General features: G+C 39.5%; 4 protein-coding genes across 9 annotated transcripts in view; 1 reads left to right on the forward strand and 3 right to left on the reverse strand.

The window, feature by feature from the left end:
• Positions 1 to 15,361, reverse strand: part of LOC133649686 (brevican core protein-like) — a 38,765-nt gene extending 23,404 nt beyond the window's left edge. For 2 of the 3 annotated variants that reach the window (XM_062046335.1, XM_062046333.1), the window contains exon 1: positions 4,847 to 5,000. In XM_062046335.1, the coding sequence (XP_061902319.1) occupies positions 4,847 to 4,866 (20 nt within the window). In that variant the 5' untranslated portion in view covers positions 4,867 to 5,000. Of the gene's footprint in view, positions 1 to 4,846; positions 5,001 to 15,265 lie in introns of those variants that run through there. The other variant, XM_062046334.1, reaches the window with a different exon arrangement.
• Positions 15,362 to 33,373: 18,012 nt separating this feature from the next.
• mrpl24 (mitochondrial ribosomal protein L24) lies at positions 33,374 to 39,293 on the reverse strand. Of its 4 annotated transcripts, none has more exons than XM_062046336.1 (6): positions 39,156 to 39,293; positions 38,753 to 38,943; positions 34,244 to 34,339; positions 34,039 to 34,142; positions 33,734 to 33,864; positions 33,374 to 33,653 (listed from the first exon to the last, which is right to left on the reverse strand). In XM_062046336.1, exons 2-6 carry the CDS (start codon positions 38,933 to 38,935, stop codon positions 33,517 to 33,519), a joined length of 651 nt encoding a protein of 216 aa, XP_061902320.1. In that variant the 5' UTR covers positions 38,936 to 38,943; positions 39,156 to 39,293; the 3' UTR covers positions 33,374 to 33,516. The 4 variants fall into 4 exon arrangements, with proteins under 4 accessions (XP_061902320.1, XP_061902323.1, XP_061902322.1 ...); XM_062046339.1 differs by having other exon boundaries at positions 38,753 to 38,940; positions 39,156 to 39,272; XM_062046338.1 differs by having other exon boundaries at positions 39,143 to 39,272.
• Positions 39,294 to 45,756: 6,463 nt separating this feature from the next.
• On the reverse strand, positions 45,757 to 60,707 carry LOC133650406 (hepatoma-derived growth factor-like). The gene is made up of 7 exons (XM_062047615.1): positions 60,432 to 60,707; positions 60,250 to 60,374; positions 59,506 to 59,582; positions 59,216 to 59,354; positions 56,530 to 56,679; positions 56,262 to 56,447; positions 45,757 to 45,901 (listed from the first exon to the last, which is right to left on the reverse strand). The coding sequence occupies exons 2-7, from the start codon at positions 60,334 to 60,336 to the stop codon at positions 45,881 to 45,883; spliced, it is 660 nt and encodes a 219-aa protein (XP_061903599.1). The 5' UTR covers positions 60,337 to 60,374; positions 60,432 to 60,707; the 3' UTR covers positions 45,757 to 45,880.
• Positions 60,708 to 62,903: 2,196 nt separating this feature from the next.
• The window catches only part of prcc (proline rich mitotic checkpoint control factor), a 9,396-nt gene continuing 2,524 nt past the window's right edge, over positions 62,904 to 69,775 (forward strand). Inside the window, exons 1-6 of the mRNA XM_062047616.1 lie at positions 62,904 to 63,584; positions 63,661 to 63,708; positions 63,771 to 64,256; positions 64,333 to 64,425; positions 64,504 to 64,650; positions 64,752 to 64,817. Of these exons, the coding sequence (XP_061903600.1) occupies positions 63,348 to 63,584; positions 63,661 to 63,708; positions 63,771 to 64,256; positions 64,333 to 64,425; positions 64,504 to 64,650; positions 64,752 to 64,817 (1,077 nt within the window). The 5' untranslated portion in view covers positions 62,904 to 63,347. The remainder of the gene's footprint in view (positions 63,585 to 63,660; positions 63,709 to 63,770; positions 64,257 to 64,332; positions 64,426 to 64,503; positions 64,651 to 64,751; positions 64,818 to 69,775) is intronic.

A 69,775-nucleotide genomic window follows, 5' to 3' on the forward strand; every position in this document is an offset into this window, starting at 1 on the left:
ATTATATAATTATATTATATATTTCACATATATAAATATATGTGTGTGTGTGTGTATATATGTAAACATATGTGTGTGTATATATATATATGCATATATATATATATGTATATACTGTATATACAAGTATACATAGATAGATGGATATACCAGCCCCCAGATACATTTTTTTCTCCAAATTTGGCCCCCCGAGTCAAAATAATTGCCCAGGCCTGAACTATACTATGGAAGCATGCATGAATGCATTGGATGAATGGTTGGAATTTTGATTAGAGTAGATCAGATGGAATTATCTATGGAATAATCCATTCATACATTGATTTACTGATGGTTAATATAAATGTTTTTAATGCATCGAAATTCATTAAAGTTATGGGGGGATTTTCAGTAAACTTTCAGGAAATGTCCAAAAAGGGATAAGGAACAACAACTTTTCTACTATGTCACCTTACGCTTATGTTAAAGTTAAAGTACCAATGATTGTCACACACACACTGGGGGGGCGAAATTATTCTCTGCATTTGACCCATCACCCTTGAGCACCCCTTAGGGGGGTGAGGGGAGCAGTGGGCAGCAGCGGTGGCCGCGCCCGGGAATCATTTTTGGTGATTTATTACAAGCTAAACTTCTGTGTGTCTGTGGGTGTACAGGTATGCTAGCGGTCCCGCCTCCACCCACAGAGACAAAAACAGTGGGTGGCCTCAACTTCAAACTGATTCCATTTTGGGCATGATCGGGATAATCAACTTCTCTATGTGTGTGTGCGTGTGTGTGTGTATGCTAGCGGCCTCGCCTCCACCCAGGGAGACAAAGACAGTGGATGACTCACTATGAATTGTGAAAAACATAGCAACAATAGAAACATAACTGCCAAACTAAAATATTTGCTTAAAATAACGGTATTGAAGTATGTAAGAAATCATTGCACTTGCAAAAGACTGATCATCTTCACATACAGTACAGGTCAAAAGTTTGGACACACGTTCTCATTTCGATGCGTTTTCTTTATTTTCATGACTATTTACGTTGTAGATTGTCACGGAAGGCATCAAAACTATGACACCTGTCAAGTGAAAACCATTTCAGGTGACTACCTCTTGAAGCTCATCGAGAGAATGCCAAGAGTGTGCAAAGCAGTAATCAGAGCAAAGGGTGGCTATTTTGAAGAAACTAGAATATAAAACATGTTTTCAGTTATTTCACCTTTTTTTGTAAAGTACATAACTCCACTTGTGTTCATTCATAGTTTTGAAGCCTTCAGTGACAATCTACAATAGTCGTGAAAATAAAGAAAACCCATTGAATGAGAAGGCGTGTCCAAACTTCTGGCCTGTACTGTACATATATGCATACATATATATATAAGCAGCGGGCCCTCGCTACAAGCACTGATGACTTCTCTGAGACGGCCCAAACACAACTCCTCTAAATAACTAGTGTGGGACTGAAAGAACTTCTTTGAAAGACAAATAATTCCTGTCTTGTTTCCTGGCCAGCTGGGTGGGCTGCGAGCTGCTATCACTATTAGTATGCTCCACAAGAAAAGCAGAAAGAAAGCGAGCAGCGGGCCAGGAGGACAGCTGCGCACTGTGCTGCCCCGTACAAAAAGCTTGAAAGCCTCCGGGGGGTGGGGGGGATTAAAGGACGGACACTGGCACACTTGCTTGCTTTTTTTTGGTCCCCTCTTCTTCTTTTCACTTGCTCTTTTTTGGTTTGAAACCAAACAGAGAATGGCTTTAGTCGCTCTCTCTTTCTCTGCTTACAGATATCATGAAAGGCTTGTGGTGCCTTCATTGCATCAGTTTCGCTTTGGGGCACCAAAAGCTTGTCAGCGGTATTTTGGCAAAGAGGGCAAAATACAGAAGGAGGAGACTGATTACAGCTTTGGACAATAAAATTTAGACTTTAGGGCTAGAAGTCAATTCTGCCACAGGACCCAATATTAAGGTCAACTTTACAGCTGTTTATCACCTGAAATAACCCAATCCCACACTGCAGTAATGTTATGTAATAGTATAAATTCTCAGCACACAAGGTTGTCCTTAGAGTGCCTCTAAAGAAAGGAGGCGCCCCAGAACGAATAAATGGACAGTGGAGGGTGTGGCAAATGTTTAAAAGCACTTGAGCTCAATCAAATAGACAATTGAAAATGACTTTAACCTCCTTATGACATTTTGTTTTTGTTATATGCATATCATATATTAATATAATACAAATAATGCATTTTACATAATGAAACAGTAAAGATATGTAAAATGTATATATATAATTAAATTTGAATTTAATAATTCAAATATAAAAAAATATACCATACATTCAGTAGGCTATAGCTGACACATACAGGCCTACACATATATTTAATAATAAAATAATAATAATAGTAAATAATTATATTTTTACTCAATATTTTCAAACTTCACTTCTTTTTTTTTCTACTTTATTGCAATGATTTTACAAAATTATACAATATCTTTTCGTTTAACATTGCCTTTTTTAAAAAACAAATATATAATTACGCTTCATAAAAACACTTTGTAATCTTAAATCATCTTTTTTTGTTTGTTTGTTTTAGTCTGGCTTTTTTCTCCTTTTAATAAATTTTTACTATATTTTTGCCCATCAGTTTTGTTGTCTCCATCTTCCAGAAGAAGATGGATGGTTTTGTTGTCTTACTATATTCTGCATGATTTTTCCCAAGAGTGATTTTTAATGTTAAATTTTAACTTTTACCTTTTACAGGTGTACTATACACTGGCAGTTACACAACAAAACACCAAAGCCTAAAAAAAGTAGATTTTTTTTTTTCTTCAAAGAGCATTAAACTTTTTGGATTGTTTTCTACATCCTTTTGCTCAAATCTCTCAATCCACAAACAAAAATACCCAATGTTTTTTTTAACCCTTTGAAGGACTTTTTATCAAATGATGTCACAGTTGTCAATTAGCACATTTGTATAACATGACTTATTTTATAAATGTAATAAACCTGTGATATTATCTGACTAAAAGGTCTTAAAAATATCATTTAATAAACATTACATGTTTGATATTTTTATTTTGGACTGAAGTTTACACAGCAAAAAAATAAAAAAATAATCCAACATTTTTTTTACGCCCTTCAAAAACTTAAGGACTTTTATGTCCTGTTTGGACTTGAAGCTAATTAAAAATAAAATCTCCTCAAAGGGTATATAAAGTATACAAGATCGAAACTAATTCAAGCATGACAAACCATAACTCATGCTTTCAGTTTCTGTTTTGCTTCACTGACTTAACATCTGACCTGAGGCCACCAGTGGGACTTTAAAAGTGGTCCACTCAACCATCTTCTTACAGTGGGTACAGAATTTTTTCTCTTTTTGTATCATTGCAGCCATTTGCTAAAATCAAAAAAGTTATTTTTATTTTTCATTAATGTACAGACAAAAACAGGAATGTAAAAATGTTTGTTAATTTATTAAAAATAAAAAACTCTAAATCAAATGTAACTAAGTACTCAGACCCTTTGCTCAATACTTTGTGGATGCACCTTTGGCAGCAACAAAGTATTTTTAAATACGACGCTACAAGCTTGACACACCTATCTTTGGGCAGTTTTGCCCAATACCCTTATCAGCACCTCTCAAACTCCATCAAATTGGATGGGAAGTGTTGCTTTTCATCCAGGATGTCGCTGTACATTGCTGCATTCATCTTAGTCTAGTCAGGGAGGTGACCAAGAACCCCATGGTCACTCTGTCAGAGCTATACAGCAGTCCTCTTTGGAGAGAGGAAAACCATCTCTGCAGCAATCCACCAATCAGGCCTGTATGGTAGAGTGGCCAGACGGAAGCCATTTCTTAGTAAAAAGTTTAACAAAATATTTGACCCTCAGACCACGAGAAACCAAGCATGGCTCATCACCATGCACGATACCATCCCGACAGTGAAGCATGGTGGTGGCAGCATCATGCTGTGGGGGTGTTTTTCAGCGCCAGGAACTGAGAGACTAGTCAGGATGGTGGAAAAGATGAATGCAGCAATGTACAGAGACATCCTGGATGAAAACCAACACTTTCCATCCAATCTGATGGCACTTGAAAGGTGCCGCAAAGAAGAATGGGTGAAACTGCCCAAAGATTGGTGTGCCAAGCTTGAGACTGTAATTGCTGCCAAAGATGCATCAACAAAGTATTGAGCAAAGGGTCTAAATATTTATGTACATGGGATTTTTGAGTTTATTTTTAATTAATTTGCCAAAAATTATACATTTCTGTTTTTTTTAATCAAGATTGGGAGCTAAGTGTACATTAACGAAAAAGGAAATTAACTTTTTTGATTTTAGCAAATGGCTGCATCGAAACAAAGAGTGAAAAATTTAAAAGGGGTTTGAATACTTTCCATACCCGCTGTATATGCACCTGCATGGCCATGAGCAGAGGTCACAGAGCCCACTCAATGGCTGCGCTTTGGACATACTGTAAAATAATTACCATGATTTCACAGCATTTAACAGTTTTTTTCACAGTAAAATGCTGTAATCAAAATTCACTGCAACATTACAAATGACTGTAAAAACACAGTATCATTATATTTCACAGTAAAATCCTGTGAATGTTAAAGTAATGCAATTTCTAACGAGCAATTTGCTTTTGATTACAATGACAAATTTAAAAGAAAAATGTCTCCTTTTTCATACAGAAATGAATGAAAAGTAATATGCAAAGCACAATAGTGGGGAAAGTTCCTCAATATTACCAGCAAGAAAAGTAATCCAGCAAATATCGCATGTGCAAAGTTGGATACAATAAGTGTCAGAGACTGCACCATCTATGATTAGAACAATGAAAATAGCCAAAAAAGCCTACCTGACTCTTTGAAGCAGCATCTTGTTGAAAAGTGTCCACTTGTCTCTTTGCTGCAGTGCGACTGATCCTCTTGGGGGCAAAAAGAGTCTCTGGTTGCAGCGCTCTGCAGCTTCTGATGGGAGCCGCTTCTTGATGTGTCTAACCCACTCGACGGGTCCGGGAGAGAAGGAAGGAGTTGAAAGTCAAGGAACAAAACCCCGAACTGCCCCCTTAGGGATGGACATGGCGCATGCTTGTCAAGCCACGGTGCAGATGAGGAGTGGAGAGGGTGTGTGTGTGTGTGTGTGTGTGTGTGTGTGTGTGTGTGTGTGTGTGAGTGTGTGTGTGTGTGTGTGTGCGGTGTGAAGTTGTGGAGCTGTTCTAAGTGTTTTTTTATGACGTATATTTATCCTGCAAGAGAAACTACATAATGTTGAAGCGTGCACTTACAACTGCTTTGATTTTATTACCTGATACGTGCCACAAAAAAGCTTTGCGATGTGAAAGTGGAGTATATACAGTAGTACCACAAAAAATACATCAGATGGCACTAAAAAAGCTTGTAGATTTATTCCGAAATGTTAAATATATGGATAAAGTTGTTGACATATTTATAGTTTGGTTTTTCAATTATGAATATGGTTGTGACTCTGCTCCTGTCAACTCTCTCTGTCCTTTGTTCTGCAATGTGGAGCAACTGAACAGCGTGAACTGTACTAAAAGTTCTTACATTTTATTCTGTTATTTTCAATGTATCCATTGCTATTATTACTACTATCATTCTTAACTTTTAAGTTCAAATGTATTTATATTTTATTTTCATATATTTAAAATGTATATATTGTACATACAGTTGTGATCAAAAGTTTACATACACTTGTAAAAAACAATGTCATGGCTGTCTTGAGTTTCCAATCATTTCTACACTCTTATATTATTGTTATAGAGTGATTGGAGTACATACTTGTTGGTCACAAAAAACATTCATGAAGTTTGGTTCTTTTATGAATTTATTATGGGTCTACTGAAAATGTGACCAAATCCGCTGGGTCAAAAGTATACATACAGCAATGTTAATATTTGGTTACATGTCCCTTGGCAAGTTTCACTGCAATAAGGCGCTTTTGGTAGCCATCTACAAGCTTCTGGCAAGCTTCTGCTTGAGTTTTTGACCACTCCTCTTGACAAAATTGGTGCAATTCAGCTAAATTTGTTGGTTTTCTGACATGGACTTGTTTCTTCAGCATTGTCCACACGTTTAAGTCAGGACTTTGGGAAGGCCATTCTAAAACCTTAATTTCAGCCTGATTAACCATTCCTTTACCACTTTTGACATGTGTTTGGGATCATTGTCCTATTGAAACACCCAACTGCGCCCAAGACCCAACCTCCGGGCTGATAATTTTAGGTTGTCCTGAAGAATTTGGAGGTAATTATCTTGTGGAATACAATCGGACCGGGCTCGTGTCTGCAGTGATCGCTGTGTAAAATGTTTGTTTGAACATTTGATTTGTTTGAGGAACTTTCTGTGATGTAATCACGTTTATTCTCTACTTCATTAGTAGTGTTTGAGAGCAGAACTTAACGTAAGAAAAGGACAAGAGATCTGTGGAAGGGGCGTGGTCCAAAAGTAATGGAAAAAATAGTTTATGAACAGGTCGATAGTTACCTTGCCACTAATAAACTCATGTACAAATTCCAACCTGGCTTCAGAGCTAACCACTCCACTGACACATGCCTTCTCTATCTGACCGACCACATCAAACATGAGGTGGACGCAGGCAAATACTGCGGCATGGTCATGCTGGACCTTCAGAAGGCCTTTGACACCATGATTTGATAAAACCTCATTGAGCTGGATGCAATCTTACTTGGAAGGGAGGAAACAGGTGGTAGAGGTGAACGGCACCGTGTCCCCATCTCTCAGTAAGCTGTGGAGTCCCCCAAGGCAGTATATTAGGGCCTTTAATGTTCCTAATATACATAAACGACATGTCATCAGCATGCGACTGTGAATTGTTCTTGTTTGCGGATGACTTGGCCCTGCTGGTATCCGGCACGGACAAGTCACAGGTGGAGAAAATCCTCAGTGCTGAACTGGCTCGCTGACAACAAGCTATCCATACACTTGGGTAAAATGGAAGCCATCCTATTTGGGTCCCACATCAACCTTAAGAAAGTCAGTGACTTCACTATAAAAGTGGGTGACATTATTATCACCAGGAAAGATGAGGTCATCTACCTAGGTTCAATTCTAGAGGCTAATCTTTCCTTTGATAAAACGGCAACCAAGGTAATCAAAAAGGTCAACCAACGAACGAGATTTTTCTATAGAATCTCCTCTCTGGTCAACAAAAGCACCATGAAGATTTTAGGGGGAACTCTCATTCAACCCTTTTTCGATTACGCATGCACCTCCTGGTACCCTAGCACCTCCAAAACCCTCAAATCTAGACTCCAAACATCCCAGAATAAACTAGTCAGATTACTTCTAGACCTCCACCCCAGATCACACCTCACACCTACCCACTTCTCCAAAGTGGGCTGTCTCAGGGTGGAGGACAGAGTAAAACAACTCGCACTGAGCCTAGTCTATAAAATCTGCTACACCTCCCTGATACCTAAGTACATGTCAAACTACTTCCTTAACGTAAATGACCGCCATAACCACAACACCAGGGGGAGCTCCACTAACCATGTTAAACCCAGATTTCGATCTAACAAAGGTCTTAACTCATTCTCTTTCTATGCCACATCAATATGGAATGCACTCCCAACAGGTGTAAAAGAAAGGGCATCTCTATCCTCCTTCAAAACCGCACTAAAAGAACACCTCCAGGCAACTTCAACCCTAAACTAACACCCTCCCTTCCACATTCTTCCTCCCCGGATTATAAATAATCAAATGTAAATAATCAAATGTAGATACTTATTCTTATGCTTTCTGATCGCTCTCTCTCTCTATGTCCACTACTTGCTGTACATATCTTACCAAGTCAGTCCTAAACTGTTTCAATGTCCATTTCTCTGATGATACAATTGTTGATGACCGAAGTGTTGATATCAACCAAACCTAACCCCCCCTCCACATCCCGGATTGTAAATAATGTAAATAATTCAATGTATATACTCTGATGATTATCTTGTGTGATGGCTCTATTAAGATGATAGTATATAGCTGTATCATGAATCAATTTAAATTTAAATTTGACTTAAACAAGTTGAAAAACTTATTCGGGTGTTACCATTTAGTGGTCAATTGTACGAATTATGTACTGCACTGTGCAATCTACTAATAAAAGTTTCAATCAATCAATCAATCAATTCCCTGCGGGCGGGGTGTGTGCAGATGAAGCAGCAGACCGGTGAGTGGATATCTCAGCTGGAACGAGTTATCTAATCACCTGTCCCTTTATTAGCAAGGTCGGAGACCATGGTGGGGAGATGGCTGGAGAGCAAGAAAGAGGAAACCCAGAAGAGACTGCTGAAAAGCAACCCCAGACTTTGGGAAAAGAGAAAAACATAAAGACTGCTGAAAAGCAACAGTAGACTTTGAAAAATAAAGAAAAATAAAAGACTATTTAAAACGCTGCATCGGAGGGTTGTGCTGGTTCCTGTGGTCTAGAAGAACCCTGAATAGAGAGACATTCACAAGTGGCGCCCAGAAAAGCAGACCACAGAAGAGAATGTCGGCACCAACCCCGCTGGAGGCGCTTGGTCGAGTGCTGGCCGAGGTGTCAGCGGCAAGCCAGTAGCAGACTCAGGTGCTGCAGGTATTGATGGGCAGAGCAGAGACATCGGCAGGGGGGGCCACGGCCTCCATGAAGCGCATGGCGGAGGACCCCCATGCATTTTTAGACGTCTTTGAGGCCACAGCGACGTCGTGCAAATGCCTGGAAGAGGAATGGGGCGTAAAACAGCTGCCGCTCCTGGTGGGGGAGGCGCAGCGGGCGGCGTTGAGTCTCCCAACGGCGGCCCGCATGCAGTACGCCAACCTACGCCACGCCATACTGGATCGGGTCGGCAGCAGCCCTGAAGACCACCGCCTGAGATTCCGAGCCATGAGGTTGGGACCAGATGACCGGCCCTTCGTGTTAGCGTACCAGCTGAGGGACGCTGCAACCTGGTGGCTCCAACCCAACGGTCAAGACCCAAAGATGTTTAGAACAATTTATCGATGCCATCCCGGCCAGGACCGCCGCATGGGTGAGATACCACCGACCACAGGAGGTGAAGACAGTGGTAACACTGGCGGAGGATCACCTGGCGGCCGAAAGGCCCACCCCAGCACCCCGCCGCCGACTCGCACCCCAGGAGGGGACACCCCTGGAGCAGCGACCACGCACGGCCGAGCCACCCGGGACCCAACAGGCAGGTCCCCCACTCGGGCATTAAAAAAAAAAAACACACACACACACACCCATGCACGCATCCATATATACACAGCAAGGGGGGGGCCACGGGGCAATAATGTCTCCTCTGCTTGTTCATTTCAGGGTACCGCCGCTGGGGAGAGGGGGCTTCCCTCGCAGATGGCACCTCGGACACCAGGGCCAGTGTGCTGGGGGTGTGGACAGCCCGGACACGTGTGCCGGAAATTCTCCTTGATGGAGGTGGGGCAGGTGATGCAGGTTGTCGGGCCCCCAGCACCCGCCCCCGATCTGGGGGAGACGTACTGCGTCCCGGTAAGGGTGCAAGGTGGTACATACCAGGCGATGGTGGATTAGGGCTGCAAACAGTCCATGATCCACCAAAACCTGGTTCAACCCGGGCATTGAGGCAGGGGACACGGGGGAGAATTAGGTGTATTCATGGGGCTGTGTGTTAAGGTTGCCGTAAGCGCGCACCTTACGCACCCCGTAATTTTAGGGACAAATTGGCCGGGATTTAACCATCTGGTGACACAATGTGTGGGGGAGCGTTCACGGACTGTAGGAGAGGGGAGTATCCGTGCAGTTCTCAGTGGCGACGCGGGATCATCCGATACTGCCGAGCGGGAACCGGCGGGGGTTTCGCGGGAGGCCCCCCCGGCCCCCCGGTGGCAACCTACGGAGGATTTTCCCCTCGAGCAGTCCCGGGATGAAACCTTACGCGCGGCCTGGGACCAGGTGGATTACATCGACGGTCAGCTGGTGCGCCCGGGGAAAGCGCGGGTATTCCCCCATTTTTCAATTATTCGGGATAGGTTATACCGAGTGGGCCGTGACACTCAGACCGGGGAGGAATACACCCAGTTGTTGGTGCCAAAACACCGCCGGGAAATGGTTTTCCAGGCGGCGCATTTTAATCCCATGACTGGCCACATGGGGTATGATAAGACACTTAATCGGGTTATGGTCCGATTCTATTGGCCGGGCCTCCAGGCAGACGTGCGCCGTTGGTGCGCTGCCTGCCCGGACTGCCAACTGGTGAACCCAGCGGCCACCCCAAAGGCGCCCTTGCGCCCATTACCGCTCATGGAGGTCCCGTTCGAAAGAATTGGGATGGACCTCATCGGACCATTTCACCTGAGCGCACGGGGATACCGCTATGTGTTAGTCCTGGTGGATTACGCAACGCGCTATCCCGAAGCAGTGCCGCTGCGCTCTATCTCTGCCAAGAGTGTTGCGCAAGCTCTGTTTCAGGTCATCTCCCGAGTCGGAATCCCGAAAGAGATTCTGACTGACCAGGGCACGTCCTTTATGTCACACACGATAGAGGAACTATACGGATTACTGGGAATTAAGGCCATCCGCACCAACGTATATCATCCACAAACAGATGGGCTGGTGAAGAGATTGAATAAAATGCTGGAAACCATGATCCGTAAATTTATGCACGAGGACAAACCGAATTGGGATAAATGGCTGGACCCCCTAAAGATTGCGATGCGGGAGGTACCCCAGGCCTCCGGAGGTTTTGCACCTTTTGAGTTATTGTACGGCCGGAGGCCTCGGGGAGTGCTGGACGTCATTAAGGAAAGCTGGGAGGAAGGTCCGAGCTCCAGCAAAAATGAAATTCAGTACATCATGGACATGCGAACAAAACTCCACACAGTGGGGCACTTGTCTTGCGAGAATTTGCTCCGCGCCCAGGAGCGTCAACAGCGCACATATAACAAGGGGACCCAGCTACCCAAATTTGCACCGGGAGAAAAAGTGTTTGTATTACTCCCAACATCCAGCTCAAAATTACTTGCGAGGTGGCAGGGACCCTTCAAGGTCACACGGCAAGTGGGTGATGTGGATTATGAGGTTTGACGCTCGGACCGACGCGGAGACACTCAGATTTACCATCTGAACCTACTGAAGGCATGGAGTGAGGCGGAGCCTGTTTCCATGGTGACGGTAGTGAGGGAGGAGGAGGAGTTGGGACCAGAGATCCCGCGCTCTGCCCCGCCCCCTCGGCTTCCCTGTGACAACCAGCTCACGTTAGCGCAGAGAGCGGATGTTGCTAAACTGCAGCGGCGCTTCTCTAATGTGTTCTCCTCTCGGCCCGGCCGCATGAATCTCATCCAACATCATATTGAGACTAGCCCGGGGGTTACGGTGCGGTCTCTGCCATATCGGCTTCCCGAACACAAGCGCAAAGTAGTTCGGGAGGAATTAAAGATCAAGCTGAAGTTGGGTGTAATAGAAGAATCCCACAGCGCGTGGTGCAGTCCCATCGTTCTGGTGGGGAAGAAGGATGGGACTGTACGGTTCTGCGTGGATTACCGCAAGGTGAATGAAAAATCACGGTTTGACGCGTACCCAATGCCTCGGGTCGACGAGCTCCTGGATCGCTGGGCACTGCTCGTTTTTTCACGACACTGGATTTAACCAAGGGCTACTGGCAGATTCCCTTGTCACCAGAGTCCCGAGAAAAAACGGCCTTTTCCAGTCCGGAAGGTTTGTACCAGCGCCTCATGGACCGAGTGCTGCGCCCCCACGCAGCATACGCGGCGGCATTACCTTATACGGTGCGGCCACAAGTAGACAAGACAGCGGCGATCGCAGCCTGTCCACCCCCCAAGACAAAAAAAGAGGTGAGGCAGTTTTTGGGACTGGCGGGGTATTACCGCCGATTTATTCCCCGGTTCGCGGATTTGATCAGCCCACTGACTAACCTCACCCGAAAGGGTGCTCCAGATATGGTCCAGTGGACGGAGCAGTGCCACCGGGTGTTTGAGAAGGTGAAAACAGCCCTCTGCGAGGAGCCGGTACTGCACATGCCTAACTTTACCATCCCTTTCTGTCTGCAGGCGGACGCGTCGGGCCGGGGATTGGGGGCGGTGCTGTCCCAGCGGGTGGAGGACGTCGACCGCCCCGTATTGTACATCAGCCGGAAACTCTCGGACCGAGAGGCGAGGTACTGTACGGTGGAGAGGTAGTGCCTCGCCATCCGGTCGGCGGTCGGGGCCCTCCGTACTACCTGTTGGGGCGCGCCTTCAGTCTCTGCTCGGACCACAAACCGCTCCAATGGCTCCACCGCAAGAAGGACGCCAACGCGCGGATCACCCGGTGGTACCTTGCGTTGCAGCCCTACAACTTCCGGGTGGTCCACAGGCCGGGCACGCAGATGGCCGTGGCCGACTTCCTCTCGCGCCCTGCTATGGGGGGGTTGGGGGGAGAGTGGCCGCGGCCGGACGACTGCCCGGCCTGAGTCTGGCGGTGGAGGTATGTGGAAGGGGCGTGGTCCACGTGTTCCCTGCGGGCGGGGTGTGTGCAGATAGACAGCAGACAGGTGAGTGGATATCTCAGCTGGAACGAGTTATCTAATCACCTGTTCCTTTATTAGCAGCGTCGGAGACCATGAGAGGGGGGTGGCTGGAGAGCAAGAAAGAGGAAACCCAGAAGAGACTGCTGAAAAGCAACCCCAGACTTTGGGAAAGAGAAAAACATAAAGACTGCTGAAAAGCAACACGAGACTTTGAAAAAGAAAGAAAAATAAAAGACTATTGAAAACGCTGCATCGGAGGGTTGTGCCGGTTCCTGTGGTCTAGAAGAACCCTGAATAGAGAGACCTTCACAAGATCGCATTAGTTTGTGTTCTTTTGTGGTTGCTATGACTAAACATAACTATGAAGACCTGGTTGTGCCAATAAACTAACAAACTAAGTCCTATAAATAAATATTGTGATTGTTGGTCCAATCCACCGTATTTTTGTTGTCAATTTTCATAACTGAAACTAAAAGCTTAGTTGTCATTGTGCTGCACCAATTTTGTCAAAAGGAGTGGTCAAAAATTCAACCAGAAGCTTGCCAGAAGCTTGTGAATGGCTACCAAAAGCACCTTTTTGCAGTGAAACTTGCCAAAGGACATGTAACCAAATACTAACATTGCTGTATGTATACTTTAGACCCAGCAGATTTGGTCACATTTTCAGTAGTTCAGTAGACCCATAATAAATTCATAAAAGAACCAAACTTCATGAATGTTTTTTGTGACCAACAAGTATGTACTCCAATCACTCTATAACAAAAAAATAAGAGTTGTAGAAATTATTGGAAACTCAAGACAGCCATGACATTTTTCTTTACAAGTGTATGTAAACTTTTGACCACAACTGTGTATGTGTGTGTGTGTGTATATATATATATATATATATATATATATATATATATATATATATATATATATATATATATATATATATATATATATATATATATACATATATATATATATATATATATATATATATATATATATATATATATATATATATATATGATCATTTAGATAGTAATTGTTATTTTTATTGGTGTACAGCACGTTGTGTTGCAACTTGCTTGTGTATGAAAAGTGCTTTATAAGAAACGTTTTGATTGATAAAAAGGCAGCTGCACACAAAAACAACCTGCAAAATATGTATTAATTCAGGATATCTACTTAGAAGCACCTGCTAGCTAGAAGTACTAACATGCAAATCGCAAATTAACTTTTCCAATACATTTTGGAGTTTTTTATTTAGTAGTGTAAATATATACTGTGTATGTCGATGCTTATATCCACTCTCTGAGATTTTTTTTCTGTAATGTGGGGCAGTAGAGCGGTGTGCTAAGGAAACAGCTGACTTAAATAAAAATACATACTTCTGCCTTCCAAGAAACAGCCTAGTAAATAGGTTTTGTTACATGCCTGCTCCTTAAAAGTACATATGTGTAAATATGGGAATAATTAATTTCTTGGTAGAATGAAAATTTATTGATTCATGCTGCTGTCGACTCTCCCCGTCCTTTTTTTTCTCCAATGCGATGCAGCAAAGCCTAGTTGCAAAGTCAACAGCTGGCAAAATGTGGTAAAATGTTATATTTAATTATATATGATAGTTTTGAGTTTGTATAGTTTTTAGTCAAAGTTAAATAAATATGTTGATAACGTTTTTGACATATTTTTTATTATTATAGTTTGTTTTTTCAATTATGAATATGGGCGTGACTCTACTCCTGCTGACTCTCCCTGTCCTTTTTTCTGCAATGTGGAGCAACACAACTAATCTGAAGGTTCTTACAATTTATTCTGTTCTTTCTTTTATTTATATGCAATTATTACTACTATTACTTTTACCTTTTTGTTATTTTTATTTAATTAATTATTTATTCATATTTTCTTTTCATATATTTAAAAATACATACATATGTATATATATATGTATATATATATATATATATATATATATATATATATATATATATATATATATATATATATATATATATATACATATATATATATATATATATATATATATATGTATATATATATATATATATATATATATATATATATATATATATATATATATATATAACTTTTTATAGATACATTTTTATTGGTATACAGCACTTTGTGTTGCAACTTGCTATAACAAATAGTTTTGATTGATTGATTAGTTAAGGAGGTGGCTGATCTACACAGAAAAACAACCCGCAAAATATGTAATTAATCTACAGTATATAGAAGCGCCTGCTAGATCAAAATATTTAAGTGCAAATTGTAAATTAACTTTTCCAATAGCAGATTCTTATTAGTCTGAATATACAGTATAGACGTCTATACTCCTATTCACTCTGATCCGCCTACTATTTAGAAGTACATCGGTAAAATATATGAATATTTTTAAGTTTTTTGGTAGCATGAATATGTATTCATTCATGCTCCTGTCAAATTTTCCTGTGCTTTTTTCTTCCTGTGACGTAGCACTAGCAGAGCCTAGTTGCAAAGTCAACAGCTGGCAAAATGTGGTAAAACTTCAAAAAATGTATGATAGTTGTGTTTACATAGTTTTTAGTAAAAGTGGTGTACTTTAAATGTAAATAGTAGTTTTTCAGTTTTTCCTGTCAGAAAACCTGCACATAAAAAAAAGATTTGTCAATGGTATCTAATTAATAAATTATATCAAATTATAACACCATCATGTGTGCTCTTTTGAGATAGGTAGCAGGAATCGGTGCAATTTTCATCAATTGTGTGTACCTGTGACCTGGGCTGAATGGTGCTTTGTGGTGCAACGGTGGAGGCTGTCAGTGCACACCTGAGGAATCTAGCACCCGCACACCAGCACAGCCGTCTGAGAGGGAAATGTCAAGGCTGACGGGGCAGAAAAGAAGCTTGACGTGCATACTCGCCGCTTAACACCATAGAAAGTAAACTTGAATATACAAACCCTGGCAATTTTGGAATCACCTGACTTGGAGGATGTTCATTCAGTTGTCTAGGTTTATAGAAAAAAAAAAGCAAATAACAGACATGAAACAAAACAATTTGTCAAGTGGCAAGTTTATGGCTGGCTTGGGGGAAAAAAAAGACATTTAATAGTGGTCACTAAGTTTCATTTTTAGATCAAGCAGTAAAAATAATTATGGAATCACTCTGTACATTTTCATTTCCAAAGCGAACACCGGCATCAGCTTAATTCTGTTCATTAGTCTTCAGTTAAAAATAATTATTCACACCTCGAAGAGCTGTTGCACCAGGTGGATTGACATGAATCATGGCTTCAACATCCATCCATTTTCTACCGCTTGTCCCTTTCGGGGTCGCGGGAGCCTATCTCAGCATGAGAGATGTCATTTGAAACAAGAGAGTGGATTATCAAACTTCTTCAAGAAGGTAATTTACCACACAATGTTGCAAAAGATGTTGATTGTTCAGAGTTAGATGTGTCTAAAATCTGGACCAAGTACAAACAACATGGTAAAATTTTAAAAAGGCAAGCATTCTAGTAGATCAAGGTAAACATCAAAGCGACCAGACTGAAAACCTAAGGCAATATGTCTTGAAAATAGAAAATGCACAGCAAAACAAATGAACAAATGGGTCTGTGGCCAGACTGTAAGAAAGTGTATTAAGGAAATAAGATCTAAATACAAAAAAAACAAACGAAAGCTGTCATTAACAACTAGACATAAAAAACAAGGTTAAAGATAAGCAAACGTGGACTGTGTGTAACCCGCCTGGTTAATTCTCTGCTTTTCTGTTCTCCCCGGGACTCAAACTTGTGTCGCCCGGCATGAGAGACGAGCGTGCGAGCTACCGCCCTAAAAGCCCTAGCTATCAACCCGGTAACCAGCGCTGCTCTTGAGGTTGTCAGGGAGTGAGGTTTACCAACGCACACATGGCCCAGCCACACTGGCTGGCCTCCGTTACATATGAATGACTGGATGAAAGTCATATTCAGTGTTGAATCGCAAACATGCATTGGGCAAGGTGATAATGCTGGAATTTTTGTTTGGTGTTGTTCCAATGAATTTTATGAAGATGAATACATGACGAAAACATGCACATTTCCAAAGTCATTGATGATATGGGGCTGCATGTCAAATAATGGCACTGGGGACATGGCTGCAAATGCGCAAGTTTACAGTGACATTTTCTTATTCCGTTAATTGAAAGGATGTTTGGGGATGATGATGTCATTTTTCAAGATGATAATGCAACTTGCCATATAAAAAAAACAGTAACAACTTTCCTTGAAGAAAGATACCGTACATAATGTCAATGCCATGGCCTGCAAAAAGTCTAAGATATTGTTATTATGAGCGCTGTTCAAGATTTGTTTGATATACTTTTGAAGTTAAGTATTTCCCATTTAAGTATTATCTTGATATTATTTGTATTTCTTAGAACACACTTTTTCTACGGGTGTTTTGTAAAGCACCCGCTCAGCGAGTTTAAATAAAAGAACACAAACGTGAGCAAAACCTAAAATAGTTTAGCTTTTACCAAAGCCAGCAATCATAAATGAAGCTTTTAGCACATACACAACGATGAGATTGATAGTTATATTTTGATAACGACGGGGAAAAACATGCATACTTGTAAACGGCACGTGCAACAAATAAGGCAACAAACATGGCTGTAGAGCAGGGGTCACCAACCTTTTTGAAACCAAGAGCTACTTCTTGGGTACTGATTAATCGAAGAGCTACCAGTTTGATACACACTTAAATAAATTGCCAGAAATAGCCAATTTGCTCAATTTACGTTTACCTCTATGTTATTATTAATAATTAATGATATTTATCTTTGTGGAAACACTGATCATCTTAATGATTTCTCACATTAAATATATATAGAAACAGATAAATATCAATATGCAACACTTTATTTTTATATTTTCTCTAAGTGCACATTTTTCAAATTGAACATTTTCAAATGATCACTTCTAGGACAGTCTTGTGAAATCACAATATCCCATTTTAACTAGCTAGCCACTAACATTATTTTAACAAATCATGAATTACTTTGCACCATGTTTGTACAAATAATAACTCATGTAAAATAAAAAAAAATTGAAAAATAAATTATGGAACATGATTTAGTAATGTTTCCTGATTAAGATTAATTTTAGAATTTTGATGACATGTTTTAAATAGGTTAAAATCCAATTTGCACTTTGTTAGAATATATAACAAATTGGACCAAGCTATATTTCTAACAAAGACAAATCATTATTTTTTCTAGATTTTACAGAACAATTTTTTTTTAAAGAAATTCAAAAAACTTTGAAATAAGATTTAAATTTGATTCTACAGATTTTCTAGATTTGCCAGAATATTTTTTTAAAATTTTAATCATAATAAGTTTGAAGAAATATTTCACAAATATTCTTCATCGAAAAAACAGAAGCTACAGCCCTTTGAGACACTTGTGATTTAGGGCTATATAAATAAACATTGATTGATTGATTGATTGAAAATGAAGAATTAAATTAAAATGTATTTATTATTCTTTACAATAAAAATAAAAAAATTACTTGAACATTGATTTAAATTGTCAGGAAAGAAGAGGAAGGAATTTAAAAGGTAAAAAGGTGTATGTGTTTAAAAATCCTAAAATCATTTTTAAGGTTGTATTTTTTCTCTATAAATTGTCTTTGTGAAAGTTATAAGAAGCAAAGTAAAAAAATAAATGAATTTATTTAAACAAGTGAAGACCAAGTCTTTAAAATATTTTCTTGGATTTTCAAATTCTATTTGAGTTTTGTCTCTCTTAAGAGTTAAAAATGTCGAGCAAAGCGAGACCAGCTTGCTAGTTGTGGGGAGGCGGGGCCGGCGGAGACGTGGACGAGCGAGCGGCAAGGCGGGGCGCGCTGGGAGCGACGCCGCAATCAGCATAAGGTGCGTACGTGGAGCGCGCAGCTGTGGACAGTGCAATCACCCTCTCAGACAGTATAAAAGGGCGAGAGACGTGAACATCAAGGGAGAGACGGAGAAAGCGGCGGACGGGAGAAAACCATCCTCTGCTGCCACGCAAACGACGGCGACGTGCTGCTGAAAAGCAGACGGCGGACGGGAGGAAACCATTCGTGTGCTCACGTGAGAAAAAAGGCAACTGCTGAAAAGCACGCAAAATAATAAAGAAGTCTAAACCGTCTCACGACAACGTCTTCCCTGGATGGTCCTGAAAACCCGCACGACAGTTAGGACTGTCACACTATTAAATAAATACAATTTAAAAAATAGAGGCAGCTCAAGCTATTTGAGCTATTTTTAGAACAGGCCAGCGGGCGACTCATCTGGTCCTTATGGGCGACCTGGTGCCCGCAGGCACCGCGTTGGTGACTCCTGCTGTAGACGCAAAGTTTAATCATGAAATGCAACCTTACCCGAGCAGAATGATCCACATTTATGCTGGAGAGTCTTTATACCAATTTTTTGGACCCAGCCACAAACAAAAAAGCTGTAGACCTCCATGCTTTTCCAAGTCTCTGTTTTATCGTGTAGAATGATGTCTGGAGCGCAAGCTAGTTCAATATGTCTGGAAACTCCACCGACGGATAATCCTTGATATCAGTCGACAAATCTTTTTTTGATTAAGTATAGGGTTTTATTCAAAAGCATAGTTAGATTTTTTGCTCATATTGGATTTTTGCAGGAAGATCTAGGCCTCTTGCATACTCAGAGTTTGTGCGCTGCTTGCTGTACAACAGCCATCTTGGCTTGGTTGACCACCACTGTTTTTCACTTCCGTCACGTGACGGAATACAAGCAATTGGGTCGGTGAGCTCTTGGATTGCCTCTGAGTTGGTGAGAGTTAATTCTAGATTATAAATCATGCCTCTCACTTGTATAGTAGAAGTTTGTGGCCATAAGGCCATCAGGGGCGGCATGGCGTAGTGGGTAGAGCGCCCGTGTCAGAAACCTGAGGGTTGCAGGTTCGCTCCCCGCCTCTTACCATGCCGTTGTGTCCTTGGGCAGGACACTTCACCCTTGCCCCCGGTGCCACTCACACCGGTGAATGAATGTTGAATGAATGACAGGTGGTGGTCGGAGGGGCCGTAGGCGCAAATTGGCAGCCACGCTTCCGTCAGTCTACCCCAGGGCAGCTGTGGCTACGAAAGTAGTTTACCACCACCAGGTGTGAATGAATGATGGGTTTTTAACATGTAAAGCGACTTTGGGTACTTAGAAAAGCGCTATATAAATCCCAGGTATTATTATTATTATTATTATAAACCGAGAAGATGGTCAACATTGACATCCAACTTAAACCCAGAGATGGCGAGAAAGACATAAAAAGACGCTTGTGTATGCCACCTTTGTTTTTAACCTGCGAGGATTATGATTAATTCTCCATCTAAATGGGAAGATAAGAACATTCCATCAGTCGGCATCCTGGGGAGAGCAGACATTGTACAGCAAGTGATTGTTTTTTTTATGTTCGTAGTTTGTATTTCGTGACTAGCAATAATGCGACATGATGCTTCGTGTTTCACTTAAATTGGATTTGTTTAGAACATAGTTTCTATAACTTGTAGCTCATCCTCCTTATATTCAGGCTCAAAAATATAAGGTTTGTCCCAAAGTAGTGTTTGTTGTCTCCCAGGAAGTCTGCTATGAGTAGTAGTATTGTTGTTGTTGAAGGGAAAAGTGAATGTTGTGATTAATCTCTGAAATTAAACGCTGCTGTATGCCTAAAATGAGCAAAATACGTAAATACTACATGTTATGACTGTGCCTGTTACTATATATATATATATATATATATATATATATATATATATATATATATATATATATATATATATATATATATAAACACACAAATATCAAACATACATATACAAAACCCAAAACCAATGAAGTTGGCATGTTGTGTAATTCGTAAATAAAAACAGAATATAATGATTTGCAAATCCTTTTCAACCTATATTCAATTGAATATATTGCAAAGACAAGATATTTAATGTTCAAACTGAGATTTTTTTTTTTTTTTTTTTCAAATAATCATTAACTTAGAATTTAATGGCAGCAACACATTGCAAAAAAGTTGGCACGGGGGCATTTTTACCACTGTGTTACATGGCCTTTCCTTTTAACAACACTCAGTAAACGTTTGGGAACTGAGGAGACACATTTTTTAAGCTTCTCAGGTGGAATTCTTTCCCATTCTTGCTTGATGTACAGCTTAAGTTGTTCAACAGTCCAGGGTCTCCGTTGTGGTAGTTTAGGCTTCATATTGTGCCACACATTTTCAACGGGAGACAGGTCTGGACCACAGGCAGGCCAGTCTAGTACCCGCAGTCTTTTACCATGAAGCCACGATGTTGTAACACGTGGCTTGGCATTGTTTTGCTGAAATAAGCAGGGGCGTCTATGATAACGTTGCTTGGATGGCAACATATGTTGCTCCAAAACCTGTATGTACCTTTCAGCATTAATGGTGCCTTCCCAGATGTGAAAGTTACCCATGCCTTGGGCACTAATACACCCATACTTGCCAACCTTGAGACCTCGGAATTCGGGAGATTGGGGGGGCGGGTTGAGGTGGGCGGGTTTGGTGGTAGCGGGGGTGTATATTGTAGCCCGGAAGAGTTAGGGCTGCAAGAGATTCTGGGTATTTGTTCTGTTGTGTTTATGTTGTGTTACGGTGCGGATGTTCTCCCGAAATGTGTTTGTCATTCTTGTTTGGTGTGGGTTCACAGTGTGGCGCATATTTGTAACAGTGTTAAAGTTGTTTATACGGTCACCCTCAGTGTGACCTGTATGGTTGTTGATCAAGTATGTCTTGCAGTCACTTACATGTGTCTGCAGAAGCCGCATACATCATGTGACTGGGCCGGCACGCTGTTTGTATGGTGAAAAAGCGAACGCGTCGACAGGTTGTAGAGGACGCTAAAGGCAGTGCTATCATGGCACGCCCTTAATATTGTTGTCCAGGTGAAAATCGGGAGAAATTCGGGAGAATGGTTGCCCCGGGAGATTTTCGGGAGGGGCACTGAAATTCGGGAGTCTCCCGGAAAAATCGGGAGGGTTGGCAAGTATGAATACACCCCCATACCATCACAGATGCTGGCTTTTTAACTTTGCGCCTATAACAATACGGATGGTTATTTTCCTCTTTGGACGTTGTGTCCTCCGAAACACAGTTTCCAAAAACAATTTGAAATGTGGACTCGTCAGACGACAGAACACTTTTACACTTTGCATCAGTCCATCAGGCGGCGTTTCTAGGTGTTGTTGATAAATGGCTTTCGCTTTGCATAGTAGAGTTTTAAATTGCATTTACAGATGTAGCGACTAACTGTATTTACTGACAGTGGTTTTCTGAAGTGTTTCTGAGCCCTTGCGGTGATATCCTTTACACACTGATGCCGGTTTTTGATGCAGTACCGCTTGAGGGATCGAAGGTCACGGGCATTCAATGTTGGTTTTCAGCCTTGCTGCTTACGTGCAGTGATTTCCCCAGATTCTCTGAACATTTTGATGATATTAAAGACCATAGATGGTGAAATCCATAAATTCCTTGCAATAGCTCATTGAGAAATGTTGTTCGTAAACAGTTTTGACAATTTGCTCACTTATTTGTTCACAAAGTGGTGACCCTCGCCCCATCCTTGTTTGTGAATGATTGAGCATTTCATGGAAGCTGCTTTTATTACCAATCATGGAACCCACCTATTCCCAATTAGCCTGTTCACCTGTGGGATGTTCCAAATAAATGTTTGATGAGCATTCCTCAACTTTCTCAGTCTTTTTTGCCACGTGTGCCAGATTTTTTGCAACATGTTGCAGGCATCAAATTCCAAATGAGCTAGTATTTACAAAAAATAACAAAGTTACTTACGATTTACACAACGTGCCAACTTCACTGGTTTTGTACATACATATATATACATACAAACATATATATATATATATATATATATATATATATATATATATATATATATATATATATATATATATATATATATATATATATATATATATATATACATTAATATATACACATACATACAGTATATACATATATATGTACACACACAAACATATATATATATATATATATATATATTATACATACATATGTATATATATATATATATATATATATTATACATACATATATATATACACACACACACATCTATACATACATATATACACACACACATATATATACATACATATGTCCATCCATCCATCCATCTTCTTCCGCTTATCCGAGGTTGGGTCGCGGGGGCAGCAGCCTAAGCAGGGAAGCCCAGACTTCCCTCTCCCCAGCCACTTCGTCCAGCTCCTCCCGGGGGATCCCGAGGCGTTCCCAGGCCAGCCGGGAGACATAGTTTTCCCAACGTGTCCTGGGTCTTCCCCGTGGCCTCCTACCGGTCGGACGTGCCCTAAACACCTCCCTAGGGAGGCGTTCGGGTGGCATCCTGACCAGATGCCCGAACCACCTCATCTGGCTCCTCTCGATGTGGAGGAGCAGCGGCTTTACTCTGAGCTCCTCCCGGATGGCAGAGCTTCTCACCCTATCTCTAAGGGAGAGCCCCGCCACCCGGCGGAGGAAACTCATTTCGGCCGCTTGTACCCGTGATCTTGTCCTTTCGGTCATAACCCAAAGCTCATGACCATAGGTGAGGATGGGAACGTAGATCGACCGCTAAATTGAGAGCTTTGCCTTCCGGCTCAGCTCCTTCTTCACCACAACGGATCGATACAGCGTCCGCATTACTGAAGACGCCGCACCGATCCGCCTGTCGATCTCACGATCCACTCTTCCCTCACTCGTGAACAAGACTCCGAGGTACTTGAACTCCTCCACATACATACATACATACATACATACATACATACATATATATATATATATATAATATATATATATATATATATATATATATATATATATATACATACATACATACATACATACATACATACTAGGGCTGGGAATCTTTGGGTGTCCCACGATTCGATTCAAAATCGATTCTTGGGGTCACGATTCGATTCAGAATCGATTTTTTTTTTCCAATTCAACACGATTCTCGATTCAAAAACGATTTTCTTTTTAATGAAAACAATACACAACAATACCATAATAATGCAATACAATTTCAAAACAAAACCCGACCCAGCAACATTCAGAATAGCAATAAACAGAGCAATTGAGGACACACAAACATGACACGGAACAATCTAAAAGTAGTGAGACAAAAATGAATATTACCAACAACAGCATCAATATTAGTAACAATTTCAACATAGCAGTGATTAAAAATCCCTCATTGATATTATCATTACAAACATTAATAAAAACTTGTCACAGTGGCTTACACTTGCATCGCATCTCATAAACTAAATGTCTAATGATAATGTCAATGAGGGATTTTTAATCACTGCTATGTTGAAATTGTAACTAATATTGATACTGTTGTTGATAATATTCATTTTTGTTTCACTACTTTTGGTTTGCTCTGTGTCATGTTTGTGTCTCCTCTCAATTGCTCTGTTTATTGCAGTTCTGAGTGTTGCTGGGTCGGGTTTGGTTTTGGAATTGGATTGCATTGTTATGGTATTGCTGTGTATTGTTTTGTTGGATTGATTAATTTAAAAACTTTTTTTTTTTAAATAAAAAAAATAAATAAAAAAATAGATTTTTTAAAAATGAGAATCGATTCTGAATCGCACAACGTGAGAATCGCGATTCGAATTCGAATCGATTTTTTCCCACACCCCTAATACATACATACATACATACATACATACATACATGTATATATATATATATATATATATATATATATACATATATATATATATATATATATATATATACATATATATATATATATACATATACATATATATATATATATACATATATATATATATATATATATATATATATATATATATATATATATATATATATATATATATATACATATATATACATATATATATACATATATATATATACATATATATACATATATATATATATACATATATATACATATATATATATATATATATACAAACCCCGTTTCCATATGAGTTGGGAAATTGTGTTAGATGTAAATATAAACGGAATACAATGATACAGTTTAATATGCTACAAAGACAACATATTTGATGTTCAAACTGATAAACCTTTTTTTTGTTGCAAATAATCATTAACTTTAGAATTTGATGCCAGCAACACGTGACAAAGAAGTTGGGAAAGGTGGCAATAAATACTGATAAAGTTGAGGAATGCTCATCAAACACTTATTTGGAACATCCCACAGGTGAACAGGCAAATTGGGAACAGGTGGGTGCCATGATTGGGTATATAAGTAGATTCCATGAAATGCTCAGTCATTCACAAACAAGGATGGGGCGAGGGTCACCACTTTGTCAACAAATGCGTGAGCAAATTGTTGAACAGTTTAAGAAAAAACTTTCTCAACCAGCTATTGCAAGGAATTTAGGGATTTCACCACCTACGGTCCGTAATATCATCAAAGGGTTCAGAGAATCTGGAGAAATCACTGCACGTAAGCAGCTAAGCCCGTGACCTTTGATCCCTCAGGCTGTACTGCATCAACAAGCGACATCAGTGTGTAAAGGATATCACCACATGGGCTCAGGAACACTTCAGAAACCCACTGTCTGAAACTACAGTTGGTCGCTACATCTGTAAGTGCAAGTTAAAACTCTCCTATGCAATGCGAAAACCGTTTATCAACAACACCCAGAAACGCAGTCGGCTTCGCTGGGCCTGAGCTTATCTAAGATGGACTGATACAAAGTGGAAAAGTGTTCTGTGGTCTGACGAGTCCACATTTCAAATTGTTTTTGGAAACTGTGGACGTCGTGTCCTCCGGATCAAAGAGGAAAAGAACCATCCGGATTGTTATAGGCGCAAAGTTGAAAAGCCAGCATCTGTGATGGTATGGGGGTGTATTAGTGCCCAAGACATGGGTAACTTACACATCTGTGAAGGCGCCATTAATGCTGAAAGGTACATACAGGTTTTGGAGCAACATATGTTGCCATCCAAGCAACGTTACCATGGACGCCCCTGCTTATTTCAGCAAGACAATGCCAAGCCACGTGTTACATCAACGTGGCTTCATAGTAAAAGAGTGTGGGTACTAGACTGGCCTGCCTTTAGTCCAGACCTGTCTCACATTGAAAACGTGTGGTGCATTAAGAAGCCTAAAATACCACAACGGAGACCCCCGGACTGTTGAACAACTTAAGCTGTACATCAAGCAAGAATGGGAAAGAATTCCACCTGAGAAGCTTAAAAAATGTGTCTCCTCAGTTCCCAAACATTTACTGAGTGTTGTTAAAAGGAAAGGCCATGTAACACAGTGGTGAACATGCCCTTTCCCAACAACTTTGGCACGTGTTGCAGCCCTGAAATTCTAAGTTAATTATTATTTGCAAAAAAAAAAAAAAGTTTATGAGTTTGAACATCAAATATCTTGTCTTTGTAATGCATTCAATTGAATATGGGTTGAAAAGGATTTGCAAATCATTGTATTCCGTTTATATTTACATCTAACACAATTTCCCAACTCATATGGAAACGGGGTTTGTATATATATTAGTGATGGGTCCGGCAACACCGATGCATCGGCGCATGCGTCGAGCTCATAGAGCGATACCCTGTGTCGGTGCGCGTATCGCTTTTAGAAAGTCACGTGACCGAACACGAGCTGTTTTGGTCACGTGACCGCTCATGAGCTGTTCTGGTCACGTGAACGCTCATGAACTGTATCGCACTGACGCCTGCACGCCAAACTGTGTTTATTAGGAAGCGGCGCAATGCGTGTTGTTGACGAACACCGTTAGGGCCGCTTGTTGTCACTGTCACTCAAAGTTGCATTTCAAAATTACACAGAATAAATGTGTTTATTTTGTTTAGAATTCAGATGGGTTTGATTTGGTGCGCGGCATATATTGGCTGTGCGGCGCACGGTGTGCGCGGAGGACGCTTGAGCACTGCGCAATTGCGCAGGCGCGCACCTTAGAGGGAACGTTGCTCACAGGGCACAGAGGAGGCGTCAGTGCGATACAGTTCGCGTATCGGTCACGTGACCAAAGCAGCTCATGATCGGTCACGTGACTTTCTAAAAGCGGTACGCACACCGACACAGGGTTTCGCTCTATGAGCTCGACGCATGCGCCGATGCATCTGTGTGGACCCATCACTACTGTTACTAGAGAAGATATAGGAATGACGGCGTGGCGAAGTTGGTAGAGTGGCCGTGCCAGCAATCAAAGGGTTGCTGGTTACTGGGGTTCAATCCCCACCTTCTACCATCCTAGTCACGATACATGTTCACATTATTTGACTGTATCTAAAAAAGATAAAAATATATTTTTATTTAAATGAAGATATGAAATAATCCTAAATGAAATAAAATGACTTGGTTTATATTATTGTATATACTAGGTCATAAAATCAGTGTCAGTTGAGTCGGTCCATAGGTTGCCTGTTGGGATTTTTAATGTCCAGCAGATGTCAGTATTTAGTGACACAGTATCAATACAGTTTTGCAATGTGTCGAAACGCTTCATGAGGCCTCATCAACCCATCACTATTATATATATATATATAAATATATATATATATATAAATATATATATATATATAAATATATATATATATATATACACACACACACACACACACACACACACACACACACACACACACACACACACACACACACACACACACATACATATTTATATACATATATTTAAGTCCATGACTCAGAGACTGAAATCTGTTATAAAAGCTAGAGGTGGTGCAACGAAGTACTAGTTGTGTGTTGTAGTTTTTTTTGTTTTAATGATTCCATAATTTTTTCCTCCAATTTAAGGGATTCTACAAATGTTTTCATTGTGTTACATCTAAAAATGAAATTGTCACTGACTACCACAATTTATTTTCTTGATTTCTTCTTCGTAAAGGCATAATGTTGCCATTTTGAAATGAGTAGAGTTTTGTGTAATGTCTATCTGCTATTTTCCTACAAAATTATACAGCTGAATGAACATCCTATAAAACGGGTTATTCCATAATTTTTGGGGTTGTACTCAAGGGTAGTCAGTGTACAGCTTGTATCAACTGAAAATGACTCAACAAACAGGCATTTCCATAGTAATAAAACACTTGCTGAAATGTGAAGGGTGTACTCGCTTACTGTATGTACTGGAACAACTGGAACAAACATCCAGAAGTAGTTAGACATCCATGCAAATTATGTCCCAGTCGTATACCAGCTAAAATGACATTTTCCAGGACAGCCATCAAACAACACGATGATTAGAATGTTGCCTAGTTTAGATCATTAAGTCACCGTCGTGACTCAACTCACCAATTTAAGCCCAAATTGTCTTCAGATGTTGAAAACCATTCAAATGTTGCTTTTTGAAGATTTGCTGCTCACATTCTGCAGACATATCAAGTGGTTATGCATCATTGGAAAACAATATTCATATTCCACGTCACCACTCAGCATCATGCTCCACTCACCTTACTGTACTCCCAGACAGCCTTTGAATTATTTTCCTCCTAGAAAAGGCAAAACCTCAAGCTCTAGTTTCCGCTGACGAGCTACTTTTATTCCCTCTTGGATGCGAACTGCATGGGATGGGGGTATTTGAGGGAAAGACAAAAAAAAATTCTGCCCACATCGACACTTTGCCAAACCGAGCAGCTGCACCGAGCTGCGACGTCATTATTCGTAATGACGACGCATTCAATGGCTTCAACAGCTGGAAGTAAAAAGTAACATTAACCAAAATGCACCTCTTTTTAAATTTTGGGCGGATCGATTCGAAAAAAGATCTACACTGGTATAAATTTTTGCATTGTCAATATTTCAACATTTTGACTGCTTTCTGGGTTAAATGAACAGTTACAATAAATTCCATGCATGGGCGCAACACAAGCTTCCTGAAGGGCACACCATCCCAACCTAAACCCCACATCGCAGAGCTATTCACACAAGATATGTTTACATTCTCTAAAAAACTAATTTTTGTATGAATTTGGTTGAAACCAGCTTTTTTTTTTTAAAACAAAAGGTGTTTGATTATTTCAAAGATGTGATTAACATATCTTGATAAGTGACAATTTTTTTTTATTTATAAATTTGCCAAGAAATTAATAATAATAATAATGGATTAGATTTTATATCGCGCTTTTTTATTATTAAATACTCAAAGCGCTCACAGAGAAGTGGGAACCCATCATTCATTCACACCTGGTGGTGGTAAACTACATTTGTAGCCACAGCTGCCCTGGGGTAGACTGACGGAAGCGAGGCTGCCAGTTTGCGCCTACGGCCCCTCCGACCACCACCTATCATTCATTCACCAGTGTGAGCGGCACCGGGGTCAAGGGTGAAGTGTCCTGCCCGAGGACACAACGGCAGCGATTTGGATGTCAAGAGGCGGGGAGCGAACCTGCAACCCTCAGGTTTCTGGCACGGCCGCTTTACCCACTACACCATACCGCCCCTAAATTCAATATAAAGTTGCCAGAATATGATTTTAAAGTATCTTATAACATTATTCACTTAAATATGATTATAGCTTTACTCCAGAGTGTAAAGTACAGATTATCTCATACACGTAGGATTATCACCAGTGAATAATACAAAATCATAATAATACATCATTATTATTATTTTATTATAACTGCATGGTTATTTCTTCCTGCCTTTAAAAACCTAGACTCTGTTTCTAACTTTAATTAGGGGCCTTGAACGCACCAGTTATACGCAATGAGATGTCAAAGTGCAACTTGTACATAACTTTGTCCTATGATTGGGAGTGTAGGTAGTTAAACATTCTTAATTTGATTCAAGCAACCATCCATCCATTTTCTACCGCTTATTCCCTTCGGGGTCGCGGGGGGCGCTGGAGCCTATCTCAGCTACAATCGGACGGAAGGCGGGGTACACCCTGGACAAGTCGCCACCACATCACAGGGCCAACACAGATAGACAGACAACATTCACACTCACATTCACACACTAGGGCCTATTTAGTGTTGCCAATCAACCTATCCCCAGGTGCATGTCTTTGGAGGTGGGAGGAAGCTGGAGTACCCGGAGGGAACCCACGCAGTCACGGGGAGAACATGCAAACTCCACACAGGAAGATCCCGAGCCCGGGATTGAACTCAGGACTACTCAGGACCTTCGTATTGTGAGGCAGATGCACTAACCCCTCTTCCACCGTGCTGCCCATATATATACATATCTCATTAACATTTATGATGTCGTTTTTTTTAAACTTGCATATGTTAATGACAGGGAAAACACTTTTCAAAAGCCCAGTACAACAACCCAATTAATTTCCCCTCGGGGATTAATAAAGTATTTCTGATTCTGATTGAACCCTCCCCTTCGATGCCACTGATCACCTGACGTTATTTATTTTAGCTATGATGCGTTGAAAAGAAATACGATATTAAAAACAATAACAGACTTCCCAAACGCCTCTCATTGTAAGTACAGTGGTACCTTGGTTCTCCTTTGTAATCCAAAATGTCTGACAAAATCCGAATCATATGAAAACCGAAGCAATTTTTACCATTAAATACATCCATTTAAGATGCACAAAAAACATATTTTGAGAATTATAGTTTTACATGGAAAAACTATGAAAAATACATACAAACGATGAATTATTATGTATGAATAATATCAAGAGTAAATACATTTATAAATTCCATCCATCAATCCATTTTCTACCGCTTGTCCCTTTTGGGGTCGCGGGGGGTGCTGGAGCCTATCTCAGCTACAATCGGGCGGAAGGCAGGGTACACCCTGGACAAGTCGCCACCTCATCACAGGGCCAACACAGATAGACAGACAACATTTACACACTAGGGCCAATTTAGTGTTGCCAAAAATTATTATATATAATTATTATGATAGAATAAACCGTTATTAAAGACTTGTTGGCAAAGACCAAGATGAGCGGAGAGGAAGGAGGAAGGAAAGAGCCAAGTGGATGCCACCTTCGTTCAATCTCGAAGTCAAAGTGTTTCATACCTTATTTATCTGTTACATTCAAGAACACACAGACGCCAAGTGTATGATCACTGGACATTATTTACTACTGACGCAATCTCACGCAGGTGTTGCACAGCACTTTACGGCACAGCACGTCACAATGTCGTGACAACTGGAGCTGCCTTCAAATAGGTCTAATTCGATTATCAAACTTGCAGACAAACTGTCAGACAAGAAATCCTCCACTACCCTCCGTGGGAGGCAGGCAAGTTTATACCTGCTGGGGTCTGGGCACAGGACGGACCGCCATGCCCCGTAGGTGTAGCGCTTCTTTTGAAAAAGGTAATGACCCTTTTGCTGTTTTTTTGTACAGGAACTGTTTTTCACTTCCTCTATTTAATCAATGTCCTCTTGTTGCTGCTTCAGAGCAGAGACCTTCACTAACTGTGGTTTAAAAAAAGTCACAAATGCGACATTTGTTTTGTTCACTTAAATGATTTTAAACCGTTTGTAGTTATATTTAACTTTAGGAAATTCACTGTGTAAATGATTGAGCACATCCAGTATGTTACTGACACTTAGCGACGAGTCAGCATACATCCCTATATATAATTAGCGGTTTATTTTGCTTTAAAAAAATGCCGGAGATTCGACTAATTGTCGACTATTGGGAAAATGTAACAAATCAGATTCAACTATTAAAATCCATAATGCCAAGCAACCCCAAAGCGGTATTATTTACTTCGGCCGAGTGGTAGGCTATTTTGCAGTTTGAGTCATGAAATAAAATAAATATATTTATTTTATTATATATATATATATATACACTACCGTTCAAAAGTTTGAAATGTCCTTATTTTTGAAGGAAAAGCACTGTACTTTTCAATGAAGATAACTTTAAACTAGTCTTAACTTTAAAGAAATACACTCTATACATTGCTAATGTGGTAAATGACTATTCTAGCTGCAAATGTCTGTTTTTTGGTGCAATATCTACTTAGGTGTATAGAGGCCCATTTCCAGCAACTATCACTCCAGTGTTCTAATGGTACAATGTGTTTGCTCATTGGCTCAGAAGGCTAATTGACGATTAGAAAACCCTTGTGCAATCATGTTCACACATCTGAAAACAGTTTAGCTTGTTACAGAACCTACAAAACTGACCTTCCTTTGAGCAGATTGAGTTTCTAGAGCATCACATTTGTGGGGTCAATTAAACGCTCAAAATGGCCAGAACAAGAGAACTTTCATCTGAAACTCGACAGTCTATTCTTGTTCTTAGAAATGAAGGCTATTCCACAAAATTGTTTGGGTGACCCCAAACTTTTGAACGGTAGTGTATATATATATGTATATATATATATATATATATATATATATATATATATATATATATATATATATATATATATATACATATATATACTGTATATATATATATATATTTATATATACTGTATATATATATATATATATATATATATATATATATATATATATATATATATATATATATATATATATATATATATATATATACACATATATATATATATATATATATATATATATATATATATATATATATATATATATATATATATATATATACACATAAATAAATATATATATTTTTTAAAGCTATCGTTCATGTTAATGAGCCAGTCAAAAGATTTGGTTTGTTTGTGAACATCACAACCCTTCACTCTTCATCAAATTGGACACCCTTAACATTTAACGATGTAGAACAAACAAAAATACAACTAAACTTAAATCAACATAAGAACATTTATTTACAGCTCTAATCAAAATTAAAAATTTTTAACTCGCATATCTTTTTTTCTTTAGGTTTATGGATTGCAATGCCTTGAAGTTGATAGTTCTACTATTTGCTAATAATTAATACCGCCTGTTTTGTGTGTGTCCATTTAAAAAATAAACATGACATTGTTCTGACATGATACACGACATGTTTAATTTTCTTTTCACCATGCAAAGCTTATATCCGCATGGAATTGCATCAAATCATATATCGAATCGTAATGTTTTCAAAAGTATTGCAAGTGAATCATATCATTACCCACGTATCGAGATTCATATCGGCTCGCCATATAAGGTAGAGATGCACACCTCTAATATATATACAAAAATATAGCACAGACACTCACCAACGCGCGTAATTCTTTATTTTGGGTACGCAATTCTGTGGCATGATTAACAGGTAGAAAAAATGGGTATTACGCGCAATGACAGTGACCTCACATGGAATTGGCAAATTTGCATCAAAAACCAAATCATACAATACTGTGTATAAAAACCAAAGTGCAACGGTATGCATTTTAGTGATTCCGTTGCTAAAGTAGCGGTTATTTGTATATACAACACCAAGCTCTGTTTTACGTGGTGGAAAATGTGGGGCATTGTCTATCAATATTTTAGACATTACTGCATAGAAAACGACAGAACTTTGTCATTAGTACCAAAATCGAAGCTAACAGTGCAACAAACTGCTTTAGAGGCAACATAATGATGTATAACTGCCTCATCAACCTACCTTTTAGTTATAATTAAACAATAAACTTTCCCGGGGTGTGGCTATGGGAGGAATGCAAGTGCCAAACATCTTTTCGCTTATGAGCCGCACAAATTCCTGACTCTTTACTCTCTAAATTATACAGTATGCCTGCCTTTGGCCTGTAAAGGCCTCTTGCTGGGAGATTTTTTTCTATAGCCAAAAGCGACACCCGCTGCTTGGAGGAACTCATTGTCAAACTGAAAGAATACATATAAAGGAATACTTTTTTGTCTATCGAGAGTTGAAGTGGAAGTATGACATTTATTTATAATATGACAATGTAGAGTTTAAATACAGAAACCATTTAGAATGATCAGATTCATGGAGGTGTGTTCAGGTGACATCTAAAAAAAAAAAAAAAAAAAAAAAGGGAAACAAAAGTCTCTGCACTCAGTACCAGTAAGACGACCGGTGCCTTCTGTTCTCCTGGATGCCCATCTTCTCCATCACCTCTTCCTCCAGGGTCTTCAGTGATGGTGTGTAGGTCTTTTCAAGAGTTTCTTCTGGGCTGGTATCTTTTGGACCATCTGAGGCGAAAAGTACATGAAAATTAAATACAGAAAACGCCGACCACACAAAACAATAACGCATACTAAATTAGTGCCACCTTTCCACTGTTGTGGCACGATGCCATCTCGCCGCTCCACGACGGGCTTGGGGATGACGCGACCGGTCCGGAGTGAGACTCTGACTCGTTCTCCCTCCTCGGTGAACCGCCATTCCACATCAGAAGGCTTCCTGGAAGTAGGAAAACATTGGTATGTCCAAATTACATAACATTGAGAAAGTAGCTTATTATTAAGTAACTCGGGAGGGAGCAACAATATCTTTCAAGATGTCATACATGCGTGCTATATGTGGCTCCGCGCTCGACTCTTCAAAAAGTTGTAAATATACCCTTTAGCAAGCTACCTGTCAAAGGGCTCAACAAGGGCGATATCCCGCAGTAGAATAGGAGCCTCACTGGCGATGTAGGACCCTCTGTAATCTCCAGTTTTTCCAATGTATCTGTAATGCTTCCGTTCAAAGCGACAGTTAGTTTACACCAGAAAAAGCACAGAAGAGGCCTCTAGCAGAGGGTAGAAGTACTGTTTACTGTATGTAAAAGTGATCTTACTGTATTCAGAGCCTCCAGTATGACCCAATTTCTTTTTCGGAAGACTTGGATCACTTTCCCCTGTTTGCCTTTGTCCTTCCCAGCCAGAATCTCAACCTGAGAGACACATTAGAAAATAAACACCATCTTTTAGGTCACTCTTTGAAGGAAACCTGCACTTGTTTTGTAATTTTTGCCCATCAGTAACAATCCTTATATGAGACAAGAACACACATGTATATCCCTTTTATGGGAGTTATAAATAGTGAAAAACTGCAAGTACTGCGGATAATTTGGATTCATGTTTTCCGCCTATAAAGCACTCTAAAAAAAAAACATCCAAGAAACGCCAACAACGCTCCTTTTACATGCCATATAACCCAAACCTTAGCGAAATTGTTATTGTAAGAGCTGGCAACGAGGATCTACTTTTCTGGCATCGTGACACATCGCCTTGCTTACATTGCTCTGCTGACCAGTAGCGAGTAGGCAGCTACTAGATAGCTTGTTTTGCGACCCGCCATAAAATACAGAAGAAGAATGAGGAGGACCTTGAGCTGCTTCTGTTGTATTGCCTTTGAGTCAAGAACAGGTGTTACTAGATTATAAATCTTTAATTCCATCTGAGTAGTAGAAGATTGTGGAAACACCACCACAATTCACAACTTGATACTATATGGTAAACAATGGAACATATTATAACACCATGGCAACACCGCTAGGTAGCATTTTTTTATCTGAGGAGTGAGGATTATTCTGAAATTACCAGCTGAAGGACAGCACAAGTGCTGAAAACTACAACCATTCTATCAGTCAGCATCCCAGTGAGAGCGAACATTTGATAGGGGAACTGCACTTTATTTTTAAATTGTGTGCACCAGGATTGTGAAAATCCTTATGTAAGACAAGAACACGTTTTTCTTTTTTTATGCATTCTACCACATAAATAAACGCCAGCAAGAGTCAGCTAACAATGGAGATAATGGGATTCGCCTATAAAGCACTCTAAAAAAAAATCCAAAACCTCCAGAGACTGACAACCGTCTCGGTTTCTCACATCAGGCTGAGACCCGACCTGATGAAGAAACTAAGGACTTTTTATGTCAGCAAACACATTTTAACTCTGTTTACAAATCACTACTTGAATCAATTTTCATCTTTAACATCTCATCCTGGTACAATTCACTTACCTCCAAACACAAAACCAAACTCTCCCGTGTCGTTACCACAAACCACCCTTTCCGAACTGTATGACCGGTCTGTGGTCAAGAGAGCCATCGTGATCACAGACGACTCCTATTAATCCTCTCCACTGGTCTTTACAATTCCTGCCATCAGGCATACGTTAGTACAAAGTCCCATGGGCCCGGAAAAACATCTACAAAAAATCCTTTATTGCCTCTGCTATAATCATTCTGAACAAAATCAAATATAAGTCCTCCATTAATGTACTGCACTTTTTGTTAATGATGTAAGTTGAGTTTATTGTTGAGCCTGTCAAATGAGAATTTCTGTCCCTATTGGGACAGACAAAGTTTCTACATCCATCAATAATAAATCAGTAATAATTAGTTGAAATTTCTCACGCAAAATATGCTGCTCTAAAACGCAAACATTTGAGTATTATCAAAAATGTTGTCTTCCAAAACATTTTGACCACAACCCATAGGGGGGCGCCAGCAATGTCACTTTAGGACACCCCATTCAGCATTGTAAGGACATCTTCTGGACAATTTTGCCAATCTTTGTCATGTTGATTGACACATTTGCGTCCAATCAATCAATCACAAAGTTTATTTATATAGTCCTAAATCACAAGTGTCTCAAAGGGCTGCACAAGCCACAACAACATCCTCAGCTCAGACCCCACATCCAAGATAACACTTTTAACTACCTGGCGTATCTGCTAACTCAGTGTTTTTCAACTTTTTTTGAGGCAAAGCACATTTTTTTATTTCAAAAATACGGCGGCACACCACCAGCAGAAAACGTTAAAAAAAATGAAACTCCAGCAGGTCGTCGTGCCTTATTTTGACTTTGTTGGTGTTTTCCTGTGTGTAGTGCTTTAGTTCTTGTCTTGCGCTATTATTTTGGTGGCCCTTCCTGTTTTGTTGGTGTTTTCCTGTAGCAGTTTCATGTCTTCCTTTGAGCGCTATTCCCCGCACCTGCTTTGCGTTAGCAAGCAAGATCATTTAAGTTGTTGCTATCCTTCTTTGTGTGGACATTGTTGATTGTCATGGAAAGTACGGATGTACTTTGTGGACGCCGTGAGTTTTTGCTGTCGTCAAGCATTCTGTTTCTGTTTACTCTGTAGCCAGTTCAGTTTTACTTTCGTTTTGCATAGCCATTGCCTTTTCCTTTCCTTTATGGTTTAAGCATTTTATACCTTTTTTATCTGCACACTGCCTCCCACTGTGGTCTGCATATTGGGATCACATCCTAGCATACTTGCTAACCTTGAGACCTCCGAATTCGGGAGGTGGGGGCGGGGTTTGGTGGTAACGGGGGTGTATATTGTAGCGTCCCGGAAGAGTTAGTGCTGCAAGGGGTTCTGGGTATTTGTTCTGTTGTGTTTATGTTGTGTTATGGTGCGGATGTTCTCCCGAAATGTGTTTGTCATTCTTGTTTGGTGTGGGTTCACAGTGTGGCCCATATTTGGAACAGTGTTAAAGTTGTTTATACGGTCACCCTCAGTGTGACCTGTATGGCTGTTGATCAAGTATGCGTTGCATTCACTGCCTAGTCTATAAAATCCGCTACACCTCCCTGATACCGAAGTACATGTCAAACTACTTCCTTAACGTAAATGACCGCCATAACCACAACACCAGGGGGAGCTCCACTAACCACGTTAAACCCAGATTCCGATCTAACAAAGGTCTTAACTCATTCTCTTTCTATGCCACATCAATGTGGAATGCGCTCCCAACAGGTATAAAAGAAAGGGCATCTCTATCCTCCTTCAAAACCGCAATAAAAGTACACCTCCAGGCAGCTACAACCCTAAACTAACACCCTCCCCGGATTGTTGATAATCAAATGTAAACAATCATATGTAGATACCGTAATTTCCGGACTATAAACCGCTACTTTTTCCCCTCGTTCTGGTCCCTGCGGCTTATACAACGGTGCGGCTTATATACGGCCTGTTCTTCTCCGACACAGACGAAGAGGATTTCGGTGGTTTTAGTACACAGGAGGAAGACGATGACACAATGATTAAAGATTGACTTTTCATATACCGGTAGGCTGGTTATTTTGATAACGTACAGGCGAGCACTTTGTATTACTTTGCACCGTTGTATTATTTGTACTGTGCATGAATGCTGTTCGCCATGTCAAAGATGTGAAAGTTTGATTGAATGATTGAAAGATTTATTGTTAATAAATGGGACGCTTTGCGTTCCCAAACAGTCATCTCTGTCCCAACAATCCCCTCCGTAGTAGCAGAAACCCCTATATACTACGGTAATTACACATCAAAACCCTGCGGCTTATAGTCGGGTGCGGCTTATATATGGAGCATTCTGTATTTTCCCCTAAATTTAGCTGGTGCGGCTTATAGTCAGGTGCGGCTTATAGTCCGGAAATTACGGTACTTTTTCTTATGCCTTCTGATCTCTCTCCCTCTTTCTCTATGTCCACTACTTGCTGTACATATCCTACCAAGTCAGACCTACACTGTTCCAATATCCATTTCTCTGTTCTCAATTGTTGATGACTGATGATAACAACCAAACCTAACGCCCCCCCCCCCCACCCCCCACACCCCGGATTGTAAATAATGTAAATAATTCAATGTGATTATCTTGTGTGATGACTGTATTATGATGATAGTATATATTTGATAGTATATATCTGTATCATGAATCAATTTAAGTGGACCCCGACTTAAACAAGTTGAAAAACTTATTCGGGTGTTACCATTTAGTGGTCAATTGTACGGAATATGTACTTCACTGTGCAACCTACTAATAAAAGTCTCAATCAATCAATCAATCACTTATGTGTGTGTAAAAGCCGCATATGTTATGTGACTGGACCGGTAAGCTGATTGTATGGAGGAAAAGCGGACGTGTCGACATTTTGTAGAGGATGCTAAAGGTAGTGCCTTTAAGGCAAGCCCCCAATATTGTTGTGCGAGTGGAAATCGTGAGAAATTCGGGACAATTGTTGACCCGGGAGATTTTCAGGGGGGGCACTAAAATTCGGGAGTCTCCCGGGAAAATCAGGAGGGTTGGCAAGTATGCATCCTAGTCTCACCCCACACATTCCGACTTTTACAAAGCAATTAACTACCTGCTGCCACCTACTGACATGGAGTTTTACGTGGTTACCACATCGAGTTCTACACAGCACAGACACTAGGCAACGGCACATTATTTGCAGATTATAATGATTGATTTGCAAAAAAATATTTTTTTGGACCAATTAGGTGCAGTCGCATAATTTCCCACGGCACACCAGACAATACCTCACGGCACACTAGTGTGCCACGGCACAGTGGTTGAAAAACACTGTGTAACTTACGGTGTCGCCACGGAACACAGACCAGTCCTCGTTAGCTATAGGCTCCACGAACACCTTCTTCCTCCTCTTGCCCGGGGGATTGAGCCTCTTGGCAGCCACCGTCCAAGGTCTGTTCGTACCGTAGCGGTAATTTCTGGGTACGACGACCCGGGCTGCTATTGCCAGGAGCGCCGTCAGTCTCATGGTTGCTGCTAGTAGGAGAGATTAAATCAATGTATGCTACTGCTAGCTTAACATATGCCTCTTAGTCAATGGTTAGCTAACGATAGCGTGCTAAATTGTAAACGTTGCATAGTTGCCCTTTAAATTCAGTCATGTTTGACATGACTGTGAATACATTTAAGATGAGTAATTTGAATAAACCATGGAAAAAATCAAAAAGTTGTGTACATTTTAGCCTTACCCTCTTCTGGTCCCTCAATGTCACATGTAACTGGGTGAACGTCACCAACACTAGTAACCTACAGCGCCACCTACCGGACTGCCGGATCACATCTCATCAACGCATGCGCGGTAGAAAAAGTAGGCCCAGTAGTTCAATTATTAGTCCACGCTTTTTTTACCCGCCTTATTTTCCGACATTTTCCTTCTATTCAAATCATCCCACTTTGAAAATGTTCAGCTCATTCATGACAGACATGCTACCATTTTTTTTTCATTTTCAAAAAAATCCTGCATTTCCAGAACATATTTTTGTCATTCGTAATGAATGGGACAACTTTATACACATCTATATTTTGCACTTTTCTCAACCAATGTTATCAATTCCAGCATACCTGTAAATTAAAACTAATGTATTGAGGTTTCAAAAAGTCCCACATTGCTAAATGGGTTTTCTACGGAGCCCCTAAAGCAGGGGTCGGGAACCTTTTTGGCTGAGATATTTTAAAATGTATTTCCGTGAGAGCCATTTAATATTTTTTAACACTGAATACAACTAAATGCGTGCATTTAGGGGATGGCGTGGCACAGTTGGGAGAGTGGCCGTGCCAGCAACCTGAGGGTTCTTGGTTCGATCCCCACCTTCTACCAACCTAGTCACGTCCGTTGTGTCCTTGGAGAAGACACTTCACTCTTGCTCCTGATGGGTCGTGGTTAGGGCCTTGCTTGGCAGCTCCTGCCATCAGTGTGTGAATGTGTGTGTGAATGTGTGTGTGAATGGGTGAATGTGGAAATAGTGTCAAAGCACTTTGAGTACCTTGAAGGTAGAAAAGCAAGTATTACCCATTTACCATTTACCATTTTTAACACTGAATACAACTAAATGTGTGCATTTAAGTCTCTTATTCTTTTTAATAACATTGTTATTCTGAAGCTAACCAATAATAAATAAAATACTTCTTACCATTAATGCGACTTCTTGAACAGGTGCGGTAGAAAACGGATGGATGGATTAAAATGCATGAGAATGTTTTATATTTTGAACATTATTTTTAACACCGTGATTACCAGCGGAATTATTCATTACTTACCGTGTTAAGCAAGGTCAACTGATTTATCTGAGAGCCAGATGCAGTCATCAAAAGAGCCACATCTGGCTCGAGAGCCATAGGTTCCCTACCTCTGCCCTAAAGGGACATGGATGTTTTGCGAGATCTCACAATACTTTTTGCGAGATCTCGCAAATTGAATTAATGTGAATTAATTGATTAATTGGATAAGACACTATTAGAAAGACCCTACCCCAATTTGGAACTTCATTTCTCATCATGTATTTTCTAACCTTGGAGGCCTAAAATGTTTGTTATTGTGTAACTACAACATTGATAGGATTCCTGTTGCTCTTTCAAACTTCCACAAACAAGCCCTTCTGGCATGGTCACTTATATACAAGCATCATTTTTCACCTATGAAATACTTCATTTGGAACATTAAAGACATATGTTACAAAAGGAAATCTCCTTTCCTCAACAATTGGTTCAAGAATTGTATTATTTTAGTGAGTCAGCTTTTCAATAAGGAAGGTAAACCTTTTAATTACCAATAATTTCTCAACCATTTTAAGTTCCCTGTGACTCCCAAACAATTTGCCATTGTATTTGATGCCATTCCAACAGGTGTTGTTATGTTGTACAGGGCTTACTCATCTCCTCTTTCTGCTGTGGGGGAACTTTGTTTTAATCAGAAAAATAACAGAAAAATACGCAGCTTATTCCAAAATGATTGTGTATCTGTCTCTTATGTAATTGCGCTCTGGAATAATGTTGTGAATGACATCTACTGGGTCAAAAAGTGGTCTCTTCCAAACATGTATTTACTTACCAACAAAGTCAAAGAGATATCTTTAAAAAAATCATTCATCGTTATTACCCTGTAAAGACTGTGATGGTTAGATACAAGAAGGATATTGATGTTACCTGCACCTTATGTAACATGCATCCAGAGACTGTTTACCATTGTAAACAGTATCATTGTAAATAATGTAAATAATTCAATGGATATACTCTGATGATTAACTTGTGTGATGAATGTATTATGCTGATAGTATATATTTATACCATGAATTGATTAACGTGGACCCCGACTTAAACAAGTTGAAAAACTAATTCGGGTGTTACCATTTAGTGGTCAATTGTACGGTTATGTACTGTACTGTGCAATCTACTAATAAAAGTCTCAATCAATCAATCAAACCACCTGTTTTGAACTTGTGAAAGCACTTGATCAGTGATCACTATGGCAAGGCATCTGTCGCTTCATCCAGGACAATATTCATGACAAATTTGTGCTTTGTTTTAAAGATGTTCTATTTGGATTTACACTGTATGAAAAACATTTTTTAAAGGAATTTTACCTTTGCAACCTCATTATACTATCGGCTAAGTTTATATTGATAAATGTAAGTTTCTCAATACCCGACCTGTTTTCATGCCTTTAAAAAAGAATTAGAACTCTATGTTAAAACAATCTTTACCTCTAACAACCAAAAAGCTGTGAAAACGATGAGGCTGTGTTCCAAATTTAAATTATTTACTGAACTTGTGTGAGCCTATGGCTTTGCACTTTGTTATATATATATTTTTTAGTTACTTTATTGAGTTTACAACCCCCTGGCGCTAAATTGTACTGTTTTTGTACTAATTTGGCGTGGGTTCCCTCCGGGTACTCCGGCTTCCTCCCACCTTCAAAGACATGCACCTGGGGATAGATTGATTGGCAACACTAAATTGGCCCTATATGTGAATGTGAGTGTTAATGTTGTCTATCTATCTGTGTTGGCCCTGTGATGAGGTGGCGACTTGTCCAGGGTGTATCCCACCTTCCGCCCGAATGCAGCTGAGAATGCAGCTGAGATAAGCTCCAGCACCCCCCGCGACCCCAAAAGGGACAAGCGGTAGACAATGGATGGATGGATGGCTGGATTATTTTTCGATTGTTTGTAAATGTTGCAGTTTATAAATAAAGGTTTATAAAAAGATAAAAAATTAAAAATCTCGCAAAAGTTTTTTTTCCATGTCAGTGAACCGAAAGTAAAACAGACACAGCGATGGTGAACCGGAAGTGAAACAGACACAGCGATGTTGGAGCGGGAGCAAGCGGGAGCCTACCCATCATCTGTGCTCTGTTGTGGGACCATAATACGATTTGATGTCTTTATATGTTAGGCCAATACTAAAATAGAAATCAATAAACCTCTCCCACGGATGATGGATAGGCTGTCACGCCAAATTTCTTCCCTCTACAAAAACCTTCCCTCCCCCATTTACTTCCGTGGTCATGTTTCCTCTTACGTCATTGACAGCGATCGATAGCACTTCGGCTTTGACTGCCCGTCGCTGGAAGGATACTTCGTCTTTGACAGCTGCTGGAATCTGAAGAAATCGATTATTGTTTTTTTTGTACAGGCGCGAAACAGGACAGTCGCGTGCAGGTTAAGGACCCCCGGCAACTTTGTGATTTTATTGGACGCAGCCCCGGAAGTAAATGGGGGAGGGAAGGTTTTTGTAGAGGGAAGACATTTGACGTGACAGCTCCTCCATAGCGTTGTCTGTTTCACTTCCGGTTCACCATCGCTGTGTCTGTTTTACTTTAGGTTCACTGACATAGGAAAAAAAAACTTTTGCGAGATTTTGCAAAACATTTTTTCCCTTCTTGTCCCTTTAGGGACTCCGTAGTTTTCCCTATTGAAATTGAACGGACCATTTTTCAAACACACATTTCTCAACCAAACCAAACTGTTACAAAGTCAACATGCTCATTGTGTGGGGAAAAATCGATTCGAATTCAAATCGCGATTCTCACGTTGTGCGATTCAGAATCGGTTCTCATTTTTTTAAATTTATTTATTTAAAAAAAATATATATATTTTTTAAATTAATCAATCCAACAAAACAATACACAGCAATACCATAACAATGCAATCCAATTCCAAAACCAAACCCGACCCAGCAACACTCAGAACTGCAATAAACAAAGCAATTGAGGAGACACAAACACGACACAGAACAAACCAAAAGTAGAGAAACAAAAATGAATATTATCAACAACAGTATCAATCTTAGTTACAATTTCAACATAGCAGTGATTAAAAATCCCTCGTTGACATTATCATTAGACATTTATAAAAATAAAAAAGAACAATAGTGTCACAATGGTTTACACTTGCATCACATCTCATAAACTTGACAACACACTGTGTCCAATATTTTCACAAAGATAAAATAAGTCATATTTTTGGTTCATTTAATAGTTAAAACAAATTTACATTATTGCAATCAGTTGATAAAACATTGTCCTTTACAATTATAAAATCTTTTTACAAAAATCTACTACTCTGCTTGCATGTCAGCAGACTGGGGTAGATCCTGCTGAAATCCTATGTATTGAATGAATAGAGAATCCTTTTGAATGGGGAAAAAATAGTTTTTGAATCGAGAATCGTGTTGAATTGAAAAAAAAAAAAAGATTTTAAATCGAATCATGACCCCAAGAATCGATATTGAATCGAATCGTGGGACACCCAAAGATTCACAGCCCTACTAATTACTAATGTTGCTCAATTGCTAGCATGCTCATTTTAACATGTTAGTATGGTAGCTATTTTTCAACTGATTTCAGTTGTATACCTCAGTCATACATTGTTGTACTTGGCACATGGTGACTGTTAGTCAGCATGCTAATTTTTTAACTAATATTAAAATTGGCCCTAGTGTGTGAATGTTGTTTGTCTATCTGTGTTGGCCCTGTGATGAGGTGGCGACTTGTCCAGGGTGTACCCCGCCTTCCGCCCGAATGCAGCTGAGATAGGCTCCAGCACCCCCCGCGACCCCAAAAGGGACAAGCGGTAGAAATGGATGGATGGATTACCAGTGTACACCTCAGAGACGTATACTTTAATTGACACAGGCTAACATTAGCATACTAGCTTCTTTTTTTTGTCTTTTCACAGATATGCCGTTTTTTAAATGTTACTAGTTGATGCTATCTGGCTACCGTGCTATATGTTAGCGTCTCAGTTTTGTGTCAGCTTTTCAGCATTCACATAAATGCTCTAAAAGTTGCATTTTCTAATATTACTTTACTCATTCTAATAAGATAATAAATGTTAAATAGGAAATTGATTATGAACCTGGTAAACATACAATTTTAACACAACAGTGTCCGTGTGAGGGAGGTGCAGCAGCTTGAGTAAAATATGGAAAAACAACTTTTGGCAAACCCAAAATATCTTAAATTGATTGATTTGAGGGTAAACAAGATTCCAACACAAAACATGCAATGGGAAATCTGTTTTTAGGGACTAGGGTAAGTTGTATTACTTTTGAATAGATGAAAACCATGGAATTAAAACAAGGAAAATACATTTTGTAATAAACATTTTTATTAAATGGACAAGCAACTACAATATTAAACTAAGCGCAGCAGATCAAGATGATACAAACCAAATAAACTGAAACCCAACAACTAACATTTCAAGAGCAAATTATGTTGCTGTCATTTTCTTCAGATGCGAACGGCTATTGAGAAACGACAGCATTATGGGTGTAAATGTCACATTTATGCAAATTACCCCCCTCTTCATTTTATTAGTGGGCGCATGTTGCTAAATGCAGGAGACAAAGAGCAAAAGATCACCCCCCCACAAAAAAAACTGACTAGCACAGCAAAACATAGAAATACTTGAATTCCAGTTAAGCAATTTGGACATGAGAAAGTTTTACAGATGCTTCACTGTCGATTTTTCAATCAAAAATCTGTTTTCTTTTCATTGAACGTAATGTAGTCAAAATGGTCACAATTACATATAAGCACCAAGCAATGGCATAATTTTCAAAACGACTGTGGTATATATATATATAACAAGAGGAAATTTAGAGGGGAACTCGTTGACCCGATTAACTGTTGATGTGTACTACACGCCTCAGCTATATGCTAACATGACCAAACATGCAGGAATGTCTTTCGGCAGCCAAACGACGCACCTAATCATCTACCATAATCCTAAAATAGTCGCTCTGAAATGGGGTCTAAATATATATTTATATATAATATATTTAATACACGATTAGGAGCCAGGAGGGCTTCATCACATTGTGCACCCTGACTGAGCACGACACCAAAGCAACAAAAGCTACGTTGCATTAAAACACCAGAAAACAATGAACTAGACAATGATTTATGGGATAGAAAACTAAATGTACATGTTTGAATTTAGGATGCTGAGCAGCTAAATGTAAAACATGATGAATTGAAGCTGAGAGCACAAAAGTTTTTATTCCTTCCCTATTCAATACCCATGTTTAAAGACCTCCAAATGGGAATATTTTGTGATGTAATGTGTTACGTTACCCTTTTTTGTTTACTGATACTGAGACACCTGGCATTCACTCCTCAATTGATTAATTGCACTTGGAAATAAAAAATATGTACACACCAAAATCCCATTTATAATAAACGAGCACTAAACAGCTCAATTTAATTGTTTGAAATCTGATTATTGGGATATATAATATCCCAATTTGACAAATTAACATTGGTTTGCTCTCGATACAAACATCAGGTGGTTGTTTTTTTGCAAATATTGATAATCAAACTTTGAGAAATGTGTCTTCCTGCAGGTCATGGTGTTTGATGCTGAAGATTCCAGTGAGAAGCATCAAAAAGGTTCTTGTCTAGCGAGGGTGGACGTTAAGCGCTCTCTGTCACGGCCTGCAGGGGGAGCAGTGGAAAGCATGTTATTATCTACCACCTGATGCTATTTTTAAATTTGTGGCCGCCACCACCACTCAGACATCAGACCCCACCTCAATTACATATGCCTCGCTATTCCCCTCTTCAAAACAGGTATGTGTAATTACTATGTCATCCTACTACAACACACACCCTTCACACCAAACAGACAAGGTATCTGTAAAGCTGACATCCAGGTTGGATTTTGTGGCGCAAACCTTGTCAAACATTTTGATATTGACCAAAAAAGAAGTAAGGATTGAAAAAGCAACACTTAAAAAAAGTAGTCCTTAAATGTAATGCAAATTCTATACAGGAATGCAGCACAACTATATTTCGGCACCTTAATGAATAAAGTACTTTTTTTATTAAACTAAATTAAAACTTGAGCAATGGGTAACAATATTGGCATTAAAAATATTAATTTGGTTAAAAATATATTGTACACTTGTGCATTAAGCAATCCAAAACCATTTTGGTGATAATTCTGGTGAAAAAATTGGGGTTAGCGTCGTTTGGCTTGATAATCATGGCAGACAAACTACACAGACTTTGCTGCAGAGATTTCCCCTCGGAGTAAATGGAGCGAAGCGCTTGGTTTAACATCATTTTCCCTCGCTCCCCAGCGTGCTTTTAAGAGCGCACTGCTGTGTTTAGATGGTGATAGGTGTGGAGACAGACGCACTTGTCCCCACACTAAAAGTATACAGCGAAGGAAAAAAACTTTTTGATGCTGATCAATACAGCGTTCATCAGCTGCTGTGCCTGAGAGTTAATGACGTGAGGAAACATGCAGCAGGTGATGTGTCGTGAACGTTGTCACAACTTGTTTATAAAGTCTTTAGTTTGTTTACTGGGATGCTCACTTGTCCTTTATTTAACTGCAAAATGTATCAGTGTTCAAATAACATCAATACTAGCTAAAATGTTTTGTCATCTCATCGAATTGAACGCAGGCTGTGAAAATTGTGTATTAGATGGATGGATGGTATCGCTCCTGTTAATTTTTGTTGGCCAAACTGTTGTACTGAACCACTAGGAGGCGTTGGAGAAGAACAAAGCTTGTTTTTTAGACTTTATCTTCATTAGCCAAACTGCTTTGAGTTTTATATCGTTTATATATTTTACATTAATTGTGTTTTTTCATGTCACTAGGCTCCAGCAACCCCCCGCGATCCCAAAAGGGACAAGCGGTAGAAAATGGTTGGATGGACAAAGATATTACTTTAAAAACCATTCATGTGACACAGCATTTTCTCAATGTTTTATTGTGTATAGTTAATTCCCATAAGACATATTTCTGCTCAAACTCTTAATGGATCCGTCCCGATACAGTATCTACATGTACATTACTTGAAAAAATACCCCCCTCTATCAAAATGTAAAAATAGTGATAAAAGCATTATGTAATGACAAAAAGCTGACAAGTTAATATTATTAATGAATTTAAAAAAACCCTAATGTTTTTCTTTAGATATATAGATAAAATTTATCTATAGCCTTTTTATTAGACATTACAAATGACATGATGGTATTACGTTCACACCCCAACACTGCTTTACCTAACAATCAGTAATCATGATTTCAATATTGATAACAATAATCTTAATTATACTTTGGCCATAATTGGCAGCCATAAATCTCATATATGGACACTATTTTTATCTATATGCACAAAAAGTGCAGTTACGTCTTATGACCATCAGGTGCCATCTTTCAAAAATCTTACAATGTTTTTTATCTTGCACAATTTTCACATTTATTTTAGTTAATTATGTTATTTTTTCTGCCATATTACTTTGTTTACAATGCTTTTGTTGCTTTCATATGATAACCGTGATCATTTTGGTCAGCATAACCGTGATAGGAAATTTTCATACCGTGACATCCCTATAATCTATCCCTCTATTCATCTTCTTCTTCCGCTTATCCGACGTCGGGTCGCGGGGGCAGCAGCCTAAGCAGGGAAGCCCAGACTTCCCTCTCCCCAGCCACTTCGTCGAACTCCTCCTGGGGGATCCCGAGGCATTCCCAGGCCAGCCGGGAGACAGTCTTCCCAACGTGTCCTGGGTATCCCCCGTGGCCTCCTACCAGTCGGACATGCTCTAAACACCTGCCTAGGGAGGCTTTCGGGTGGCATCCTGACCAGATGCCCGAACCACCTCATCTGGCTCTCGATGTGGAGCAGCGGCCGTTTTACTTTGAGCTCATCCTGGATGACAGAGCTATCTCTAAGGGAGAGTCCCGCCACCCGTCGGAGGAAACTAAATTTGGCCGCTTGTACCCATGATCTTGTCCTTTCGGTCATAACCCAAAGCTCATGACCATAGGTGAGGATGGGAACGTAGATCAACTACTAAATTGAGAGCTTTGCCTTCCGGCTCAGCTCCTTCTTCACCACAACAGATCGATACAGCGTCCGCACTACTGAAGACGCAGCACCGATTCGCCTGTCGATCCCACGATACACTCTTCCCTCACTCGTGAACAACTCTGAGGTACTTGAACTCCTCCACTTGGGGCATAATGCACAATTGTAACGTAATTGTTTCGTACAATAAATTTATATAAAACACCCGATATTAATTTTAACATTTTCAACTGTTTAAGAAATCGCAAAATTATCGTTAATCGGCATAAACAACATGGGCGCAGCCATTTTCGAAGCGTGTGTCAAAGGTTAACCGACAACGAGAACAGCCGAGTTGTTCCGAGATTTTCCGAGAGATACACAATAGTTTAATCAGGGTCTGGAAGGATGTCAGGTGTTCGATAAATTTAGGTCAGGCAGCTCTCAAAATGCAGAGTAAGGAACAAATCAAAAAAATTAATTACAGGCTGTTGGGAAAAAATTTAGCAAACTACACAACTTCTTTAGGTAGCTTAATTTTATAGTTAACGTCCATCCATCCATCCATTTTCAACCGCTTGTCCCTTTTGGGGTTGCGGGGGGTGCTGAGTCTATCTCAGCTGCAATCGCGCGGAAGGTGGGGTACACCCTGGACATGTCGCCACCTCATCGCAGGGCCAACACAGATAGACAGACAACATTCACACTCACATTCACACAATAGGGCTAATTAAGTGTTGCCAATCAACCTATCCCCAGGTGCATGTCTTTGGAGGTGGGGGGAAGCCGGAGTACCCGGAGGGAACCCACGCAGTCACGGGGAGAACATGCAAACTCCACACAGAAAGATGCCGAGCCCAGGATTGAACTCAGGACTACTCAGGACCTTCGTATTGCGAGGCACATGCACTAACCCCAATTCCACCGTGCTGCCCTTTATAGTTAACATGAAGTACTAAATTAGTCGACCGTTTGCCCTCGAAACTCAGCAGTTCTAGACCTGTCTAAGTTGTTTATGTGATGTATTGTGAATGTTTATTTTGATTCGTGGCTGTCAACGATTTGTTTCCTTTATTGTAAACGTTGAACATAAGTCGCTGATGTTAACAATAATGGAATGAGAATTGATTGGTGTTTTAAATATTTGTTTATATACAACTTTACTAAAGTTACTACAAGTTAGGTCATACACTATATGATATTCTATTTAAATTTATTGACATTTGATTATTTGTATATCATATACTTGTGTGTGAGTGTATAAATGTTGTTCCAGACCACAGCAAACATTATACAGCTTACAAAGATTGTAATAAATCCATTAGAAAAAGACAGCCTGCCGTTTCCTTTAACTTGGACCCACATTTGGCCACTCTAAGCCAGTCATTTCCAGGAGTTTACTGAGAAGCCTCCATTTTACTAATGTTTTCCAATGTTGTAAAAATGTGTAGAATAAATACTAAATTTCAACATTTCTGTTAATGAAGATTTGTGTCAGCCTGCGACAGTCATTTTGATAGTAGGCTAATATAGACATTTACATCATGTGTTGCCTTCATTATAAGACTTTTATAAGGCGTTTAAGTTTTTGGTCCAATATTGCTCTTTCAACATTTTGAGACCTGTGTGAAGTAGGCCCCCCGCCCCTTGCAAAACTCTGTTGAAGTAGTCTCATTCGTTTGTGCTATGTTTGTGCAAAAAAAATACTGATTAGGGTGCTTTCGTTTTCGAGATAACGTTTCATGTTTCAGGAAGTGCCGTCGCATGAACCGACATTATTTTGTTACCCATTTTGAAATGGTTCTATTATCATTTATATACCAAATAATATATTGTGCTATGTATAGTTATTGCAGGGGGCTGCAAAATACATTGCAAAATAGATTTTACGTCATATCACTCATCCCTAGTGTAAAGGTGACTAAAGGTGTTATTTCATGCCGAGAGGATTCTCGTGTTGAAAATTGTATTTCTAAAAAGGTAGTAAACTGCTTTTTTTGTTCTAGCTAACAAAATAATTGATTTATAACAAATTATTTCTACTTTGCAAAAATAAATTTATCGCAGACATGTCCGGAACCAATTAACAGCGATAAATGACTGATTGACCGGTATTAGGAGTGGGTACCATTCACATTTGAACCAACACAGTAACAATTCCCATACTTTGTATGTGCCAATAAATATTGTTTTTGAAGCTGAATATACAAAATTATGAAACGTTGAGATGGTGAAACGTTGTAGCAGACGGAAGCTGAGAGAGTGAGGTCGGCGTGACTCAACGCTGCAAATGTGGAACTTTAAACTATGCCGAAATAAACTGTGTGCTTTCCTAAAATCAACAGGAAACGTCCCCGGCCAGCTTGACTAACCGGACAACTGACCATCGTGTAAGTCACTATTATATTGATCATGATACATGCCGCACATCACTGTACAACTACAGTCACACGCTGTCGAGCGAGCTGTGTACAAACAAAACATGAAATGTGGGCTACACTTTACAGATACTGCAATATGATTGTTTGTGTGTTTTAGTCAGTACAGATTGTTGTCCTCTCGCACTGTGATGTGCATTACAAACTCAAAAGCCTTTCAGCTGTTGACGCAGTTGATAGCTTAAATCTTGCTGTAGGTTAGTTTACGGCTAATGCCGTAGCATAGTGATGTGTTACTACCCTAGCAAAACAGTTCCTCAGTGTTCGCTCTTACTATAACAATCACTACGTTTCCATGCACTAAATTAGTCTGATTTCTCAAATAGTTATTTTTTTTGTATTTTCACACCTACATGTAAAGTCCAAGCACGTTCTCGAATACGACTATTGGTCATACGCTGTGTGCCTCCTGTACACTGGGGGGGCACCCATTTCCTTTTAGCGCAGTTAATTTATTTTATGGTTGGCCTATATGACGTCTGTGGTTTCTAACAAGTTAAGAGCCTTGCTTATGTTGTGATGTTGACACAGATTAGAAATACTAGGAATCTAATGGCTATGCAGATGTTAACTAGCAGACAGCTTCAAGAAATGATCTTGGATTGCGCTACGAACACGACGCTACTACCAAGAATGTATCGGAGTGGATGTAGGTCCGAAATAAAGAAAGACCAATGGCAGAGTTTTTTCGAAGGAATTTTTGGACCAAGATTCATGAAAACAAAACTTTTCAATGTCTCGGAAATCTTTCATAAAGGCAGCAAAGGCTCTGTGGTTTGATGGAAGGAGTTTTTAATCCAAAGGAAAAGACTGTTCGTGCCCTGACTGGATACTGTACCAGATGAACTTGGCTGCTATTTTTCTGGACTATCTTGCCAGTTGTGTGAGAGTTACTGTTAATCAGTTTGAAAATGCTGCGTGAAGAGGTTTGTGTACGCTTTATTATTATTCTTATAATAAGTGCTTCATTCTCTTTCATATTTTGTTCGAGAGTCCGCATTAAGCTAGCATTCAACATTTCCTTAGTTACTTTAATAAGTAAATCTCTGTTTCTTTTTTCTACTATCGATGCACTTGAAAATGTTCTGTTCTTTTGATTTGAGATGCAAATAAACAGTCTCCTCCTCCATAACAATTGTTGCTATGTTTTATTGAATGGCATCTGCTTCAGGGTTATATACCGCGTTTTGAGGCTGACTCATGCGCGACACGAAGGATTCCCCTCGGCCGCAAAACCCCCTTCGAAAGATCTGGTTTCCAATCGCATAATCCAGGTGTGTTAGTCTGACTTTTCAAAAACCAAACACGATCGGATTAAGGTGTTTCCATGGGCTGCAGGAATCTCATTTAGAGTCGAACTATTCGAGAAATCGGACTAATTTAGTGCATGGACACGTATTGACTGTTGCTACCTAGGACTGGGCTATATGGACGAAAAAGTATATAAATGTTTACTTATATAGCCCTAAATCACGAGTGTCTCAAAGGGCTGCAATAGCTGCAAGGCTGGGGCGGTATAGCTCGGTTGGTAGAGTGGCCGTGCCAGCAACTTGAGGGTTCCAGGTTCGATCCCCGCTTCCGCCATCCTAGTCACTGCCGTTGTGTCTTTGGGAAAGACACTTTACCCACCTGCTCCCAGTGCCACCCACACTGGTTTAAATGCAACTTAGATATTGGGTTTCACTATGTAAAGCGCTTTGAGTCACTAGAGAAAAAGCGCTATATAAATATAATTCACTTCACTTATTGAGGCCACACTAGAAAAAGTATATCTCGATATATTTTTACTTATACTCGATATATTTTCAGCTGAAAGTATACATATAAAGATATTCATTTTGGAGCGAGATTCACTGAAATTGAACTGAATGACAACTGTTCTGTGAACAGTCAGTGGCACTTTATTAACCCAGTTAGTCAAGATGGGTAGTAACAGCACAGAAAAGAAACTGTTTAAGTAGCACAGAATTACATAAAATAAATAAAATAGAAAAACATTCTTCCTACGTAAAATAAATAACATAGCTGTGCAAATAGTACAAAATGTATCAAACGGCAAGTAAGTGCTCCAAGTAAGTGACTTGATTTAATTGTGCGGCTATGATATTCCTCACTTCGGCATACATTTTTGGCAGCATTTCTCGGCAACTCGAGAACAGTTTTGAGTTGGGCTTACATGGTAAGCATCTCAAATGAATGTTTTATCCAGACGCATACATTTGTCCAAATGTGGCCAAGTAGACGCATTGTTGGTTTCCTGGACGACGTTTACGTTGCTAAAAAAAAAAATCAAAAGAAATGAATCCCTCTGCCATCTTCCACTAGTTTTTTTAATATATAAATCGTCCGCTTGAATATTCCTTCTTCTCTGATCCGACTCTCGTCGTCATTTGGGATGTCTGTTGTGATTTCCCCTCCTGGTTCGATGACCTGCCCTATCTTGCCTCTGATTGGCCTGTCCCTAATGTTTTGCGCTAATCTCAACCAATCGTGAGTCATCATAGTAAACAACCAAGCAAGCACGTCTTGAGAGGAGGAAGGGGAGGGGTTTAGTAGCCCATGGACTGTTGAGAGGAGTGGGAAGCGGGGGAGAATCAAGGAACACAACAAATAAGCGGCGTTTTGTAATTTAACGTGAAATAAATTATATCGATATTACAATATTTTCTTGATTCATATCTTATTTAAAAACATATCGATATATCTTACAAACTCGATTAATCGCCCAGCCCTATTGCTACCGCATGGTTATTATACAGGTTACGGAATGTAAATGAAGGATTGTTGGCAGTTTTTAGATGCATTTTCAAAGTGATTTAGAACCAGAATGGATACCTCCCATTAGCTGCATTGCTAACGACCTAGAACAAGCCGATTATTATAGGTTACAATGCAAAAAACAAAAAGGATTGTGAACGATAAGGATTTTTATTTTTATTTTTTTTTAAGTGCAGTTCCCTTTTAAATCACAAATGCTAATCAGTAGCAATGTATATTAGCATCAAGCTAGCATATTTTTGGGAAAAGTGGAACCTTACTTTACAATATACTTTAAAATATGTTGGAACGTTTTTTTTAGTTCATTTCTTTGTTGGCATTGAAAATTGCCACATTACTTAGAGGTCGTTTGGCTGAGTCCGCTCGCAATCGCCAAGTGCCAAAGTGCAAAGAGTCGGCAACTGGCTGTGGCGTCACGTGCACCCCAAGTATCGTAACATGGCACTGTAGAATTTTATGTGAATCGGTGCACGGTAGGACAGGTGGGATTCTGTGGGTGTCAAAAAAGTACAGGATTCGGTACCTGACCACAACCACTTTATATGAAAACTACGCCTTCATCTAGGTAATAACGACTCTCTACCCTCTCTCGACGCACAGACTGGTATTGGGCAAATACACTAGGTGGTTAGCGCATGAATTCTAACTAGATGCTTAATAATTTGTAATGTTTCACAGCAAGCAGGGTCTCTGCAGGTTTCAACAAGTCAAATTTAAGACTTTTTAAAGACAATAATTAATAATTTTTGACCCTTTGACATTCATACGGACAAAAAAGGTACAAAGAAAATCCAAGTGCCAGGATGAATTTTAAGTATATCAATTCATTCACTGCTCTTTCACATTGGAAAACAACATGGTTAAATGTAACTACTTACACCAGAAGCTAGGGCTGGACAATCGAATATTGATTTCAATTATGACTTCTTGCTATCATGAATAATCGGAAAAATTATTAATGGACTGCGCAACGTGCATTCAAATTCCAGAGCTTGTAACAGTGGAACGGATGAGGAGCAAATGAGTAAAAAAAAAAAAAAAAAAGTTTACTAGAAGTTTGAGATCTTACGTACAGGGTTGCTACATGCCTAATCAATAATTACTGAACTCAACAAAAAAATAAGGCATGGGATTTCCGCGTTGACGTAATAGTCACAGAATTGGCCAATATAAAGAAATCCGCTGTTAAACGCAGAATATCACAGAAATTGATATTAATGTAAGTGAAATGTTGGCATTGTGAATGTCGAGGTAGTCACTTAAAACAGCGACTAAACTACGAAGCTAAATCTGGAAAGAACAATCCATACACCCACAACACATCTTATCTGCTTGCGTTGTTGTGAATTACATCATTGATGTACGATCAACTTACAAACACGACAGCACATTGAGACGCTCTCACGCTTTTTTTAACAGCCTTAAGTCGCATATAGCACTGCAACTAACGATTAGAGATTTTGCATTTAATTAACAAACAATTTATAAAATTTGATTTGACATAAATAGCACACACTTTTTGGTGGTAAATTAAGTGCAAAAGGTAAAAAATTTAAATAAAAATAAAATGCAAAAATTTTATTTTATTGTACTTATTTTTATATTGCTGGTGTTTATTACGGTATGGTAAATGTATTGTTATTACCATTATTTTACTTGTTGTGGTGTTTTTGCTACTAATTTATATCAGTTTTTTAAAACCTATATTTAAAGTTGAGTTCTGGTGGTACAATAAATAATTGTGATTTCAAATAAATGAATAACTGTGTAGTTAATCCAGATTACAATATCAATCAAAATAATTGTGATTATTATTTTTGCCATAATCATACAGCCCTACCAGAAGCCTCTTTATTGTAAACAGACTGTAAACACTTAACAGATAACTTTTATAGCGTTTAATGTCAGTTTCTGTATAAGTTTAGAGAAAATATCAAGCGTGAGAAACTGACCTAAAATTATTGGAACAAATAATAGAAATACTAAAAGAGAATTATATTTTTTTTATAGTTTTACTGCTGGGAGTACACTTCTACCAGAGAAATTAGCATGTGCTTACTCTATGTAATAGATTTCACTAGTAAACATCTCATATTTATTTCCTTCGGCAATTGACATCACTTTACCCATGCACATAATCCTTTAGGGAGGTTAAATTTACCTTTGTATAGTTGTGCAAGTGTTATCCCGAAATGTATGACTTTTACAATATTATTCCATTCACTTTCTCCACAATTTTTACAAACGCGTCCCTCCTCGATGGCTCCATATATTAGGGTCCTAAACCAAATTGTGACATCTGTTGAAACTCTTTATACGTTCCATCCACTGGCTTCAACCATGCATGATCGTTCTGGAGCCATATATCGTTGAACTTGCAAGTAATTAGGCTTTGCTGTGGGCTTTCGTTAAGTTTTCTCTGCTGTTATGCTTAGCTGTAACAACACACCGCTGCGCACACACAGCACACTAGCTGGTGGTGCTCGATAAATTCCAACCTGGCAGCCTGTTTAGTTCAGTTTTGTAGTTATGTTATGGTGTCCTCAAAAATCGAAACATTTAAAAGCAAGACTGAAGTTAATGCATGTTTTAAATAAAAGTAACATTTCAAGACCTTTCAAAATCATATTTTAGACCTTTAATAAGATTTAAGCAGAAGTTTAGACATTTTAAGGCCTTCAATTCAAATTGTTGGATTTAAGACTTTTTAAGACCCCACGGATGCAAGATGCAACAAATAAGAATTACAAAAAAAAACCATGTCTCATCTTGCCTTGTCTGCTGTCTGCTGCCCCCCTGCTGCGTTGTTCTCCTGCTCCTCTGCTTTGGACTCGGCCTGCGAGGGGGGAGCAGCTGCCTTGGGTGCAGCAGCCACATCGTTGGCCTTGCCCTCAGTCTTGCCGTCGCCCGCGTTGGAAGCACCCTCTGTATCGGCGTCCTTCGGCCTCTTTGGTGACACCTGGCACAGAGGGCCGACGGCGCAGTTGTCAAGGAGAGACTTGTGTGCGACAGAGTGCCCTCAAGGGAAGAAAAATGCTCACCTCTGCCGACTCATTCGCTTTGCGTTTATTTCCTCCCCTGTCGTTTTTCTCGTCGATAACCAGGGCGCCCTCGTCCTCGTCACTGCTGCCATCAGCGTCGCCTTTCTCTGAACCGGCTGCTTCTTCAGATGCATCGTCTTTCTTGGACGACTAAAAAAAAAGACATTTGGTTGAGTCAGTTGCCACTGGACACAACATGAGAGCCAATACAAAAGAGGAAGGACCTCTATAATCAAAAATAGACCCTTGACCTGCAAACAGCTAAAAAATCCTGCCCTGTCCCTATACCCTTTGTAAAAAAAAGAAAAGCAGGCTTCGCTACATATCTTTAAAAAAAAAGCATGTCGTTCTGCCAACTATCAGTCAGTCAACAACTGATGTGAGATCTGTAAGTTTGCTCACTTTGTTTTCCTACAGCAAATAGGCTAACCTAGCATAATGTTGCTGGTAAAGTGTGGTTGTAATGTTAGCACTGTAGCTCACATAACTATGCTAGTGTTGCTAAGGTTTTTTCTCATCTCTCCCACTCCTTAATGTTACATAGTTGTTTGTAATATATGAAATCTATTACATTGGGCAAGTGCAGCGTTCCGGCATATACATAATCTCAGGGCATTCAATCGATCGCAACTGGATTGTTTGGTTCGTCTTAAAAGACATTTCGCCTCTCATCTGAGTAGGCCTCATCAGTTCATGCTCAGACTTAGTTGGTCAAATCTAGGACAGAATCAGGATCATTCGAATAGGAAACAAAAGTGGGTTGAAAAGAAAAGATGAGCGCAGCGAAGAACTACGGTCTGTTTGAAAAAAAAAAAAAAAATTCTGCTGTACTGTCTCGGTCAGCGTTTCTAAACCTTTTTGACCTCGGGTCCCAACTGTTCCACTACAAAAGGGGCACAGGGCCGACGCAAATATTAACACTGAAGTAGTAATCTTACTCTGTATCTTAATCACATTCAATAAATAAATCTACCTTAGTTACAGTTTATAAATAATAAATGATAAATAACATGCTAAACCTTTTTAGTATTTTATTTATGAAATGAAACGATGTGTTAATCACAAATATTATTATCAAGGCTTAGGTCAGACTCATTACAAAAATAAATACTTATCAAATATACTGCAAAAGATAAGAAAAACAAATTTGCAGCACTAAAATACATACCTAAATTAATAATAATAGTAAATGTTTCTTGAATAAACATTCAGTGCAAAATCAAAATATAACTTTACCACTTTAGTCATAATTTTTTTGCCCTGAATAAACTTTTGACTATAGTTCCAGACTTCTCCTGTTTTGTTTGAGATTGTCATTACTGCCACAAGTGGTGGAAAAGTGTATTACAACTGAGTACCGCTGTGGCCCATATGAACCACAGATAGGAAATATATTTTTGGTGGCCCTGTAGGGGGAGCTTGAGGCTCTATGGTCAAGAAACACTGGTCTAGGTGACTACCGGTAACTGTTTTATCGAAACTATATTCGCTCTCTGTAGCACTCATTTACAGTTTCTCTTTTCACTCCGTGCAGAGAAACAACAGCAAGATGGCGCAACCAAACTTAACAGTTAATATTGTTACCCGATGGGCTGTTTAGCTTTTCCAAAATATTGCTCACTGACCACTTCCTGTTTTGCTAGCTTACCAGACCATGAGTGCCTTTGTTCATGCAACCAACCATGCTTCATTCTTTCCAGTTTCTTCTGACCAAAAAATATATATTTATAAAACGCATTGTATAGATAGATTACATGTCTATTGTGATATAAATTAATATTGTTTTATCGCCCGGCCCTACGATAATAACCCACTGCTGTCCGGTTTGATTGTAACTCACTGCTTTATACTTTACTATAATTTACTCAACCCACCAGCACTGCTTATTTAACAACAGTACTTTAACAGTTACTTTATTCAGTCCACTATAACTACACATTGATTGCAATTTAACCAACCATTTATCCACTGCAATTTAACTGTTTATTCATTCAAAGCTTTTTAACAGTTTATTTATTCACTGCAACCTAACTATTATCTGCCACTTAACCGTATATTTATGCACTGTATTTAACGGTTTATTCATTTATCCACTGCCACATAACTTATCTATCCATTGCCATACAACCAAGATCCTGCTATATAGAATTGCTCAACAAAGTGTTGTAGTGTTGTAAATACAATGACAAAGCATCTATCCTGTTCTATCTGCTCATGTGCTTAGAGCAAATGCATAGAGTGAGACCTCTTGTATCCATTTTGAAAGCCAGAAGAAAATAAACACACAGACGTAGCAATTTATCGATGACGGCAAAGTTATCTAGTTCAATTTCACTTTTCGTTCAGTTAATTGACTTGACTATCGGCCCAGGCCTACAATTGTATGAAATGTTTTTGTAATTAGTTAGTTTAATGCCATTTAAGGCCTTAATTTTCACAAAATCAATTTATTGACGTTAAATGCTTTTTCACGACATGTGGAAATCCTGGTATATATGTAGAGTGCACTTTTTGTAGACATGGACACCTTATCCGCAATAAAGCAATACGCGCACACAAAATAACAAGCTTGCTCAAAAGTACTTTTAGACCGGATTAAAGTCCATCATTCAGGCTAAATTGCAAGATTGTGAAATTTTATTAACAAAGACATATACAGATCTTCATTGAAATGTCCCTTTCTCACCTTATAGCCTTCGTGTGTGACAGTGGGGTTGTTCTCGATCTCCCAGAGGCCCTCGGCAAAGCCTTTCCGCTTGTTCGCCTTGCCGAACTTCTCTTTGCACTCGTCGTACGGGAACAAATCCTTGGCCCCGAGGGAAGCCCTTGATGTGACCAAACAGTACAGACAATATCAAACCACTCATTTGGAACATTTACAGAGTTGAATTAACCTTACTTACTGTGACCAAACAGTACAGACAATATCAAACCACTCATTTGGAACATTTACAGAGTTGAATTAACCTTACTTACGTCTCATGTGTCCCGAAGAAGAACACCTGGTACTTGTTGGAGGGGGATTTCACTGCCCGCTCTGGAAACTCATCAATCTGGAAAACACAAAGTAACAGGTTCTTGAACGTTACATAGTGGTTAGTTCATTCAAAAGATGTTACATTAACACAATTTGATATGCTTTTAACTTTCAGGCGCTGCTACAGAGGAAACGTGTGTTCATGGTGCAGACGTTATTTGAAGGTATTTAAATGTGAAGATTAACGCGACGCTACAAGTCGCAACAAGTGGTACTAGCATCACTTCGCTCACTTGGCAAAATAAAACAATTATTGAAAACAATTAGAGAAAACATTTGCTTTGGGGGTCTTGTCGGTGCTTACTTTCCAAGAGTTGAGGTCATGACTTCACTTAAGTGTTTGCTTATTATGTTACACTGACGTGAACTAAAACGGGGGCCCGGGCGAGACTCGTATTTAATTACAGCAAGCTAGTGGGCAAAACGACGTCTTATTTGACGATATTATAATGAAATAGTGTCTAAAATGTAGCTAACATGCTGCGTGGTGGGGAGAAATGTGTATGTTGGCTAATGTCTACGCTAGCTAACGTGCTAGCTAAGGTATGCTAATACATGCTAGCAAGGCCTCCACTGTAAACAAGCGCTGATCGCAGCGCGGCTTTTCAAAATGAACACATTCGTTGTACAAACATTGAACATGGAGACAGTGGAAGTGTTAACAAGGGAAGAGGAGTGCTTACCCGAGCAGGCCAGTGTGGATACCCCTTCATTTTAGCAAATACCAGATCTCCAGGTTTGTATTCCCGCTGCCTGTTGGACCTCGGCATGTTTCCCGCACAAATCGGCGTCGCGGTGCAAAATCAAACTGACGAGCAATTATATTCACAAAAAATGTACTTTTAAATATATTTTTGATAAACACCTGCGGCTATTGATGAAGCAGAGGAGGGTCGTTTTCTCCCTCAAAATGGATCCAGCACGGTGGCAAAGACGCGGGCACGCCACTCCTCCAAACGCAACAACGACCCTTGGCGTTATCTATTTTTTAAAAGGCAAAACGAAGAAGTTGTCCGTTTTTTATGCTAATTGTCCACTCCGATGGCGCTTCCCTCGCTAAGTTGACTTGGGTTTGAAATTGAATCCCGCTTTCCCTCCTGCACAGACTCGCCCCCGCCGCCCTGGATGATAGTGGTGTGCGGGTCGATACTGAAATATCGGTACCACCGATACCAGATATTTAGCTGTTCTATCGATTCTCAAATCAAAATATCGATACTTTAGTTATTTGAGATAGTCCATCCATCCTTTTTACTAGCGCTTGTCCCTTTCGGGGGTGCTGGAGCCTATCTTAGCTGCATTTGGGCGGAAGACGGGGTACACCCTGGACAAGTCGCCACCTCATCACAGGGCCAACACAGATACACAGACAACATTCACACACCAGTGTTGCCAGTTAACCTATCCCCAGGTGCATGTTTTTTGAGGTGGGAGGAAGCCGGAGTACCTGGTGGGAACCCACGCAGTCACGGGGAGAACATGCAAACTCCACACAGAAAGATCCCGAGCCCGGGATGTATATTATTAATGGGAACTCTGTATAAAAAAAGTAACGTAACTTAAATTTTCACATTAACATGTTTATGTTACTGTAACTGAATGGTTTTTGTAAGTTGTTATGCTAATGTTAGTTCCTAATAATACATATATTTTAATGCTTTTATATTTCCTTTGTTATGGTTTTTGTGTACTTTGTATTATTTTGTCTTGTTTTTTTTCTGTTTTATCACAGTAGCTTGACTATATGGTTATTCACACCACCTTAATGTGAGTAAATAAATAACTCCTTCTATTGTTTTTGCTTGGAGACATGTTATTAACACGGTTTTTTTTTACATTTTAGCAGATATAGTATTAAAAATGGATGGATACTTGGTATGTTTGCATAAAGTATTAGATCTGTATTTTACTCAGATCGGAAAGAAAGTCAGTGGTATTGCACATTGATACTGGATGACAATCAGCGCCCCCTGTCGACTGATATGCCACACTGCTCGGAGTGGGCGGGTCGAGGCAAATATCGATAGCATATGATACCAACCAAAATTGATACTTTTAAGAATCAGGCCAAGAGTGTTTCAAGAATCTCTACTGTTGGGTTGTGTTCGCGATGAAACAATAAAAAATGTCCTACCATAGTTATCATTATTATCACAACATTGTGCACACAAGTTTTATTTACAAACACAATTTACTTTTTTTGGCAGACGAAACATCAAACGTTGTTCTGACTTTTTACGAGCCATATTATTTTGAGTTTAGTGTTTAAAAATGTTTATCTTTTTTCGTTTTATTTGTAAAGGTTTTAGTGTTTAAAATAAAAAGGTAAAAAATGGTTGCACATTCGGTTTGTGTGACGTCACTTCCTGTTGTAGACGCTTCCCTATCATCTTCCTTGGGAGTAGAGAGTTATCACTTTGGTCTTAGTGAGCACAGCCTGTATGTTCAATTAGCACAATTTAATGACTCAGACAGCAATGTGTTTACACATGTTTATAATAAGATTGCTAGCCAACCATTAGCGCGCGAGCCGTATCACCAATTTATGGTTAAACAATCACGGTTTTACATTAACTTCAACTTGAAATAGTAAAACTATTATATACCATTGATATTTTTGTATTTACTGTATATATTTTGTTATTTTATTGTTACTGGACGGTTTTGAGAGCAAAAATAATACAAATATTTTCAATTATTATTATTTTTTTTATAGCTCCTTTGCCCTATAGACAATATTTTTGCTCAAACAATTGTATACAATAAAAGGAAATATGGGAATAATTTTAATACGTTGTTAGTACGTTGTCACAAATAAGTTTGTTCTTAGAAAACGTTGTTTGCTTAAAAAATATTCATCCTAAAATGATAATCAACTATTGAAGTACAAAATCAATTGAACAATGTTTTAATTAAAAAACTATTGTAATCCGTTTTTGTATTTGCGAGACATGTACGTACTTGGTGTCAAATCGGTAGCAATATGTGCAGTTTTGCCAACAATATATTGACAACACTGACAGCGGTCCACAAAAGACACATAATTGTTTTGGTTTACAACATATAGTTTAAAAATCTATGTTAACACTACTTCACAATCTCGGTAAATGGAAAGGGGTCATACCTGCAAAGAGAAGATGTACAATCCAAAGTGACCCTAACCGAATGTAGGTACAATATGGACTATAATAAAACTGAATTGTTTGACGAATTATAAACAAACAAGTAATTACTTCTATGTATTTAGTTGTAGATAAATACGTGTCAATAAACCTATAATCCTTCAAAGAAAGGCAGTATTAGATGTTGCATTTACACCCGACGCCCGCTAGGGGCAGTAGCGCCGTAAAAAAGGCTGATAATCTACGTTAACAAAAAAGAAGAATAAATTGACACAGATCTGCGCAAAACAGCTACATGAGCGAATGTTTTGATTAGGCTGACTGGCTGTTTTAGCGCCTTTGTTTTGGGTAATGCCAAATTAAAACCATAGACGTTATCTGAAAAAATGGTACAGGGAAGGATGACCCGAACCGTGACTGGACTATTTAAATCAGAGGAGCTCAGCTCGTCAGCGCTAGCGGCCTAAGCTAACAAGAGTTAGCATACTTTCTTCGTCTCTGAGCGCCTCTTTCACATTGCATACATTTGACGATAGAACACTTGTCTTGTAAACGTTATTATCGATGTAGTTTTGGAGTGCTGGATGGAAAGCAAGGGGGAGCGATTGTCATCCATGAGCTAACCGCAGGAATTCAGCGTTTACGTACCGCCAGCTAACATGTCTTTAGTCGCGTATGGAAGCAGTGATGACAGCGATACTGAGGAAAGCTCTGCGGCGGCACAGAGCAAGAAAACAGGCCAGGGAGGGCTCTTTTCAGTCTTACCTTCCCCGAAAAAGCCAACGCCGACAGATGATCCCCAGCAAGTCAAGACGAGCTTATTTTCAAGCCTGCCCAAGCCCAGGAAACGTACAGAGCCAGTGAGGATTACAGTGCCACAGATCCAGAAACATGATGTGAGTAGTTAGTGCTTGCTGTCAAAACAAGTTACACAACATTATCAAGTAACAATCATTTGTTCTTTGTCATTAGTCAGACTCTGACGACGATGAACCAGTAAAGAAGAAGCTCCAGTCACAGGTAGGAAGGACTATCATGCAAGATTGCGTTTATTTGAACAAAAACATCTCCTCTCCTTCCAGGTTGCAGGTTCCGGTCTGTCCTCCCTTCTCCCACAACCCAAAAACCTGACTTTAAAGGAGATGGACAGACCGTTAATTCCTCATACACTCACCAAGCGCTCCGAGTCCAAAGCAGCCAAGCTGGGACTGTCTAATCAGGGCCTCCTTGGCTCCAGTGCTTCACCTTCCGCCATCAAGGCTGCGGCGAAATCGGCAGCCCGGCAGCTAGCCAGACAAGTAGCAGCCACCGATGACCAGGAAGAGGACATTACACCGCAAAATTACTTCTCATTAGGTGAGAACCCCGAACCGCCTCCTGCGGTTGTCCCGACCTATGAACCCGAGCCTGTCGTCCCCGCGGAACCACTTCCACCGTTGCCTGCTGGTGAGCTGAGCCAGTCAGACGCCCCTCTTGACTTTGGGGGAGGCCATGAGGGAGCTGGTGCATGGGGTGGTCAGTATTCTCCGTACCAGCAGCCTATGGCCGGTCCAGAGGCTTTACCTGAGGTAAACATTCCACTTTTATGTTGGGTATGGTGGAAATGTAACAGAAAATCAAGTGTGACATCATCTCATTGGACAGGGATACAACAATGAAGCCTATTACCAAGATGCAAGCTCTGGGTTGCCCGAGGCAGAAGAACCAGGCAACTCCGCCATGTTTGACGATGAAGCGGTAAGAAAAGTTCTGCAGTGTATTAGATTGTGTGGGTCGGTTTAAGGTGGACTTGGGCATTTCCTCTTTACGCCGTAGTTCATGCGTCTGCAAGGCAAAAGGAACCGGGGCAAAGAGGAGGTCAAGTTCTTGGAGATCAAGGGCGACGACCAGCTGAGCGGCCACCAGCAGTGGCTGACCAAGAGCATGTCGGAGGAGAAGAATAACCGTGGTTCTTTTAGCAAGGTGCGCCGCTCTCCCGCCGTCTTAGATTGGTCTGTGTGTGCGCGCATGCGCATATTTGTGTGTGTCAACAGAACTTGTTTTTTTTTTAATGGTTCTTGCAGAAAAGGGGAGGACAGCCTACGGGACAACAGAGACGCAAGCACCAAATTACATATCTCATTCACCAGGTGAGTCCCCCTACGTTAATACCACTGATGGCTAAACAGTACGGTCAGTGTATACGTTTCACACTGACAGCTGAGTCGTTACATATAAAAGCGCATGCCACGGTAGATAAAGCTGCTAGATGCTGACCAGTCATGATACTTCAAATGCAGTAATTAAAAAAAAAATCATCAGTAGGTTGCCTACAGCCCCAGCAGTTGATACCAATGTTTTTGACCAAGTGTTCTGATGAGACGTTCATCCCCATTAAGTTGTTTGAATCGTCAAACTGCACCCCCTTCAGTGTTTCCCATAAACTGCCAAGATACCTGTGGCTATGGGCGTGGTCACATGACATCATCGAGTAATTTGCATAATTTACTACAATGATATGATTTTCTCTAAAAAGGCTCAAAAAATGTATACTTACTAATTAATAACAGTTTTGTTTTAAACGTCCATCCATCCATCCATTTTACAATATAATTACAACACTTTATGTACATATTTATATACAGATTTGAACAATAAGTTATTCACTGAAATATATTTATTAATTGTGGTTCTTACAAAAAATATATCTTATAAAATTATAAAAGCTAAAATGTCTCTTAAAGCTCTACCCCTTTAATTAGTGCATACTAAATAATTTAACTTTAGCCTACTACTACAACCATATTATTTACCAGCAACAAATAAACAGAAATCAGTAGTGGTGGTAGATAGACACAAAGCTTCATCAAACATCTGGGGCCGTACTTATCAAGCTTCTTAGAATTACTCCTAAGAAGTCTGCTAAGAGTTGACTTAAGAGTAAATCAATTCTTCGCTGAAAGCTGCACTTAAAAGTTAGTTATCAAGCGTCTTACTCACACTTTCAGCGAAGTGTAGGACTGAATCTTAAGTGTCACACTCAGAGCTGAATTACGACATAAACGGAATTTTAGGTGACGTCATTTCTGTGTCCATAGAAATGACCAATCACGGAAGGGAATCCGTTGTCTAAGAATAAAGAAATATCTTGGAAATATTTAAGTGGACAATGGGAGTGTATATTTTGACAATAAACTACAAAATAATACAAAACAAACTAGTCCCCGCTGGCACTCACGCTACCGCTCCCTCTCTTCTATCGCCCACACACTCACTGACGTCACTCACCTCACGGCCACACACATACGCTACTGTCATAACATTTTCTTTCCAATTCATTAAGTAGGCAACTAATTTGAAACTGGTGTGGGTGGCTCTATATATACTAGCCCACTGCAGACACATGCAGAAATCAACAAGGAATCGAAAAGTATTAAATCTGTGACAAAAATAATATCCGCTCTGTCTAAACGATACCGTTTGATCAGCTGCTCGTCATCAAAAAAAACAAAACATTGTTCCGTTCCGTGAACGTTCGCGCACGTCTCTCTCGCCTCAGTGCCATCCCCTGCTGGCAACTCCTAACCACTTAAGACACCTCTGAAGGTCTCTTAAATATCATGGAGAGTAGGAGTGATTCTTAGACTTAAGAACATTGATAAAAAGCTTTTATTCTTAAGTTTGAGAGTAGGACTAAATTTCGCAAATTCTCAGGACTTAAGTGTAAAATGGCACTCTAAGAAGCTTGATAAGTACGGCCCCTGATCCACTGAACAAAGAGCTCCAAAAATCTTGATCCTACACTTCTCTTTTGTAAAGTAAATCTGAATAGCCGATATGGGCATCTACATCAACTATATGATTTGCCTGAGAAGCTGGACAGGACAAAAAATAAATAAAATTAAAAATTAAAAAAAACAAAACATTTTTTTGTGGCGGCCTTAATTCTTTCGTGGCGGGCCGCGACAAATAAATGAGTGTGTGGGAAACACTGCCCTTTGAAGGAATCTTTTACCCGATTATACTTTTTAAGAATAAATAAGGCTATATTTAGTCCCTTCAAGATTTCAAAGGCTTTTTTTGTGATTGTTTCGGCCTAAAATGCCTGAATTCGCCGCAGATTAAAAAAAAAAAAAGTTGCGGCAGAAGTTGCAATGTTTTGAACCGTTTTTTTCCCAATAACATTGAATCAACTTATGATTTCATGAATTTATTGTCAATGTTTTAAGTGTTCTTTGTAATCTTAAATAGCACAAGATTGCAACAAATAATTTATTAGTTTTCTACCACGCAGACTTAAAAGTAGACATAGGATGGCAGTTAAAGCTCATACTCAAATTTCATAGTCAAATCACCGTACTGTTATAACTAGGGATGATACTCGAAACCGGTTTTCCCGGTTGTTCGATAAGATAAGAACCGAGTCCTCGGACTCGAATCCCTTTTTGAGAACCGGTACCCGTTATCGAGACCACTATAGTAAAGAAAAAGAGTTGGTTCTTTATTCGAATCCCTCGGAATGAATCCCGTCCCGACCAGAAATGCCCCTTGAGACATCACAAGAAATTACGTCACGTAGCTCAGTCATTAGGCGCAGATAGGGAAAGCAGGAAAAACAATGGTGTAATAAAGTTCAAAACAAAAGGTAGAATCCAATGAATAACTTTACTGAGAGATTTGAGCAGGGTACAAACACATGACGAACACTTTTACGACCAACCGGAAACATAGCAACCAGGCTAGCAACGCACCTCCTTTACGGCAGCTGTCGCAACGTTCTTAAAGCAACCGCAGCACATACATATATGACATCTCCCTTTTTTAACTTTTATTTTTCTTTCCTTGTAAACAAAACAAAATTACACTGTATATGTGTTGTCTGTCTAATTATAAATAATGCAGACGAGGCGTGTTGGCTGAGTTCTTGACGTTTACTTTCACAGCGTGCTCATAAACTCATTCTTAGCTGCCGGTGGCGACATGCAACAACACTTTTCGGGGCTACCACGCATGCTTGTCACTCCCGTTGCATGCTGGGTAGTGTAGTTGTTATTTTGCCTAGCTCATAACATCACATCTTTCCCCCTATAAAGAAAGATTTTAACTAAATAAAGTGTATTTATTTTTTTAGCTTTAATTTTTCATTTTTTAGCATTGTAACCACATTTGCAAACTACTTTTCTCTTCATAGAATTTTCTTTCAAAAAATAAATAAAGTGCAAAAATGTCAAAGCATCATAACAAACAGTTATGTCAAATAGCAGCAGAAGTGCACTTTTTGGAGAGCTGTATTATTGTAAGTTTTGTGCCCAAGGGACTGATTTTATTTAACACTATATTATAATTTATACACCTATAGTGATCACAGAGACAGGTTGTTTTCTGTATATATTAATATACTTTGGGTAACAGTCAATATTTATTTTTTTTATTTTATTTTTTTAAGGGGGGTAACAGTCAATATTTATTTATTTATAAGATTTTATTTGTTTCTCATATAATAAAAATGAGCTTATGTTAAACCAAATATTGTGTTTTTTTCCATATACGACAACCTATCTGGACTCGATAAGAGAATCGATAAGGAATCGGTTCGATAAGAGGATTCGATAATAGACTCAAACTCGATAATTTCTTATCAAACATCATCCCTAGTTATAACTTATAGCAATAATTATGAATACAAAAAGAAACACCACAAAAGGTTTCCTATTGTCCGTTTTATCGTCCACAAGTTGCAGACATTGTATGTTTTACACGCTAAGTCTTTGTCCATTTTAAACATTAATTTATGTTTTCAACTTTTTATCCCCGCACATTAACAGTATTGGTGAACTGATAAGAGCGATCTATAGCAGTAATATATTTTGGTAAATGTTGACGTGCGCGTTTCAGCGCTGCTTAGAAACAAATTCCATTAATAAAAATGATACTGATTGGCCAAAATGTGCGGGGTAGTTGCAGGCTTTTAACAAAATTGCGAGGCCACGCATAATTTGCGTGAATTGTCAATTGCAACATTCACAATTCCTAGAGGGACTGTATATTGGTGCTAATCACAGTCAAAGATTACGATCAAAGTTTAGGTCATCCATCCATTTTCTTCCGCTTGTCCCTTTCGGGGTCGCGGGGGTTGCTAGAGCCTATCTCAGCTGCACATGGGCGGAAGGCGGGGTACACCCTGGACAAGTCGCCACCTCATCACAGGGCCAACACAGATAGACACAACATTCACACTCACACACTAGGGCCAATTTAGTGTTGCCAATCAACCTATCCCCAGGTGCATGTCTTTGGAAGTGGGAGGAAGCCAGAGTACCCGGAAGGAACCCAGAGTACCCGGAAGGAACCCAAGCAGTCACAGGGACAACATGCAAACTCCACACAGAGCTCAGGACCTTCGTATTTTGAAGCACATGCAGTAACCCCTGTTCCACCGTGTTGCCAAGCTTAGGTCATGCTAGTTATAAAAAAAAAGTACGGTACTAATCCAATATACTGCAAAAGAAGGTACTCATGAAAATTTATGAAAAATAAATGTACATGCAAATTTGGTAATAAGGATAAATACATTCTAATTAAATTAATAATAAATAATGCGTTTCTTAACTAAGTTGTCGATAAAATCCAAGTGCATATTAAACTATAGCTTCACCACTTGCTGTTGGCATATTTTTTGGGCTTAAAGGGGAAACGTTCCTTTTTATTTTTTGGAATTTTGCATACTGTTCACAATCCTTATGAGAAAAAGTCAAAAGGTTGTTTTTTTTGCATTCTGACTTGTTAAAATTGTCTCGTTCTAGGTGGCTTGCAATGCAGCTAATGTGAGCAATCCATTCTGCTTCTAAATCACTTTAAAAATGCATCTAAAAACTGAACAATACTTCATTTACATTCGGTGATCTGTATAATAACCAAGCTGTGTGAGAGCGTACACTGAGGAACTCTTTTTCTAGCATATATATACATATATATATATACATATATATACATATACATATATATATATATATACACATATATATATATATATATATATACATATATATATATATACATATATATATATATATATATATATACCGGTGTATATATATATATATATATA

Source organism: Entelurus aequoreus, linkage group LG05 (assembly GCF_033978785.1).
Source record: "Entelurus aequoreus isolate RoL-2023_Sb linkage group LG05, RoL_Eaeq_v1.1, whole genome shotgun sequence".
Taxonomy (NCBI): Eukaryota; Metazoa; Chordata; class Actinopteri; order Syngnathiformes; family Syngnathidae; genus Entelurus; species Entelurus aequoreus.

What these genes read in the sequence shown, in the direction of transcription:
- mrpl24 (XM_062046336.1), bottom strand. Translation starts at nt 38,935, where the DNA reads ATGAGACTGACGGCGCTCCTGGCAATAGCAGCCCGGGTCGTCGTACCC. An exon ending in CTGTGTTCCGTGGCGACACC is followed by an intron (nt 34,340 to 38,752) that starts GTAAGTTACACA and finishes TGTGTCTCTCAG; the next exon opens with GTTGAGATTCTGGCTGGGAA. An exon ending in CTTGTTGAGCCCTTTGACAG is followed by an intron (nt 33,865 to 34,038) that starts GTAGCTTGCTAA and finishes TCCTACTTCCAG; the next exon opens with GAAGCCTTCTGATGTGGAAT.
- LOC133650406 (XM_062047615.1), bottom strand. Translation starts at nt 60,336, where the DNA reads ATGCCGAGGTCCAACAGGCAGCGGGAATACAAACCTGGAGATCTGGTA. An exon ending in ATCCACACTGGCCTGCTCGG is followed by an intron (nt 59,583 to 60,249) that starts GTAAGCACTCCT and finishes TGTGTTTTCCAG; the next exon opens with ATTGATGAGTTTCCAGAGCG. An exon ending in AAGCGAATGAGTCGGCAGAG is followed by an intron (nt 56,448 to 56,529) that starts GTGAGCATTTTT and finishes CCTCTGTGCCAG; the next exon opens with GTGTCACCAAAGAGGCCGAA.